Source organism: Chiloscyllium punctatum, chromosome 15, assembly GCF_047496795.1.
Source record: "Chiloscyllium punctatum isolate Juve2018m chromosome 15, sChiPun1.3, whole genome shotgun sequence".
Taxonomy (NCBI): domain Eukaryota; kingdom Metazoa; phylum Chordata; class Chondrichthyes; order Orectolobiformes; family Hemiscylliidae; genus Chiloscyllium; species Chiloscyllium punctatum.
Genome location: NC_092753.1, coordinates 21,751,194 through 21,823,282, shown reverse-complemented (window position 1 = coordinate 21,823,282; position 72,089 = coordinate 21,751,194). Strand labels below are relative to the sequence as shown.

General features: G+C 44.7%; 1 protein-coding gene and 1 non-coding gene across 2 annotated transcripts; one reads left to right on the top strand and one right to left on the bottom strand.

Moving 5' to 3' along the window:
- The first annotated feature begins 28,347 nt into the window (after positions 1-28,347).
- Positions 28,348-64,909, top strand: LOC140485959 (large ribosomal subunit protein uL18m-like). The gene is made up of 2 exons (XM_072584400.1): positions 28,348-28,496; positions 64,585-64,909. The coding sequence occupies exons 1-2, from the start codon at positions 28,348-28,350 to the stop codon at positions 64,907-64,909; spliced, it is 474 nt and encodes a 157-aa protein (XP_072440501.1).
- On the bottom strand, positions 52,976-53,047 carry trnag-ucc (transfer RNA glycine (anticodon UCC)). The gene has a single exon. It is a non-coding gene; the product is annotated as a tRNA-Gly (tRNA).
- Positions 64,910-72,089: the final 7,180 nt, after the last annotated feature.

The following is a 72,089-nucleotide window of genomic DNA, read 5'->3' as shown; positions in this document are numbered from 1 at the left end:
AAACCAGAATTGCATGCAATATACTGATTGTGGTCTCATCAACTTCATTCTTTAATTAATTCCTTCCTACCTTCCTTTCTTACTTGCTTGCTTCCAATTTCCAATCTTCATTTCTTCATTCTTTCCTCACTTATTTCCTTCCTCCCTTCCAGCTGACCTTCCTTCCATCCTTCCTTCATTCATTCCTATCTTGCTTTCTTCCATCCTTCCTTCCCTCTTTCCTTCAATCCTTCCATGTTTCCATACTTCCTTCTTTCAATCCTTCCATCATTCCATCCTATACTCCCTCCTTGCTTCCTTCATTCCTTCATTCCTTCTGTTCACTCTTCATTTCTTCCTTCTTTCTTTCTCATTTGCTTCTTTACATCCTTCATTTCTTCATTCTTTACTTACTTCTTTTTTCTTCCTTCCTTCCGATCTTCTTTCTATTCATTCTTCATTCCTTCCTTGATTATGTTAATTCTTTATTTGTTTTTACCTTCCTTCATTTCTTCATTCCATCATTCCTTTCTTCCTTCGTGCCTTCCTTGTTTCCTTCCTTCCTTCCCTCCTTGATTTCTTCATTTCTTCCTTCCTTCAATGCTTCATTCCGCCCTTCCAGCATTCAATCCTTCATTCTGTTCTTCCTCCCTTCCATCATTCCATCCTTCATTCCTTCCTTACTTCACTCCTTAATTCCTTCCTCCCTTTCTTCATTCATTCCTTCCCTCGTTCTTTCATTCCTTCTATCCTTCATTCCTTCTTTTCTTCAATCCTTCCTTCTGTCTTTCATTTTTTACTTCCTTCATTGCCTCCTTCATTCCTTCCTTCCATCCTTCATACCCTTCATTATTTCCTTCGTTTCTTCCTTCTTGCCTTCATACCTCATTCCTTCCTTCCTTCCCTCCTTCATTCCCTCCATTATTTCCTTCATTTCTTCCTACATTACCTCCTTCATTCTGTCCTTTCTTAATTCTTTCATTCCCTCCACTCTTCCTTCCTTCTTTTGTTGATTCCTTCCTTCCTTCATTCATACCTTCTTTCCTTCGTTCCTTCCTTCCTATCTTTCATCCTTCCTTCCGTCCATTCTACCTTCCTTCCTTTATTCCTTCCTTCTTTCCTTCTTTCCTTCTTCCTTCATCCATACATTGCTTCCTTCATTTGTTTCATCCTTTCTTCTTTCCTTCATTAGTTCTGTCCTTCATTCCTTCCTTCCTTCTTTCCTTGCTTGTTTCCTTTTTTCCATCCTTCATTTCTTCATTATTTCTTTATCTATTTCCTTCTTTTCTTCCAACTTTCCTTCCTTCCTTCATTCCATCCTACCTTCCTTCCAACCATCCATCCTTCCCTCCTTCCTTCAATCCTTCCATGCTTCCTTCATTGCTTCCTTCCATCAATCCTCTCAGCATTCCATCCGATATTCCTTCCTTCATTTCTTCCTTGCTTCCTTTATTCTTTCATTCTGTCATTCCTTCCATCCAACCTTTCCTCCTTCTGTCCTTCCTTCATTTCTTCATTCCTTCCTTCCTTTGCTCCTTCCTTCCTACCTTCCTACCTTCCTTTCAACCTCCATTCCATTCTTTCTCCATTCCTTCCTAGATTATGTCAATAATCCTTCCTCTGCTCCTTCCTTCCTTCACTGCTTCCTTCCTGCCTTCGTTCCATCCTTGATTCCTTCCTTCCTTCATTCATTCCTTCCCTTGTGCTTTCATTTCCTTTCCTCCTTCTTTCCTTCACTTCTTTCTTGATTCCTTCCTTTGATTCATCCTTCCGTCTTTCTTTCGTTCCTTCTATAGTTCTTTCCTCCCTTCACTACTTCATTCCTTCCTTCCTTCCTTCCTTCATTCATTCCTTCGTCCTTTCCTTTCTTCTTTTCTTCCAACCTTCACTCCTTCCTTCATTCATTCATTCCCTCCTCATTCCTTCCTTTGTTACTTCCTTCCTTCAAGCTATCATTTGTTCCGCCCTTCCGTCTTTCCTTCCTTCCTTTATTCCTACATTACTTTAATGATTCCTTCCATCATTAATTCCTACATTCCTACATTTCATCATTCCTTCCATCCCACCTTTCCTCCTTCTGTCCTTCCTTCACTTCTTCATTCCTTCCTTCCTTTGGTCCTTCCTTCCTACCTTCCTTCTGAACTCCATTCCATTCTTACTCCATTCCTTCCTTGATTACGTCAATAATCCTTCTTTCTTTCCTTCCTTCCTTCATTCCTTCATTCCTTCATTCCTTCCTTCATTCATTCCTTCCCTCGTGCTTTCATTTCCTTTCCTCCTTAGTTCCTTCATTTCTTCCTTGATACCTTCCTTCGATTCTTCCTTCCTTCCTTTTTTCATTCCTTATTTCATTCTTTCCTTCCTTCACTACTTCATTCCTTCTTTCATTCATTCATTCCTTCATTCTTTCCTTTCTTCTTTTCTTCCATTCTTCCCTCCTCCTTTCATTCACTCATTCCCTCCTCATTCCTTCCTTTGTTACTTCCTTCCTTTTTTCCTTCAAGCTCTCATTCCTTCCTCCCTCCCTTCTTTCCTTCCTTCATTCCTACATTACTTCAGTGATTCCTTTCATCTTTCATTCCTACATTCTTTCATTCCTTCCTTTCATACTTCTCTTTCCTCAATCCCTTCATTCTTTCCTTTCATCATTTCTCCCATCCTTCCTTAACAATGAATTGTGTGTTAGAGCAGGGCATTTGATAAAAAGGCCTGGTGTTTGGGAATTGGGGGTAGGATGTGGGCGAAGGTGTCTCAAGCCTTGAAATTGTTGAATTTGGTATTGACTCCATAAGGCTGCGGAGTCCCCACGCGGAGAGAGGATGCACAGTTAAGATGATTGTGGTGTTTCGACTGGTGGCCAGGCTATCCCTAGAAATGGAAACAGAGGCATCAAAGGAAGAAAGGGCAGAGTCAGAGATGGACTAGATGAATTTGCGAGCGTGGCAGAAATTGGAAGCGAAATTGATAAAAGTTTTCAATTCCAGACAAGTGAGGGAAGCGGCAACGACAATATCATCGATATATCGGAGAAAGAACTGTGAGTGGGGGTTGAAGTAGGACTGGAACAAGGAATGACGAGTGTGGTGCTGGAAAAGCACAGCAGGTCAGGCAGCAAGCGAGTTCTCCTGCTCCTCGGATGCTGCCTGACCAGCTGTGCTTTTCCAGCACCACACGTTCGACTCTGATCTCCAGCATCTGCAGTCCTCGCATCAGGGATCAGCACAGGGATTTGCACCCCTTGGTTTTGTGCATACCAAACTGCACTTCCCTCCCCATGATCTCTGTCCAACCGGCTGATCTGCACCCTCTCTAATTCCCATATTACCCAGTCACCATATATGGAACTTCCCTCTGAATCTCCATCGATTTACAGTTCCCTACCTCCTCACTGAGTCCCAGCTCCTGGGATGGAGGATACAGTGAGCAGGTGCAGAGACAAACTGGCCTGTTGACTGACTGCTTTAACACACAGCAAGATCCAAGGTAGCAGGTATTCCCTGCAATCCTCTCACTGAGAAAGTTGCTTTATCTTCCCCTCTCACCACCGTCTCCTTCAGATTAGACAGCATGGGAGTAAAGCAAAGGAGAGATGGGGAACAGAAAGAGCCATTACTTTAATTATACATTCCATGTGGCACTGAGTCCAAATCTAACCCAGTCAGAGAGATTCAGAGCAAAAGAGGCAAGAGAGAGGGAGAGAAAACTCAGGAAGACAGAGTGACTTGGCAGCAGCACTTCTGATCAAACTGATTGGGTCCTAAAGGACATAGTTGGATTGAGACTGGGTGGTGATGGAACCAACAAGAGGGAAAAACATACTTGACCTCACCCTCTCCAATCTGCCACTGTGGAAGTATCTGTCGATTGCAATCTCAGTAAGAGCGACCACCACACAGTTCTTAGAACATAGAACTGTCCAGCACTGGAACAGGCTCTTTGGTCCATGGTGTTCTGTCAAGCACGAAGCCATGTTTAACTATTCCCTTCTACCTGCCTTTGGCCCATAACACTCCATTCTTTGCATATTCGTGTGTTTATCTAAAAACCCCTTACTCACCCCTATCATATCTACCCCTGGCAGCACATTCCAGACATCTATCCCTCTGTGTGAAAAACCTCTCCATCATGTTCCTTTCAGCTTTCCCTCTCTCACCTTAAATGCATGTATTTGACATTTCAACTATGGGAAAAAGAATCTGATTGTCAAACATATCTATGCATCTCATAAGTTAATAAGTTTCTATCAAGTTTCCCTCAGCCTCTGCTGCCCCAGAGCAAACATTCTGAGTTTTTAAAATCTCTTCTTATAGCTCAAACCCTTTAATCCAGGCTGCATCCCGAAAAACCTCTTCTGCACCCGCTCCAAAGCCTCTATTTCCTTCTTGTAATGTGGCATCCAGAACTGAATGCAATATTCTAAGTGTGGCCTAGCCAGCCTTGTAAAACTGCAACATGAGATCCTGACTCTTTTCTCAGTAAAGGCAAGCATGCCATATGCCTTCTTTCCCGACTTACCTATGTGTGGGCACTTTCAGAGAGCTATGGAGTTGAACTCCAAGATCCCCCTGTATATCAATGCTGTTCATGGTCCTGCCATTAACTGGATACTGTTATTTAATATTTGATCTCCTAAAGTGCAGCCCTTCACACTTACCCAGATTAAATTCCATCTGCCGTTCTCTGCCTATGTCTGTATCCCAGTGCAGCCTTTGACAACTTTATACGCTAGCCACAACTCCACCAATCTACTAACCCACCCATCAATGTTTTCATCCAAGTCATTTATATATATCACAAACAGCCAAGACCCAGTAGAGTCCAACTTGTCCATGCCACTGGATATCCTAAATTAGACTTGTGCCATTTACCAGCATTTGGTCCATATCCCTCCAAACCCTTCCTATTTATACACCCATCCAGATGCCTTTTGAACATTTTAATTGTGAAATGAAGTTGAAGGCATGCACTATACCTTTAAGAGAGAGTGAATGCTGTTCTGTGCTGAGAGTTTACAAGCACCTGTGTCATATGACTAGATGGCAGCCCTAGCATGTACTGGAAAATTGAAAATATGTAACATTGGGCTGTGAAATAGATACCTGAGTTTTGGTTGTGGTTTTGACAACAATTCGAATTTGATCAATCAGTTTAGATTATGCCTCAGGATACTAAAACACAATCAAGTTTGAATTTATTGTTTTGCCAACATCAAACCAAGGAGATGTTCACGGTTGGATAAAAAAATGTGGATATTTTGGAAATTGGTGAGAGAGCAACCACCTTTGAGAGCGACCCAAGAAATTAGGAAGCACTCTATATCAAAGGTACCTTTTCATATGACACTTGTTCGCTGTAAAAAGAAAGGAGATGACCCAGGGTGATCTTCAGCCGAAAGAAGACAGACAGCGAAGATGACAGCCACTGTGTGGTTTTGAAATTAAGTTGACATAATTTTAATAAATGATACATTGGAACAGAATGTTATTATAGAGTTGAAGACAGGTGATAAGCAGTTAAGCAAAGGTGGTCTTAGACTTGTCAATAGTTGTTGTTTAATACTCACTTTCAAAGTTAATGAATAAATTGCTATTACTTTCTCTAAATAGTAGAATTTGGGAGTTCTCAAATTCATATTTTAATAGATTATGAGGCAAGGTATGTTTTTGCTGGGTATTTGTTTGAATTAACAGAAGGGTTCACCGCTGTGTCATAGTAATATCGAGTTTATTCAAACATCTCCTTCACTCAGTTGATCATTTGGAGGGTTGTTTGTTGATGAGATGCATCCAGGAACTCCTCCAGAGCACAATCTGCCTGTAGGGAGGACAAACCAGCAACAAAACAGAGATATATCTCAAATCTGTCTTTCTTACTGTGTGCATCATTGTGGCACTTACAGGTATTCCCAGGTTCCATAGTCAGGAATTGTATGTAAACAGTGACAAACTCTTGGTTGGTGAGGCATGGGAATAAGTAAACCACACTCTGGCTGGAATTGTCTCGATCTTTCAGTCTTTCCTGGCTAACTTGTAACTCTCAAGTGCGTTAACTGAGCCTTCACGTCTCATCCTAACGTAAGCCACCTTCTTTCTCTTGCCTCACTGCTTGGGTCTTCCACAGTTCCCTCCTTTAGCACAGCTGTGATACCCTCCCTGACCAGTAATGCAACTCCTCCACGCACTTTATCTCCCTCTCTATCCCACCTGAAGCATCTATATCCTGGGATATTTAGTTGCCACATCATGACCTTCCTTCAACCAAGTCTCAGTAATAACAATAACATATGCTCCCAGGTACTAATCCAAGCCCTAAGTTCAGCTGCCTTACCTACTACACTTCTTACATTCAAACAAATGCACCTCAGACCACCTATTCCTTTGTGCTCATCATCTGCTCCCTGCCTCCTCTTCCCATTTGTCACACTGACTTCATTGTCTAATTCCTTACAGGCTTTAGTTTCTACTTCCTTACTGTCCACTAACCTCCTCATTTGGTTCCCATCCCCCTGCCACATTAGTTTAAACCTTCCCCAACTGCGTTAGCAAAAGCGCTCCCAAGGACATTGGTTACACTCCTGCCCAGGTGTAGTGTCCAAATTCACCAAGCATCCTCAGATTCAAAGTGACGACCACTTCCATTAAGAAGGACAAGGGATATAGGACATATACAAGATATATGGGATCATCACAGCTTCTGCGATCTCCTCCACATCACTCACAACCCTGACTTGGATAAATATCACCATTCCTCCATCCTCACTCGACCTAATCCTGACATTCCCTGCCTAACAGCATTGTGGGCCAACATACAGCATGTGGGTTACAGCAGATCAAGATGGCAGCTCAAGATGGGCCTTCTCAAGGCCCAGTAGGGACAGGCAGTAAATGCTGGCCCAGCCAGCGACACTCACCTCCCATGAATAAAGACAGACAAAAGCTCATTTGGAAAACGTGCTTGACGCTCTCAATGTCGGGGAAGATACTGTTGGAGTTCTTTGGATTTCCCTGGATTTCACACTGTCGTCCAGTTTGTTCTGAGCTTGGAAACATTCTGCCCAATGTTATCGTCAGTTCACTGTCACAGAATATCTCACATTATACATTTGTATCAGAGTCAGTAATGCTGTCAGCTCGACTCGAAATGTAAGCTTGCTCTCTCTCTCTTTCACCTGATATGCTGTGATCACCAGCATTTTTTGGTTTTCCCTCCCATGATGAATAAATCTTGGTTCTTGGTCTTTCTTTCCACCTCCCCCAGGGATACATACTGCAGTCATCTCCAATCTTTGTGCTGAGGAACCTGTCCTTGGTTTCAGTACAAGCCAGACACTGAAGGAGTTGCCCCTCCCATTAATGGTGATGGACCTTTGCCCGAAATGTCAATTCTCCTGCTCCTCGGATGCTGCCTGACCTGCTGTGCTTTTCCGTCACCACACCCTCGCCTCCCGTTCAACATCCTAACCCCTCATTGCTCCAACTAATCCAGAACTGCAGGAGTCTGCAGTGGTTTGAGTGAGTATTCATAGCTTCTTTACTATTAGAAATCAAATATAGGTTGTATACAATACGTTTCGGTACTCATTACTGAATGTTAACCCCAGGCTACCTATCATTTATATTCGGTTTTCATCTCTTTACTTCTTGTTTATTTTTCCATCTGTTTCAGATTGTGAGAAAGATACGTTCACTCCAAATGGAAAAAGGCACTTGGAGTCTCTGCAGGAGCTCCAATCCATACTGAGAGTGACAGTGTGAACATCACATCAGTGGAAGTTATAAACATCACCACTGTCATCACGTGAACATTTTCTGCTGATTCCCTGTCCCTTGTCCTCCTTCCCCAGCTCGTGCTGAGTAAGGATCATCACCCATTGTGAAGTCAGAGGCCAACCAAAGGGTCATTGGTTCTCCCACAGCACGGTTTCTGTTGTCCTCCAAAGGGGGACAGACAGGAAGGAGCCAAACGTGGGACTCAGTCTGGGCTGCAGTGGGACACTGACAATTACATTGCGTCTATCAGTAAGTTACTCTTTGTTCCTGTTCATTGCCAGTGCCCCGTGTTAATCCAATTCGAGGTGAATTTGTGGAGCTGCTGTGCACCTCTATGACTTTATGAGTGAAAAGGGGACTGGGTGCCTCAGCTGAGATTGACTCCTCGGCTCAATAAGATCCACTCTTTGGATCCACTCAGAATGACAACCTTGTTTTGGAGATTCCCGGACTTGTGTTTTCCTGGATTAGTCTCCACAATCAAGTCGTTACAGGGAGAGGTGAGGGAAGAGCTTGTGAATAGAATAGTGAGCACAAAACACTGGATGGCATGGTGGCTTAGTGGTTAGCGTTGCAATCTCATGGTACCAAGGACGCAAGTTCGATTCGAACCTCACATGACTGTGTGGAGTTCACACCTTCTCCCCATGTCAGTGTGGCTTTCCTTTGGGTGCTCTGGTTTTCTCCCATAGTTGCAGACATGTACACGTTAGGTAGTTTGACTAATTGCCAACAGTTCCAGTGTTACAATATGGTGGTGAACTCTTCTGTTAACTAAACCAAACACCCTGGAAAGCTCACCTCAACTCATAATCTGTTATAATATGACTGACAATTATCTCCTAATTTCCACTGTTTAAGGGAAATTAATTCTAAAATTGAACATTAAATGACAACTTTTCTCAGCTCTAAGCCTCCTTTTTCTTAACTGCTTATTACCTGCCTCCAATAAAACACTTATTGAGATTACATCAACTTCATTTCAAAACCACACAGCCACTGTCATCTTCAGTGTCTGTCTTCTTCCGGCTGGAGGATCTCCCTGGGTCGTCTCTTTCTTTTTACTATGAATATGTTTCATATGAAAAGGTACGTTTGATAGAGAGGTTTTCCTAATTTTGGGGTGTCTCTCGATGGCATTTGTTCTATCTGATTTTCAAAATGCTTGTCTCTTTTTTCTATCCCTAATATCGGATTGTCTCATTCATTCAATGATGGCAAAACAATAAATTCGCTCACAATTGGGTTTTAGTGACAAATGGTTATCAAAACAGCAACCAACTCAGTTATCTATTTCACAGCCAAATATTACATATTTTCAACTCTCCAGTATTCTCTGAGACTGTCAGTGCTGAACAGCATTCACTTGCTCTTAAAGGTACAGTACACACCTTCAACTTCATAACACGCACACACACGTATGTTTAAGTTCGGTGGATTAGCTGTGGGAATGACAGGGATAGGGTGGGGGCATGGGGGCGTGGATGTTGAGAATGGACTCCTTGGGCTGAATGGCCTGTTTCCACACTGTGGAGATTCACTCCTAATTCTTGTGTAACTGCACAAACTACTTTATTTTTAATTTTTTATGCATTTCTGGAATGTGGGTATAACTGGCTGGCCAGCATTTATTCCCCATCCGAAGTTGCCCTTGGGATGATGGTGGTGAGCTGCCTTCTTGAAGTCCACCTGCTGTGCGTTGACCCAGTATGTGGTTAGGGTGGGGGTTTTGACCCAGAGACAGTGAAGAAAGGACAAACGATTGCCAAATCAGGGTGATGAGTGACTTGGAAAGCAACTTGAAGGTGGCGGTGTTCCCATGTATCTGATGCCCTTGTTCTTCTAGAGTTGCCAACACCAATGAGCTTGGTAGACTGGTTCATTTTATACCTTATGGTATTATGCAGTCTTTGTAATTCATGTTCTATAACAACCAGATCTATGGGTAGACCAGAGCTCTTGCACTCTCTCATCGTGTAGGAAGGAAATATAAGAATATATAAGACTGAAGAATATAAGAACTAGGAGCAGGAATAGATCATTTAGCCGCTCAAGACCTAATCTGGCAACTCATTTGGTTATGGCTGATCTTGTGTCTGCTCCAAGTTCACTTTCCTTGCCACTTTCCAGACCCTTCAATTCATCGCTCATAATTTGCTTCTCTTCATTCTTGCATCCAAAATAAACACTTGCACATCTCCCCAGTTTAAGTCCATTAACCTGATATTATCTCATTTGCGTGACTACTGTTCAAAGTGCTTTAAGGTGACTTTACATCCACTTCATAATTTATTTTTCAACGCACATTTGATTCATGAGCAATTCTGGCAGCATCTGCCTGATCATCCATGTCAAACAAATAACTTGAAAAAGGTTAAGGTCTCAAATATTCTCCCTGTAGGTTTGCTAACCCAAATAACACCCAGGAATGCCCACTCTCAGTTTAATTTTAGACAGTGAACCATGCATCCACACTGATATAGGACACCACCACCATCCATGTGCCTTTATGGAGACTCACACATAAAGCCAGAGACTATAAGGAGGGAAGAAATCTGGAAGGTACATCAGTCATCAGAAAAAGCAGGAGTGAGTTCAATTAGTCATAATCAAGAATAAGAGAAAAAGAGAATAGAGTGAAAACGCTTAATAGAGTGAAATAAAAAAGAGAGAGTGAATTATCGCGGTGGGGGTGGAATAAAATGTTTGAAAAAAGAAATTGGTTATGACAATCTGGCGACAATGGAAGGAAGACAAGCTCAGTAGAGTGTTTCTAAAAGAAAAGGGAGGAATAATTGGATACACATATCAATTTTCAGCATCTGCAGTACTTTGAGTTCTGTAAGGAGATGTTTATTCTATTTTTATTTCTCGATTAAAAGTAAGGTGAGATTCGAACCCATTGAGGTAATTGAGATTTTATGGTAGACTTTTCCTTTCCCCTTGTGCAGCCAGCACTGCACCTGCTCCAGCCTGGAGTACAACTGCTACTCCAGTTTTTCACATGTTGCCAGATTGCATCACTCATGCCTTTGATTCTATTTAGAGTCTTTCGACAAAAATTCAAATCACTGGAACCTGCCTCAAGGTTGCTGCTGATTGGTTTGTTCATGAATGACTGGAAACATTGACGCAATCGGGTATTTCACCAGGCTCTTCAATTGCTCTCGAAATTTCAACTGAGTGGCCACATAAATAAGTATATTCATGCAGCAACTTTAATTCCACAGAATAAATCCAACTCATTAAAATATGAATTGTGAGTTGCTGTAACCTCTGGTATTTGCTAAAATGCCCTCCTCCTACACTGTCATTATTGCGAGATGCTGATCCCAGGAGAGAATGGGGAAGCAGAGAATGCAATGTTATTTGTTTAATGGGAGTAAGTAATGTTCCACATGATGTCACTGACTGATCTCACCTGGGCACAGAGAGAGTCATAAATGGGACTCAGTTTTGGGTAGGATCCACAGTTTCTCTGGAACCTATCAGGGCAAAGTGAATTCCCATTCCCTTGAAAATAGAATGGGACGGCCGGCAATCCTCCTGATAAAGGATATTTATTATCCCATTCTGGCAGCCTTTGGTGTACCTGGTAAGTCAGTGAATCCTTGTTGATGAAGCGTTGTCATGGGAGCTGAAAGTTTGGTGCCTGATAGTTACATTAACATTTCCCCTCTGACACCAGAGCTACACAATCTTGGAGCCGACAGAATACAGAATTTCAACCGTGCGTGTGGCAAGGGATGTGTTTGTCTCAGTGATGCAAAATGGGATCTTGAAATTCTTTGATGTCGCACAGGAGTTTCGCTCTCTGTCTCTCCCTCCACCTCCAGTCCCTTGTACCTTGTACAGTGCAGTGTCTGTGCTTGATTAGATTACAGTGTGGAAACAGGCCCTTCGGCCCAAAAAGTCCACACCGACCTGCCAAAGCGCAACCCACCCATACCACTACATTTACCCCTTACCTAACACTACAGACAATTTAGCCTGGCCAATTCACCTGGCCTGCACATCTTTGGACTGTGGGAGGAAACCGGAGCACCCGGAGGAAGCCCACGCAGACACGGGGAGAATGTGCAAACTCCACACAGTCAGTCGCCTGAGCCGGGAAATGAACCCGGGTCTCTGGCAGTGCTAACCACTGTGCCACCGTGCCGCCCACGTCCTGCATGCTGTTTAATGTGGACAATGCAGTCTGAGGCAACTCCACAGTTTTTGAAATGTTTGTTGGAAGAAACAGTAAAGGGTCTCTGGGAACCGACTCTTGTTGTGGAGACATCATGAATAATTCCTGACGCCAGAATGCAGCCCCAAAACTGGCCCCGACGCATGATGAGGAATATTCTGGGAATACCAGATTGCACTATATTGAAAAAGTGTGAATGACATTCATGGCAAAGATTTCAGCCTATCACATCTTGTTTGATCTCCCGCTCTCTTTCCTGTTTGACCCAGAGAAAAGTGATCATTTTGAGTGATATCAGGAATGTGCTTGTATCATCAAAGAGAGACAAGCAAATGCTGTAACCACTTTAATGTCAGACAGTCAAAAAGGCGAGGAAATTACGCAATGATGCTGTCACTTTGAAAAGGTTCTTTTGTCTGAGGTTTTTGGAATAAGGATTGTAAAGGCAGAGCTACCTAAGGATCTAGTTTAACAATGGTAGGGGAATTGCCAGTTCTCCCAGTTCACTTTATTTCTAGTTTGATTTTGCGATAGCAATCACAAGCTGTGAGAATCCAGAGGAGTTGCAAGCTTCAATGAAGAACTCTTCTGATTTTCCTCTGAGCTATCCCTTTGGATATTGCTCCCTCTTGCCTGTATGAACCTGCGTTTGAACTTTCCTTTTTGCCAAGGTATGTGTTCTTGGGTGTTGTTGCCTTGGGACTGTTAATTAATAACAGTTACTGTATCGGGTCAGTTACATTTTCCAATAGTTAGCTTATTCTAAATTCTGCCTTCTTTTGTTGATTTTCAGCTGTCATGTTTAATTAAGTTTTGTTTTGCTTAATGCCGAGTGGTTTGACCAGCTGCGTTACACCAGCAATATCCACTTCACATCTGCCCTTAAAATAAGAAAATGTTTGAGTCTAGGCTTAAAATATTTTGAGGGGGTCTGGCCGTGTCCATAACAAATAGAAATCAGAATGCTGCAGAAAGCTCACAAATCTGAAAAGGCAATGTTTAATCTCTTACTGCACTGCCTGACCTGTTGGATATTTGCAGTACCTATTTAAAATTCTTTCAGTCGTGTATTTGGAATCCAGTAAGTAACAAGTTTTTGCGGAATGGATGATCACTCCCCCCTGTTACATTCATGGCTTCAAGGTGATGATCAATAAAATTCCAAATATCTTAATCAATAAAATTCTAGATGTCTTGATTAATATTGTCCCTGCTGTACTGCCTCCTCTATATGTTCAATAAAGCCTCATGTTTTCTTTCCACAACTCTTTGATCAATGGTCTCCTGCTGCCTTGCCCCAAACATGTCCTCCCCACCCCCACCACCCCCCACCCCCGCCCCCCATTTTGGATCAATAGGCATTCTTCTGCCCTGAAAACTATCCATGATCAATCAAACTCCTGTTCGCTTACCTCCTGTCCTTGATCACTTGGGTTCATACAGTTTTGCCATCTGTCCATGACCAATAAGGCTCCTGCACTATTTCCCACTGTCCGTGACCAATAAGGCTCCTGCACTATTTCCCACTGTCCATGATCAATTAGACTCCTGCACTATTTCCCACTGCCCGTGATCAATAAGATTCCTGCACTATTTCCTCCTGTCCATGACTAATAAGGCTCCATCCCCATTTCCTATTGTCCTTGATCAATAAGGCTCCTGCACTATTTCCCACTATCCGTGAACAATAAGACTTCTGCCTATTTCCCACTGTCAATGACCAATAAGACTCCTGCCCTATTTCCTATTGTCCGTGATCAATAAGACTCCTCCCCTATTTCCTATTGTCCGTGATCAATAAGACTCCTGCACTATTTCCCACTGTCCGTGGCCAATAAGGATCTTGCTGTCTGGCTCCTTGTCTGATTCCCTCCTGTTGCACACTCCCGGAATTCCCGTTTTTCCTCTCCCCCTTCCCGCTCCTCAATACAGTTTGAGATGAATGCTTTGTGTCTTGTGATGCTCGCTCTCTCTTTCCCTTCATTCGCTGGCCTCAGACTGAGAGTCATGCTTCACCATTTCTCCTACACTTGGGAAACCTGGAAAACAATTCTAATTTAACATTGTTTCCATCTGTTACTTAAATAGGTCTGTAGTTTAAATTGAAAGAAGGTATGATATTGGATGGCGCAACATATGCGTTAAAAATTCATGGCTATATCTGTTCAGAGCACAATGCTGACTCAAAAATATGTTTGAGTTGATCAGAGAGGAAGTGCTTTCAAAAAACAAGAGAATGCTCTGGCTGTTGACTGCAGGGCTGATATTCCGTAAGTTCCAAATTACCAGACAACCCTTCTCAATCATTTACAAGCAACCTGGGCATTATTTCTTTATGTTTATTTGTTATTGCAGTGGTGTATTTATTCATCCCAAAGAGGTCACTGTCACTGGCTACTTCCATTGCTGTTCAGAGATTGGTGCAGAAATCAGTCTTGAATTGCTGCAGTCCATGGGGGTCAGGTATACCCAGTGTGTAAACTCACTGCACCACTGCAACAATGAGAGCTTGGGATTCCTTACCCCAGTCAGGGACTCGCCTTCCCTTTCAGAGAGGATCAGTCACTGAAGTTTGACACTATTCTGCCCCTTCTGATAACAATTGAATTGCTCATCTTAATCTATTTTTATATTATGATCATTTATTGGATTTTCAGACACCTTCACCTCACATTCTTTGAATGTTAACATGGAACATATTTCAGAAAGAAACATCAGAGAAACAGGGGGTTCAGTTAAAAAAAGTTCCATGCTTCAGCAAATGATCCCTAGCTGATCCTCTCTCTCTGACATCTCACATGTCAGAACCTGTGTTTGAACTTACCCTTTTTAAAAAGGCTGAGTTGAAGGGGATGTTGCAATAAATTGGAACAACATCATTAGTTTGCAATAGAGTCACCTGGGCTTTCAGATGGGTTGTTGCTCTGTGTTCTGTACTCTTTTGTTTGTGTTTCATTTGGTAGACTGTAAGTTAATTCTGTTTTGATAAAACTGATTGGTTTGAACCAGCAACATAATTCCTGGAATATCTACCTTACATCTGCATAAAACAAGTGACCATCTGGGCTACCTTCTTAAAATGTTTGGAAGGGGTCTGGTCTGATCCATTACAGATTGGAGTCCCTTTGTCGCGTTTATTCTATCGTTCCAATTTAGGATTAGGGTTGCTAGACTCAAAGGCAGCAAGTGGTCGTGTGAGTGTCTTTTGTTCCGCATGTTATATTTGGTTAGTTTAAACAGTGCTTTGTGTGGTAATGGATCTTTCAGTCACAAGGAATGTTCTGGGGGTGGAAGAAATGACATTGGGGCTTTCCAGAAGGTGAAAAAGGCAAAGCCGCTGGAAATGACAGTCAAGCTGGAGCTGAAATTGCTGCGTCTCTGAAAAAGGATTTGGTTATTACCAAAATCGCTCAACATTTAAATGTGCTGCAAATGTCATTAGAATCTTTGGAAATGGCTCTTGACATTGCTAAGTACGTCCTGGGATTTGCAGGCGTTTCCCAAATTTGCCAAGAAAGTTTAGAAAGACAGAGGAAGGACATACATTTAGGATTGGGTTTGTCCCAAAACCAAAGCTGAAATGGTAATGGAGTTGGTCAAGTGCTTGGATATATCAAAGAAAGAGGCAAGTGCAGTGGAGTTAGAAAAATTCAAATTGCAAGTTAGGCAACAACAGTTAGAAGACAAAGAAGAGGAAGAAGACATGAAACTGTTTGAATTCCAATTAAAAGCAGAGGAAAGAAAAAATGAATGGATCGCCTGAGCAGAACAAAAAGAAAAGGACAGAGAGAGGAAAGGGAGAAAGAGAGAGAGTTTGAACTTCAGAAATTGGTACTTACAAAGAAAAGTTGGCTGAAAAGGGTAGAGGTGAATGCAGAAGGTAAGCTTAATGAGGATGACCAAACCCATCATAACAAAAGGCCTGGTGGGGATCTGTTCAAATATATACAAACATTGTCTAAATTTGATCAGAAAGATGTAGAAGCCTTTTTCACCTCATTTGAGCAAGTGGCTAAACAAATGAAGTGGCCAGTGACCATGTGGGTTTTGTTGATTCAAACAAAGCTGGTAGGTAGAGCTAGTGAGGTATTTGAATCACTATCACAAGAGGCATCTGGGGAATATGAGGATGTGAAGAAAGACATCTTAAGTAGATATGAGCTTGTGCCAGAACACTACAGATAACATTTCAGGAATCCTAAGGAGGGACCTTGCTCAAACATACTCTTCAGTTTGAAAGGATCAAACAACATACATTTGATAGGTGGATAAAGGCACTAAAAATCGAGCATACCCATGACATTCTTCCGGGGATGATTATTTTGGAGGAGTTCAGAAATGCACTTCCAGCAATAATGAGAACTCATGGAAGAACAGAGAGTTAAAACAACGAGCAGCTGAAATGGCTGATGATTGCGAGATGGTTCATAAATCAAAGTTTGGTTTCCAACAATTTCAACCCATGAGGGATAGAAACTGGGGGAAGAGAGAAATCCTCACATGATAAGGGAACTGTAAACCTCAGTGAAGATTGTAAGAATAACCTACCACAGGGTAAAAAGAAAACCGTGATGGGGAAAGAGAAGTTAAAAATCTCTGGTGCTTTCACTGCATTAAAGGAGGCCACATGAACGCACAGTGTTGGTCAGTAAAGAAAAGCACTGGGAAAGTAGGATAAGCCCGTGAATTTTGTTGGAGTTGTAAAGGAAAGCACAATGGAGACCGGAATGTATAAGCTGATCGGAGGTTGGTTCAGGAGGAAGTGCCAGATCTTCTAAAACCATATACTTGTGAAGGTAAAGTTTACTCACATATTCAGGGACCAGCAGGATTTTGAATGGTGAGATTAGATTACTTACGGTGTGGAAACAGGCCCTTCGGCCCAACAAGTCCACACCGCCCCGCCGAAGCGCAACCCACCCATACCCCTACATTTACCCCTTACCTAACACTATAGGCAATTTAGAATGGCGAATTCACCTGACCTGCACATCTTTGGACTGTGGGAGGAGAGCGGAGCACCCGGAGGAAACCCACGCAGACACGGGGAGAACGTGCAAACTCCACACAGACAGTCGCCTGAGGTGGGAATTGAACCCAGGTCTCTGGCGCTGTGAGGCAGCAGTGCTCACCACCGTGCCACGGTGCTGCCACCCCCCCTCCGAAGGACCTCCGAAGGACCAGTGCCAGAAAATGTGCTGGTAAGTGGAACTCACGGTGAGACAAGAGGGCTCAAGTATGTAAAGTGAGAAAGTGAGGTTAGAGTGCAAAGTGGAGAAGTGACAGTCGAAGTACTGGAAAAACTCTGAGCTACAGGAATACAATTTGTCCTTGCTTACGATATAGCTGGTTCACAGGTAGGAGTGCTGCCTACTGTGGTTGATAAGCCCAGTGGACAATCAGGCAACTGAGCTATTACAAGAAGCATGCCCTGGGATTGTTCCTGACTGTGTGGTAAGGAGGTCACAATGTCAGTAGTTCAAACAGGAGAGATCAAAGAGAAGTAAGAAATATGAAATGAAATTATCAGACACGCTGGTTTGATCAGATGGTTGAGAACAAAACAGGAGCAGATGCATGACAAAGCAGACATCTTTAGCTCAGAGAAATTAACTGAGTTACAGCAGGAAGATGAAAAACTGAAGCAATTGTATCGAAAAGCATACACAGAAGAGAAACTGAATGTATCCCTGTGTACTACTATCTTAAAAATAATGTCTTAATGAGGAAATGGAGACCATCACGTATTCAGGAGGATGAGAAATGGGCAGAAGTTCGTCAAGTTGTATTGACAGTGGGTTATAGAAAGAAGGTGTTACTGGAGGTGCATGAACTACCAGTAGGAGGTCATTTAGAGTCATAGAGTCAAGGAGATGTACAGCACGGAAACAGACCCTTCAGTCCAACCTGTGCTAAAATACAAAAATATTATTACTGACCTGGACTGCACAAGGATGGAGGTGAATGTTTCCAGACATGCCGTACATGTCAAGTATTTGGAAAAAACACAGGCAATAATAAAATCTATACCTTTAATAACCATTCCTGCGTTTGAGGAACTTTCCACAAGAGTCTTGATTGATTATGTAAGACCCCTACCTGAAACAAAAAGTGGGAATCAATATTTGGTAACATTGATGGATGTGTCCACTAGATTTCTGGAGACATTCCATGAGGCAATATCACAGCTAAAAGGATTGTAGAAGAGTTATTCAAAGTTTTCACAAGAATGGGCTGAGGAGTGGCAGATGGAGTTTAATTTAGATAAATAAGAGGTGCTGCATTTTGGGAAAGCAAATCTCAGCAGGACTACTGCACTTAATGGTAAGGTCCTAGGGAGTGTTGCTGAACAAAGAGACCTTGGAGTGCAGGTTCATAGCTTCTTGAAAGTGGAGTCGCAGGTAGATAGGATAGTGAAGAAGGTGTTTGGTATGCTTCCTTTATTGGTCAGAGTATTGAGTACAGGAGTTGGGAGGTCATGTTGAGGCTGTAGAGGACATTGGTTAGGCCACTGTTGGAATATTGCGTGCAATTCTGGTCTCCTTCCTATTGGAAAGATGTTGTGAAACTTGAAAGGCCTCAGAAAAGATTTACAAGGATGTTGTCAAGGTTGGAGGACTTAAGCTGTAGAGCAAAGTTGAATAGGCTGGGGCTGTTTTCCCTGAATGTCGGAGGCTGAGGGGTGTCCTTATAGAGGTTTGTAAAATCATGAGGAGCATGGATACGGTAAATAGACAAGGTATTTTCCCTGAGGTGGGGGGAGTTCAGAACTAGAGGGCATATTTTAGAGTGAGAGGAGAAAGATATAAGACTCAAGGGGCAACTTTTTCATGTCGTGGGGGTGGTGCGTGTGTGGAATGAGCTGCCAGAGGAAGTGATTGAGGCTGATACAATTATAACATTTAAAGGGCATCTGGAAGGGTATTTCGGAAGGGATGGGAGGATATGGGCCAGGTGCTGCCAGGTGGGACGAGATTAGATTGGGATATCTGGTTGGCATGGACAGGTTGGACTGAAGGGTCTGATTCCATGCTGTACATCTCTATGACTCTATGACTCTGTATGGGCTACCCAAAAAGATACAATCAGATAAAGGGTTAAACTTCACATCAAAATTGTTCAAGGAAGAAATGGACAGCTTGGGAATAAAACAATTCAAATCCAATGCATACCAGCCAGAATCACAGGGAGTGATGGAAAGATGGCATTAGATATCAAAGACCATGTTCAGGGCTTGTAGTCAACACTACCCAGATGATTAGGGTAAAGGATTTCCATTTGTACTATCTGTAAATCGAACAAATTCAGGCCATTTGAATTAGTTTTTGGGCATGAAGTGAGAGGGCCACTAAAATTGATTAAGGAGAAATTGGTAAGCCAGAATTCAGAGACCACATGTTTGAACTATGTGTCAAATTTTATGGAATGACTAAATGGAGTGGGGGTCCTTCGCTACATAGCTTTTAAAAAACATCACAACATACAATGAAACAGGAAGTAGCCAATGAGTTAAAAACTCGCAATTTTGCTCTTGGAGATAAAGTTACTTCCAGTGGTAGATGAACCTTTTAAACGAAGGTTTAATGGACCTTATTACGTTAAAATGAGAGTGAGTGAGGTGACCTATTTGATAAAGACTCCAGACAGAAAGAAATTTCGTCAAGTATGTCATGTGAATATATTCAAAAGTATTTTGATCAGGAAGGAAAGCAAAAGGGGAATGTGAAACGAGTTACAACGCAGAGTGAAGAACTAGTTTAGAGGATTCTGTATTGGACATTCCTCAAATTAAATTGGACAATGAGGAAGGTGTCAAAAATTGAGGTAAATTATTGAATTACTTTCAGGAAGTGAATCAAAATGACCTGCAAGAGTTATTACTATCAGCTGGGGAATTATGCGGAAATAAGCTGGAAAGTACTAAGCTGGGAAGGTAGCAACTAAAGCTTTTAAGAACATAAGAACTAGGAGCAAGAGTAGGCCCTTCGAGCCTGCTCCACCAATCAGTAACATCAGCTGGTCTTTGAGTTGATTTGTAGCTCAGGTTGAGGTTCTGGATGTAGGTTTGCTCGCTCAGCTGGAATGTTCATTGTCAGACATTTCATCACCATACTTTAACCTCCGGATGAAGCACTGGGGGTGCAGCCCACTTTCTATTTACATGTTTAGGTTTCCTTGGGTTAGTAGTGCCATTTCTGTTGGTGATGTCATTTCCTACGGTGATGTCATTTCCTGTTCTTTTTCTCAGGGAGTTGGTAAATATGATCCAAGTCAATGTGTTTGTTGATAGAGTTCCGGTTGGAATGTCATGCTTCTAGGAATTCTCCCACATGTCTCTGTTGGGCATGTCCTAGGATGGATGTGTTGTCCCAGTTCAAGTGGTGTCCTTCCTCATCTGCATGAAAGGATACTAGTGAAAGAGGGTCATGTCTTTTTGTGGCTAGTTGATGTTCATGTATCCGGATGGCTAGTTTTCTAGATAGATTGGGATGGATTTGCAGTTTGGTTGCTACTCTACACTCTACATTCTGTTCTCTTTTCTGTTCATGATTCATTCAGTAGGCTTTAAATAAATTCTGTTTTGTTTAAAACTGAGTGGTTTGACCAGCTGCATGAGTCCTGGAATATCCACCTTCCATCTGCCTAAGTTAACAAAAAATGTTAAGGTCTCAGCTACCTTCGTAAATGTTTTGTCGGGGTCCATAACATAAGTCCAGTTCAGTTTCTTGTCCAGCCTAAATGTTCATCATGGGGAATTTAAATATGGTCATGTCATTGAATGATAAGCAGAGATGGTGTCATTCTGTGCTACTGGTGACAGTAATCGTATGTCACCTGAGTGGCACAAATCCACTCAGATCATGCTAGTCTGCTAAAGTAGCTCATTGAGCACCATTCTTTTTGGAGTATTGGTCAAGTCACCTGATTTATAAGTATCTGCTGAGTGACTCACCTTTGAAGATCACCACCCTTTATGCAGAAGGCCACAAGCTGAGGCATGAAGAGAAGAGGCAGAAATCTGCCTACTACCTTAGCCTTCAAAGATCTGCCACCATTTGTCCATCCATTATCACTTCCTTGGCAAATTCCAGCCAAACTCTACTGGAACAAACATAGATTATGAGGCCACTTTTCATCCTGACAACACGTTCAGTTTCCACCTTCCTATTAATGAAGATGACTAAGCAGTACACCTGAAAGCCTAAGTAAGATATAACAGAAATGAACTTACGATGTGAAGCACACAATAATTTTCCACTTCTCTGTCCGTTTCTTGCAGCAAATGTTATGACAATTATGATTCTCTCCAGAGGAAATTGTGGCCTTTCGAAATGCATCTCTGTCTACATGGTAGGCATGGCAGTAGCAGATCTATTTGTCATGATCTTCAATGTGATTGTGTACTTGATATTTAATTATCACTTTCCCTATTCCTTTCTGTCTTACACTGCTGTTTGTAAGTTTGTCTTGTACATAGCTTTTGCTGCGCTGGATATGTCAGTGTGGTTCACAGTCACATTCACATTTGATCGATTTGTGGCGATCTGTTGTCATGACTTTAAAGAAAAGTACTGCACCAAGAGAATTGCAACTACAGTGAGAGCAACATCTTCAGTCCTGACTTGTTTAAAGGGTATTCGTATGTTGTTTTCATACGAAGCTGAACAAATAATTAACAATGTGCACTGGGGGTGCAGGACAAAAGCAGCTGTTTATACAATACCTGCATGGTCAGTGTATAGTTGGATGCAGTCAGCGTCAGTCGTTTTGCTTCCTTTTGCTCTCATGACCTTGTTTAATTCTTTGACCGTCAGACGTATTTTATTGGCTAACAGAACACGCAAGGGACTCCGAGCTAAAAGCACCGAGAGCCAGAGTGATCCAGAGGTGAGAGGTCGGAGGAAATCCATCATATTACTCTTCACTGTGTCAGGCAGCTTTATTCTGTTGTGGTTAACATCTGTTGGAAGTTTTGCAGCCACCAGACTATCAAGTAGTGTCTACTATCAAGGTGATTACTCAAATCCTGGATATATCGCCACGGAAACAGGATATCTGCTTGTGTATTTAAGTTCCTGTACAAACACGTGCATTTATGCAGCAACCCAGAGGAAATTCAGAGAAGAGCTGAGAAATGTTCTGAAGTCTCCTTGGGATAAATTTCTTGATCCTTTTTTTAAAATAACGAACATGTGAATTCAAACCAAAAAAAAATCTTGTAACTAAAACAATATTTCATTTGTTTTTCTGCATGAGAATGTCAATCTTCCTGACAACCTAACAATAGGAAATGTTGGGAATGACATGAATGTTCTTTAATAAAAGCTGAAATGGTACATTTGAAAGTTATATTTTCAATAAATTTCCATTGATTGTCCAAAGTAAATGATGGATGACACTGACATCAAGTCTGGTCTGGTTTGACCTGGATGTCGGCAAGCAAGTATCTCTCGATGTTTCAGGAACCTGTCCCTCTTTGCACTTGTAGTCGGCCGAGTCAGGCTATTAATGTGAGGGGTCCAACAACTAGAATGAACTTGAAGCTCAGGTATCACATGTAAACACAAGTTTCTGACCTTACCAAAGTGACAAGGCAGCACAGTGGCTTAGTGGTTAGCAATACTGCCTCACAATGCCAGGCGCAAAGTTCAATTCTAGTCCCAGTTTGTTTGCACATATCTGGTTTCGTCCCACAGTGCCGAGTTGTGCAGTTTCAGTGGAATGGCCATGTTAAATTGTCATTAGTTATGGAAATTACAGGGATAAGGTTGGTGTGGACAGAATGGGATGAATAGTTTGCTTCCACACTGTAGAGATTCTGATTTTATTAAATGTTATTTGATGTTACTTACTTTCAAATGAGGGTTTCTGAACTATTCTGAGAAATCTCCTTACTCTTGAGTAAGCACTTCCAACATCCATAGTGAACCAGGTTGTGTGCGATGTGAAACTAAAAGATTTAGTGAAAGGTTTGTGGGTAGCATGATGGATCAGTGGTTCGGACTGCCAGGGAGATGGACTTGATCCCATCCTCCAGCGATTGTGTGGAGTTTCCACATTTTCCCCGAATCTGCAGGGTTTTTTCCAGGTGGTCCGGTTTCCACCCACAGTCCAAAGATGCACAGCTTAGGTGGATTGACCATGCTAAATCGCCAAGGAACTGTAAGCTAGGTAGACTGACATTGAGAAATGCAGGGTTACGGGGATAAGGTGGGAGTTGGGTCTGATTAGATTAGGTTAGATTTCCTACAGAGTGGCAACAGGTCCTTTGGCCCAACAAGTCCATACCGACCCTCCAAAGAGTAGCCCACCCAGACTCATTCCCCGATCCTATATTTAACCCTGACTAATGCACCTTGCATTATGGGCAATTTAGCACAACCAATTCACCAAGCCGGCACATCTTTTGGATTATGAGTGGAAACCGGAGAACCCATAGGAAACCCACGCAGACACAGGGAGAATGTGCATACTCCACACAGGCAGTCGCCTGAGGTGGGAATCAAAGCCGGGTCCCTGGCACTGTGAGGCAGCAGCGCTAACCACTGAGCCACCGTGCCACCCCTCACTGAGCCACTGTGCCACCTCTGGGCAGAGCTCTCTTCTGAGGGTTGGTTTGGACTAAATTGGCCGAATGGCCTCCTTCCCACACTGTAGGGATTCTATGAAGATATTACGATTTCATCTCAGAAGTTTTTAAAAAGCCCTGATTCTTCTGCTTGAAAGCAGGATAATGTCCTTCCATCATCAACAAAGAATTTGGAGGGGAGTGGTTGTGGTAACCAGAGTTACAGATTTGAGGATGGGGTAACAGGTGTACAGGTAGATAGAGTGTGCAGAGAGTCTGTGAGGAAAGACAGACAGTTGATAGGGCAAAGTTGCAGTCGGTGTGATGGGGTGAAGTATGTCCATTTTAATGCAAGACGTGTCAGGAATAAGGATGATGAACTTAGAGCATGGATCTGTACTTGGAGCTAAAGTGCTGTGGCTATTACAGAGGCTTGGATATCACAGGGACAGGAATGGTTGTTGGATGTTCCAGGGTTTAAGTGTTTCAAAAGGAATAGGGAGGGAGGTAAAAGAGGTGGGGGAGTGGGATTCCTAATCAGGGATAGTATCACAGCTGCAGAAAGGGAGGTTGTTGAGGAGGGTTTGCCAACTGAATAATTATGGTGGAAGTCAGAAACAGGAAAGGAGCATTCACTTTATTGGGAGTTTCCTATAGACCTCCTCACAGCAACAGAGACACGGAGAAGCACATTGGGAGGCAGATTTTGGAACAGTGCAGAAGTAGCAGGGTTGTTACCATGGGTGACTTCAACTTTCTCAATATTGATTGGATCTGACTTAGTGCAAAGAGTTTGGATGGAGTAGATTTTGTCAGGTGTGTCCAGGATGTGGATAGGCTGACAAGAGGGGAGGCCATGTTGGATTTGGTGCTTGAAACGAACCAGGTCTGGTGTCAGATCTTTCAGTGGGAGAGCATTTCAGTTATAGTGATCCTAACTCCCTGATCTTTACTATGGTCATGGAGAAGAATTGGAGCAGATAGTGTGGGGAGGTATTTAATTTGGGAAAGGGGGAATTACAAAGCTATTAGGCATGAACTGTGGAGCATAAATTGGGAACAGATGTTCTCAGGGAAATGCATGTCGATAATGTGGAAGGAGCACTTACTGCAAATGCTGGATAGGTTTGTCCTTCTGAGGCAAGAAAAGGATGGTAGCGTGAAGGAATCTTGGGTGACAAGGGATGTGGAATATCCAGTCAAGAGGAAGAAATAAGCTTGCTTAAGGTTGAGGAGGCAAGGATCAGACAGGACTCTAGAGGGCTAAAAGGCAGCCAGGAAGGAACTGAAGGATGGACTGAGGAGAGCGAGAAGGGGGCATGGAAAAGCTTTAGCGCGTAGAATTAAGGAAAACCCTACGGTATTCTACACTTATGTGAGGAACAAGAGGATGGCCAGAGTGAGAGTAGGGCCAATCAGGAATGGTGTAGGGAATGTATGCTTCGGGTCGGAGGAGGTAGGGGACATCTTTAATGAATATTTTGCTTCAGTATTCACTACTGAGAGAGACGTTGTCGTTTGTGAGGACAGTGTGAAACAGGCTGATATTAGGTTAATGATAAGTTGATATTAGGTTGATATTAGGTTGATGTTAAGGACGATGTGCTGGAAATTTTGAAAAACATGAGGACAGATATGTCCCCTGGGGAAGACGGGATATACTCAAGGTTTCAGGGGGAAGTGAGGGAAGAGATCGCTGTGCGTTTGGCGATGATCTTTGCATCCACACTATCCAGTGGAGTAGTACCAGATGATTGGAAGGTGGCAAATGTTATTGCCTTGTTCAAGAAAGGGAATAGGGATAATCCTGGGAATTACAGACCAGTCAGTCTTATGTTGGTGGTGGGCAAAGTATTCGAGATGATTCTGAGAGACAGGAATTATGATTTGTTGGAAAGCATAGTTTGATTAGAGATAGTCAGCTTGGCTTTGTGAGGGGCACATCATGCCTCATTGAAATATTTGAGAGATCTTATTGAACTTTATTGAATTATTTGAGGTTGTGACAAAATGTATTGATGTAAGTAGATCAATGGATGTGGTTTATATGGATTCTAGCAAGGTGTTTAATAAGGTTCCCCATGGGAGGCTCGTTCAGAAAGTAAGGAGGAATTGAATACAGGGAGTTTGACTGTCGAGATACAGAATTGGCTGGCCCATAGAAGACAGAGGGTGATAGTAGATGGAAAGTATTCAGTGTGGAGTTTAGTGACCATTGGCGTTCCACTGGGATCTGTCTAGGAACTCTGCTTTTTGTGATTTTTATAAATGGCTTGGTTGAGGAAGTGGAAGGGTGCGTTAGTAAGTTTGCTGATGACACGAAGGTTGGTGGAGTTGTGGATAGTGTGGAGGGCTGTTGCAGGTTGCAACGGGACATTAACAGGATGCAGAAATGGACTAAGAAATGGCAGATTGAATTCAACCTGGATAAGTGCAAAGTGATCCATTTTGGAAGGTCAAATTTGAATGCAGAATACAGGGATAAAGGCAGGATTCTTGGCAGTGTGGAGGAACAGAGGGATCTTGGGGTCCACAAGTCCCACAAAGTTGCCACCCAAGTTGATAGGGTTGTTAAGATGGCATTTGATGTATTGGTTTTCATTAGCAGGGGGATTGAGTTTAAGAGCCATGAGGTTATGCTGCAGCTCTCTAAAACCCGACTTAGACCACTCTTGGTTGCCTGATTATAGGAAGGATGTAGATGCTTTAGAGAGGGTGGAGAGGAGGGTTACCAACATACTGCCTGGATTGGAGGGCTTGTCTTATGAAGAGAGGTTGTGGGAGCTCAAGCTTTTCTCATTGGAGCAAAGAAAGATGAGAGGTGATTCGATAGAGATGTACAAGATGTTGAGAGGCTTAGATAGAGTGGATAGCCAGAGACTTTTTCCCAGGGCAGAAATGGCTATCGCAAGAGGGCATAATTTTAAGGTGATTGGAGGAAGGTCTAGGGGAGGTGTCAGAGGGAGGTTCTTTACTCAGAGAGTGGTGCGTGTTTGGAATGCACCGCCAGTGGTGGTAGTAGAGTCAGAGACATTAGGTACATTTAACCAATTCTTGGACAGGCACATGGAAGATAATACAACGAGGGGCATGTAGGTTAGTTCGATCTTAAGTAGGATAAAAGGTCAGCACGACATCGCGGGCCGAAGGGCCTGTACTGTGCTGTACTGTTCTATGTTCTATAATGCTTAAGAAATTCCGTTGTTCTGTCAACATTTGTGGACATAAAAGATTCGATCTGCTCTTCATTTTTTGGACATCCTCTAGCGTGCTCCCACATGTGTTTAGAGTTTGTATTTTGTTTACTTTGCACTTAACAGAAAGCACAAAAGTCTCCCTTTCACATCCTAATTAACACCATATTTTACATGTTATTGTTGCTTTAACCTTCTTTAACAAGGTGTGGGGAGTTGGAGATGGGGGAAACAAAGATATCTTTCCTCCAGCAGACAAGAGTTAGAAGCATTTGGCATGTACATGTGCTCCTCACTGGCACGAAAACAGAGAGAGGGAGAGAGACAAAATTAGACAGAATCAGAAACAAAGATCAGGACATAGACAGAAGCCATTTCATAGAGACAGAGAGAGATGCAGGCAGAGATAGAGTGACAATTTTAAGAAATGAACCTGTGCAGACAAACCCTGAATCTTTCGAGCATTAATGTTGGAGATTTGGTGAGAGGTACTATCTTGTTACAGGACAATGGGTGGGAGACAGTGGAACATTTCTCAAAGACACTGAACCAGTGTCATTCATTCAGATAGTGGCTGCTGATGCCTCTTCCTGGCCCCTTTTTCTTTCCTCATGGTTCTGGTCCTCCAAGCGTCACCTCCTTGTAAATCCAACCATGCACATGGTGGCCATCTTGGAATGATGTCAACACACGTGTACCATTCGACCTCTGAACATTTCTTTCACTCAACAGCGGCATTTGCTGTTACCATGGAGCATGCTCACCATGTGACGCTTTAAAACATATATGCACGGACTTCAGGGGAACACAGCAGGGTGGGGGTTGATCAGGTCAAGGGCCAAAGAGACTGGGAGGTGTGGAGAAGTAAGGAAGAGATCAGGACGAGGGATAGAGAGACTGGAACAGCAGGGAGAACAGAGAGATCAGGACAAGGGCAAAGAGACTTGGACTAGGTAGGGGTGAGCAAAGAGGTCAGTGGAGTGATCCTGAATGAGGAGGAAGAAATTGTGACGGGGAAGAGGTCAGGACTGGGGAGCAATAGATCGGAATTCGGAAGCATGAGATCGGAACAGAAACAGAAATTGCTGGAAAAGCTCAGTACGTGTGGCAGCAACTGTGATAAGAAATCAGAGTTAACTTTTCAGGTCCAGTAGACCCTTCTTCAGAACTGATGGTAGTTCGGATAAAGTTAGTTTTTATGCAGAAGATAGGCTGGTGTCGGAGGTAAGCAGTTAAGGATAGGTGGAGGCAAAGCCCAAAAAGAGGAGCAGTTAGATAGTTGTTTACAATCACCTTGGGAGAAAGAATGGCTGCTGATTAGATTAGATTACCTGCAGTGTGGAAACAGTCCTTCGGCCCAACAAGTCCACAGCAACCCCCCGAAGAGTAACCCACCCAGACCTATTTCCCTCTGACTAATGTACCTAACACTATGGACTACCTAGCATGGCCAATTCACCTGACCTGCAAATCTTTGGACGGAAACCAACACAGACACGGGGCGAATGTGCAAACTCCACATAGACAGTCGCCTGAGGCTGGAATCAAACCTGGGACCCTGGTGCTGTGAGGCAGCAGTGCTAACCACTGAGCCACCATGCCAATCTTTTAATGGCTCCCAATGGGTTGTGTGTAATCGCAGAACACATGATCATAAAGCCTGATGTCTGGGAGTTGGGGGAAGGCGCCTCAAGCCCTGAAATTGTTGAACTTGGTATTGAGTCTAGAGGGCTGTCGAGCTCGCAAGCAGAAAATAAGGTACTCTTCATCCAGCTGAGCTTCAGTGGAACACAGCTGTAAGCCTGAGGCAGAGATGTTCACCAGGAAACAAGGGGATATGTTGACGTGCAAACCAAGAGGAAGGTCAGGGCCATTTTTATGGACAGAATAAGACCACAAAACCATAAGACATAGGAACAGAAATTAGGCCATTCACCCAATCGGGTCTGCTCCATTAAGTTTCTCAACCCCATTCTCCTGTTCTCTCCCTGTCACCCTTGATGCCCTTGATACTCAAAAACCTATCTCAGTCTAATACTCACTGACCTGGCCTCCACAGCCTTCTGTGGTAATGAATTCCACAGATGCACCACTCTCTGGCTGAAGATGTTTCACCTTATTTCCATTCTAAAATCTTTCCTTGATTCTAAGGCTATGCCCTCAGGTCTTAATCTCTCTTACCAATGGAACCATTTTCCCAACGCCCACTCTGTCCAGACCATTCAGTATTCCGTATGTTTCAATTAGATCCCCACCGCCCCTCCACCCCCACCCCCACCCCGGATCTTTCTAAACACCATCTATTATAAACCCAGAGACCTCAAACACTCCTCATATGTTAGATTTTTCATTCCTGGGACCATTCTCGTGGACCTCCTCTGAACACACTCCACGGCCAGTACATCCTTCCTGAAATATGGTGCCCAAAACTGCACACAGTACTCCAAATATAGTCTGACCAGAGTTATAGAGTCTCAGAAGTATGACCCTGCTTTTATATTCAAGTCATCTCATAATAAATGCCATAATTGCGTTTGCCTTCCTAACTACTGACTCAACCTGCAAGTTTACCTTGAGAGAATCCTGGACTAGAACTCCCAAGTCTCTGCACTTCAGGCTTTTTTAGATTAGATTACTTACAGTGTGGAAACAGGCCCTTCGGCGCAACAAGTCCACACCGACCCACCGAAGCGCAACCCACCCATACCCCTACATTTACCCCTAACCTAACACTACAGGCAATTTAGCATCGCCACTTCACCTAACCTGCACATCTTTGGACTGTGGGAGGAAACTGGAGCACCCAGAGGAAACCCACACAGACATGGGGAGAACGTGCAAACTCCACACAGTCAGTCGCCTGAGGCGGGAATTGAACCATTGTCTCTGGCGCTGTGAGGCAGCAGTGCTAACCACTGTGCCAGTTTCTGAATTTTCTCCTCCTTTAGAAAACAGTCCTTGTCCCTATTCTTCCTACCAAAGTGCATGACCTCACACTTTTCCGTGTTGTACTCCATCTGCCACTTCTATGCCCACTCTCCTAAATTGTCCAAATCCTTCTGCAGCCTCCATGTCTCCTCAATGCTACCTGTCCCTCTACCAATCTTTATGTTGCCTGTAAGCTTAGCCAGAATCCCTTCAGTTCCTTCATCTAGATCATTAATGTATAAAGTGAAAGGTTGTGGTCCCAACACTGAGCCTTGTGGAACACCACTTATCACCAGCTTCCATTCTGAGAAGGACCCTTTTATCCCCACTCTCTGCTTTCTGCCAGACAGCCAGGCTTCTATCCATGCTAGCACCTTGCCTCTGACACCACGGGCCCTTATCTTATGCAGTAGCCTCCGATTTGGCACCTTGTTAAAGGTCTTCTTGAAGTCCAGGCAGACAACATCCATCCTTCTTCAGGATTCCTGAAGAAGGGCTCATGCCCGAAACGTCGATTCTCCTGCTCCTTGGATGCTGCCTGACCTGCTGCGCATTTCCAGCAATACATTTTCAGCTCCCCTTGATTAAACCATGCTTCACCTAGAAGGTGTGTTTGGGCCATTGGATACTAAAGAGGGAGAAGGTAAACAGTCAGTTGTTATACCTTCTGCAACTGCAAAAGTGCCATGGGGCTGTGAGTGTTTGGGGGTAGGGTTGGTGCAGAGGGTTGGGGAGCGAAGAGGAGGTGTCTTAGAGGGAATGATTCCTGAAGAAGTCTGAGAGTGGAGGGAGGGGAAATATGTCTCTGATGGTGGCACCCATTGGATGTGACAGAAATGGCAGCTAATGATCATCTGGGTGTGAATGCTGGTGGAATGATAGGTGAGGACAAAGGGCACCCTATCGCCATTGTGGGAAGGAAGAGAGGTCTGAAGTGTAGGAGATGGGTCAGACCCTGTTGAGGGCCTTGACACAATGGTTTTGGGGAACCTTCAGTTAAGGATGAAGTAGACTTTTCGGAGGCCCCCTTGTTGAAGCTGGCATCATCAGAACAGATGCGACTAAGATGGAAGAACTGGAAGAATATATTAGAGTCTTTCTAGAAAGCAGGGTGTGAAGATGTATTGTCAAGGTAATTGTGGAAGTCAGTGGATTTATACTGGTGGCCAGCCTATCCCCAGAAATGGAAACAGAGATGTCGAGGAAGGGAAGGGCAGAGTCAGAGATGGACCACGTGAATGTGAGAAATTGGAAGTTAAATTGACAAGAGGGACAAGTAGCACCGAAAATATCATCGATATATATCGGAGAAAGAGTTGTGGGTGGGGGTCAGAATAAGAGCAGAATAAGAACATTACTAGCTCACAAAGACATAACTGGGACTCATGCAGGTAATCATGGCCATGCATCTGGCCTGAAGAAAGGGATAGAGTTAAAAGAGAAGTTGTTCAGAGTGAGGATGAGCTTGGCCATGCGGAGGAGGGCAGTGGTGGATAGGGAGAGTTCAGGCCGTTTTATCCAAGGGAGAAGTGGAGAGTCCTGAGACCATCCTAATGGGGAAAAAGATGAGGAAAGGGATTGCACATCCATAGTAAGGAGGGGGCAGCTGGAGTCTGCAAACTGGAAATTCTGAAATGGGTATAAAGTTTAAAAGGGATTGTGGAATGTAAGTGGACAAGGAGAGAAAAAAAGGCATGAAATAGAGATTGGGGGCAAGAGGTTGTGATGGGGGTGGTGGGGGTGGGGAGGGAAGATGTCAGGTCTAGGACAGAAAGGGATCAGCTCAGGGATTTGGACCCCTAGCTTTTGTGCATACCAAACTACATTCCCTCCCCACAGTCTCTGTCCAACTGCCTGACCTGCACCCTCAAAAGTTCCTATGTTACCCATTCACCATATGTGTAAAATCCCTCTGTAACTCCATCAGTTTACAATTCCCTACCTCCTCACTGAGTCCCAGCTCCTGGGATGTAGGACACAGTGAGCAGGTGCAGAGACAAACTGGCCTGTTGACTGACTGCTTTAACACACAGCAAGATCCAAATTAGCAGGTATTCCTTGCAATCCCCTCACTGTGAGAGTTTTTTTATCTTCCCCTCTCACCACTGTCTCCTTCAGATTAGACAGCATGGGAGTAAAGCAAAGGAGAGATGGGGAACAGAAAGAGGCATTGCATTAACTATACAAAACATGTGGCACTGAGTCCAAATCTAACCCAAGGCAAAAACAATGACTGCAGATGCTGAAAACCAAATACTGGATTAGTGGTGCTGGAAGAGCACAGCAGTTCAGGCAGCATCCAATGAGCAGCGAAATCGACGTTTCAGGCAAAAGCCCTTCCGAAACGTCGATTTCGCTGCTCGTTGGATGCTGCCTGAACTGCTGTGCTCTTCCAGCACCACTAATCCGAATCTAACCCAGTCAGGGGTACACAGCAGAGAGAGATTCCAAGCAAAAGAGGCAGGACAGAGGGAGAGAACTCAACAGAGTGACTCAACAGCAGCACCTCTGATCAAACTGATTGGGTCCTAAAGGACATAGTTGGATTGAGACTGCAGTGGGTGGTCAGGGAAACGGGAAAAACATACTTGACCTCATGCTCACCAACCTGCCAACTGCAAAAGCATCTGCCGATAGCAGTATCAGTAAGATTGTCCACTATGTAGTTCTTAGAACAGTACAGCACAGGAACATGATCACCATATTATGCTGAACATGAAATCAAATTAAACTCATCCCTTCTGTGTGCCCTTGGCCCATATCCCTCCGTTTCCTGCATATTCATGTGCTCATCGAAAAGCCCCTTAAATGATCCTATCATAATTGGCTCCATCACTGCCAATTAATTGGACTTTTGCCTATCTCTTGAGGACCTTTTTAAATTCTGTATGAACCTCATTGCAGGAAATACAAAAGAATATTGATTTTTTGCAAGTTGGTACAATGTTCGTTCCAACAAACTTATGTGGTTACACTTAATGTTAGAATTCTTAAACTGACAAGTTGTGAGCGGTTTCTTTCTTGCCTTATTAATAAACAGCCCTACCTTTACTATTGGGTGTCTTACAATGTTTTCATTCAACCCACATTCCAATGTCTGCCAGTTTCTGTACCTGTGATTCAATTCTCCCTGTAATAACATCGGGCCGCTTTTCCTGAGAGACTGATTTGCTTGCATAATTTTATTTGAGTCCTTTCTCCTAATGCTTTTAGTGATTTTTGTTTTGTATCTAGGTAATGCTATAACTATTCCAGAATCTATATCTATGAATATTTGAAGGGTGATAATTAAACCTTTTATTAGTATTGTGACAGATCATTAGGCCTTCTACATGCACCATCCTATGAAACCCAATCTGAAGCACATCTAACCTACACTATTCCAATCTCGTGCATATGCCTATCCAAAGACAATTTAAATGCCCTTAGAGTTGGTGAGACTAAAAATGTTGCTGGCAGTGCATTCCACATCTCGACTACTCTCTGAGTAAAGAAACAACCTCTGACATCTGTCCTTTATCTATCACCCCTCAATTTAAAGCTATGTCCCCTTGTACTAGCCAGCACCATCCGAGGAAAAAGGCTCTTGCTGTCCACCTGATCAAAACCTCCAATTATCTTATATGTCTCAATTAAGTCACGTCTCAACCTTCTTCTCTCTAACGAAAATAGTCACAAGCCCCTCAACTTTTCCTCGTAAGACTTTCCCTCCATACCAGGAAACATCCTAGTAAATCTCCTCTGAACCCTTTCCAAAGCTTCCACATCCTTCCGATAATGCGGTGACCAGAACGGCACACAATACTCCAAGTGGGGCTGCACCAGAGCTTTGTACAGTGACCAGAACTGTACGCAATATTACGAGTGTGGCCACTCCAGAGTTTTGTACAGCTGCAGCATGACCTGATGGCTCCAAAACTCAATCCCTCTACTAATAAAAGCTAACACACCGTATGCCTTCTTAACAGCCCTGTCAACCTGAGTGGCAACTTTCAAGGATCTATGTACCTGGACACCGAGATCTCTCTGCTCATCTACACTGCCAAGAATCTTACCATTCGCCCAATACTTGCCATTCCTGTTACTCCTTCCAAAGTGGATCACCTCATACTTTTCTGCATTAAACTCCATTTGCTACTTCTCAGCCAAGTTCTGCAGCTTATCTATGTCTCTCTGTAACCCACAATATCCTTCGGCACTATCCACAACTCGACCGACCTTAGTGTCATCTGCAAATTTACTAACCCATCCTTCTACAACTATCCAGGTCATTTATAAAAATGTCAAACAGCTGTGGACCCAAAACAGATCCTTGCAGTACACCACTAGTAACTGAACTCCAGGAAAACATTTCCCATCAACCACCACCCTCTGTCATCTTTCAGTTCGCCAATTTCGGATCCAAACAGCTAACTCACCCTCAATCCCATGCCTCTGTATTTTGTGCAATAGCCTACCATGGGGAAAGTTATCAAACATCTTACTGAATTCCATATACACCACATCAACCTCTTTACCTTCATCTACCTGTTTGGTCACCTTCTCAAAGAACTCTCAAAGATTTGTGAGGCGTGACTTCCCTTCACAAAACCCTGTTGACTACCCCTAACCAACTTATTTCTATTGAGATGATTATAAATTCTATCTCTCATAACCATTTTCAACACTTTATCCACAACTGAAGTAAGGCTCCCTGGTCTATAATTTCCAGGGTTGTCTCTACTCCCCTTTTTGAACAAGGGAACAACATTTGCTGTCATCCAGTCTTCTGGCACTACTCCTCTCAACAATGATGACATAAAGATCAAAGTCAAAGGCTCCACAATCTCCTCCTTGGCTTCCCAGAGAATCCTAGGATAAATCCCATACAGTCCAGGGGACTTATCTGTATTCACACTTTCCAGAATTGCTAACACCTCCTCCTTCTGTACTGCAATCCCATCTAGTCTTGGAATCTGCACTTTTGTAGCCTCCACGATAACCTTTTTTTTTCACAGTGTGAATACTATGAAAACTGGTCATTTAGCACTTCCACATATCCTCTGACTCCACGCACAACTTCCCACTACTGTCCTTGATTGTCCCTCATCTTACTCTAGTTATTCTTTTATTCCTGATATACCTATAGAAAGCTTTAGGATTTTCCCTGATCCGACCCACCAATGACTTCTCATGTCCCCTCCTGGTTCTTCTTAGCTCTCTCTTTAGGTCTTTCCTGGCTCATGTGTAACTCTCATTCACCCTAACTGAGCCATCACATTTCATCCTGATGTAAGCCTTCTTCTTCTTGACCAGAGATTCAACTTCCTTCATAAACCAGGGCTCCCGCACTCAACAACTTCCTTCCTGCCTGACAGGTACATACTTATCTAAGACATGCAGGAGCTGTTCCCTAAATAAGTTCACATTTCTAACGTGTCCATTTCCTGTAGTTTCCTTCCCCATCCAATGCATCCTAAATCTTGTCTAATCGCATCATAATTGCCTTGCCCCCAGCTGTAACTCTTGCCCTGCGATATATACCTATCTCTTTCCATCGCTAAGGTAAACATAACCGAATTGTGGTCACTATCACCAAAATGCTAACCTACTTCCAAATCTAACACATGGCTGGGTTCGTCAATGTCAAATCCAATGTGGCCTCGCCCCTTGTTGGCCTGTCTACATACTGTGTCAGGAAACCCTCCTGCACACACTGGACAAAAACTGACCCATCCAAGCTACTTGAACTATAGTATTCCCAGTCAATATTTGGGAACTTAAAGTCCCCATAACAACTACCCTGTTACTCTCGCTCCTATCGAGAATCATCTTTGCTATCCTTTCCTCAACATCTCTGGATCTATTTGGAAGCCTACAGCAAACTCTCAACAGCGTAACCTCTCTTTTTCCTGTTTCTAACCTCAGCCCATGCTACCTCAGTAGATGAGTCCTCATCAAATGCCCTTTCTGCCACCGTAATACTGCCCTTGACTAACAATGCCACACCTTCCCCTCTTTTACCATCTTCTCTGTTCTTCCTGAAACATCTCAATCCCAGAACCTGCAATAATCATTCCTGTCCCTGCTCTATCCATGTCTCTGAAATGGTCACAGCATTGAAATCCCAGGTACCAACCCATGCTGCAAATTCACCCAACTTATTCTGGATGCTGTAATAGACACAATTGAAATAGACACACTTCAAACAAATTCTTTGCTTGCCAGTACCCTCTTGTGACCCTGAAACCTTATTTCGGACTTCACTACTCTCAATTTCCATATACTTGAACTATAATTTCAGTTACCATCCTCTTGCTGAATTAGTTTAAATGCCCCTGAAGAGATTTAGCAAATGCCCCCCACCCCCAGGATATTGGTATCCCTCTGGTTCAGGTGAAGACCATCCTGTTGTACAGGTCCGACCTTCCCCAGAATGAGCCCCAATTATCCAGGAAACCAAACCCTTCCTCCTGTACCATCCCTGTAGACATGTGTTCAACTCCTCTCTCTTTCTCTCTCTCTCTCTCTCTATTCCTCACCTCACTCGCACATTGCACAGGCAACAAACCAGAGCTAACAACTTTGTCTGTTCTATCTCTAAGTTTCCATCCTAGCTCCTGGAATTTATGCCTTAGATCCCCATTTCTCTTCCTACCTATGTCATTGGTGCCGATGTGGACTTGGGGCTGCTCCTCCTCCCCCTCAAATATCCCAGAAACATGATCAGAGACATCACGAACCTGGGAGGCAACACACCAACCGTGAGTCTCTCTTGTGCCCACAGAACCTCCTATCTGTCCCCCTAACTGTAGAGTTCCCAATGACTACTGCTCTGCTCCTCTTCCCTTTCCCTTCTGAGCAACAGGGACAGACTCTGTGGCAGAGACCTGTGCCACATTGCTCACCCCTGGTAAGTCACTCCCTCCGAACAGTTTCCAACATGGTATACTTGTTGTTGAGGGGAACGGCCACAGGGGATCCCTGCACTGCCTGCCAGTTCCCTTTTCATCCCCTGACTGTAACCCATCTGCCTTCTTGTACCTGAAGTGTGACTACCTCCCTGTAACTCCTCTCAATAACCCTCTCCACCTCCTGAATGATCCGAAGTTCATCCAGCTCCAGTGCCAGTTCCCTAACGCGGTTTTCGAGGAGCTGGAGTTGGATGTACTTCCCGCAGATGTAGTCAGCAGGGACACAAGTGGTGACCCTTACCTCCCACATTCTGCAGGAGGAACATTCAACTGCCCCAATCTCCATCCCCACTGTTCTAAATTCCCAACGAGATGACTGAAAACTGAAAAAAATGAAACCAGTCACCTTATCAATTCGTGCACAGAATCTTTTTCTTTGGTTAGAGGAGGAGGTTGGGTGGGAGACACGACCCAAGGAGTATTTTAGGTAAAGCAAGCGCCCAATTAAAAAGCCTCACTTACTCAGCAGTCAAGTGTCTGCTCTGGCTCATGTGTGCTCTGCCGATACATGAAGCAAGTTTCTAAACTTTACTCCCACCTTGCCATTGGGCCTCTGGTCCTCGCTGTCGCTCCTTCCACTGCAACTGATCTTGGTAAAGGCCCCAGCAATCTTTTCGCTTAACTCTTTCAATAACCTGGGGTAGATACCATTGGGCCCTGGGGACTTATTCACCTTAATATCCTTCTGAAAACTCAGACTCCTCTTCACAGAGAGAATATCCTCTATTGCATTGCGTGGCACCACCACAGTGCTAGACGGGACAGAATTCGAAAATATAGACAAAAAACAGCAGATGCTGGAATTCAACACATTCAAGCAGCAAGTTGGAACAACACAGCAAGGCAGGCAGCACCAGGAGGATGGAACAACACAACAAGACAGACAACACCAGGAGGGTGGAACAACACAGCAAGGCAGGCAGCACCAGGAGGGTGGAACAACACAGTGAGGCAGGCAGCACCAGGAGGGTGGAACAACACAGCAAGGCAGGCAGCATAAGGAGGTGGAGAAATCAACGTTTCATGTCTCGCCCTTCTTTAATCCATTGATTCTGAGCGTCCACCATCGGATAATCCGCCACACTCCAGGGACATTCCCCATTTTGGCGGGGATCCTGACCTGTTGCTTTGATCTTGGATCAAAAAGGAGGGATTGTGGAAGCTGTTTTTGCAAGCCTGCCTGTTTGCAGCCATTTTAGTCAGACATTATATTGTTCTCACCGGGCTTGGCCCCTTGCCCTGGGTGACCCCTAGCATACTAGTACATTCTGCATTAACCACATAAATTGCACTCTTCCCACATAACGTCTGCTTTTTATCTGCAGCTACCTGCTAAGCAAAAGCGTAGCCCTGCCGGATTTTATAAATGGGCAAATCTCGCCTCTGGAATGTGCATTGACTCAAGATCTGAGAACAATAGCTTGTTATGTACTGTCTAAGATAAGGCCGACCTCAGACTCTGCCTGGTGTATTGTCATGTAGGCCCTCTAGTGACTGTCCTGTAGTTGGTGTCTGATTGAGCAACTGACAGCTAGTTCTATATTGTACTATATAAATCCACAGTGATCTGGAACGCTTTGAAGTAATACCAGAGTGTACTAAGAAAAGGTGAGCTCCCTAATGTCTGAGTCTGGAGAATTTCTTCAACAACTTGAAACGTTGACTTCTCCACCTCTTAATGCTGCCTGGCATGCTTTGTTCTTCCAGCCTCCTGCTTGTCTACCTTTGAATAGACATGGCCACTCAAGTCTGGGCACCCATGAGGCACTGTGGGCCATCGACAGCAGTCGATTTCTATTCCAAAACAATCTACAACCTCATGGCTTGACATATCCCACACTCAACCCCTTCCCATCACACCAGGACTTTAAGCCTGTTTCAATGAAGATTGCAGCTGAAAAATGTATTGCTGGAAAAGCGCAGCAGGTCAGGCAGCATCCAAGGAGCAGGAGAATTGACATTTCGGGCGTGAGCCCTACTTCAGGAATGAGGAGGGTGTGCCAAGCAGGAACACCCTAAGATAAAATGTAGGGAGGAGGGACTTGGGGGAGGGGCATTGGGAATGTGATAGGTGGAAGGAGGTTAAGGTGAGGGCAAAAGGCCGGAGAGGGGGTTGGGGTGGATAGGCCTCTTACCCGTTCTCAATCTCTTCACAGCTGCCTCTTACCCACCCTCAATCTCTTCATGGCTGCCTCTTACCCACCCTCAATCTCTTCATGGCTGCCTCTTACCTGTTCTTGATCTCTTCATAGCCAACTGCCGCCGCGACATCAACTGCCTCAACTTCTCTGGCCCTCTTACTCACTCCAACCTCTCAGCCTGGCAACGTGCAGCCCTCCACTCCCTCCGCTCCAACCCCAACCTCACTATCAAACCGGCAGACAAGGGAGGCGCGGTGGTTGTTTGGCGCACTGATCTTTACATTGCTGAGGCGAAATGCCAGCTCGCGGACACCTCTTCCTACTGCCCCCTTGACCATGACGCCACCTCCCACCACCAAACCATCATCTCCCAGACCATCCATAATCTCATCACCTCAGGGGATCTCCCATCCACCGCCTCCAACCTCATAATCCCACAACCCCGCACCGCCAGTTTCTACCTCCTGCCCAAAATCCACAAACCTGAATGCCCCGGTCAACCCATTGTCTAGCCTGCTCCTGCCCCACCAAACTTATCTCTGCATACCTTGACATGGTCCTGTCCCTCTTAGTCCAAGAACTCCCCACCTACGTTCGGGACACCACCCATGCCCTCCACCTCCTCAATGATTTTCGCTTCCCCGGCCCCCAACGCCTTATCTTCACCATGGACATCCAGTCCCTAAACACCTCCATCCCCCATCACGAAGGCCTCAAAGCCCTCCGCTTCCTCCTTTCCCGCCGAACCAACCAGTACCCTTCCACTAACACCCTCCTTCGACTGACTGAACTGGTCCTCACTCTGAACAACTTCTCTTTCCAATCCTCCCACTTCCTCCAAACCAAAGGAGTAGTCATGGGCACCCTCATGGGCCCCAGCTATGCCTGCCTCTTCGTCAGATATGTGGAACAGTCCATCTTCCGTAGCTACACCGGCACCACCCCCCACTTTTTCCTCCGCTACATCGATGACTGTATCGGCGCTACCTCATGCTCCCACGAGGAGGTAACACCTTCCACACTGACCTCAAATTTACCTGGACCGTCTCAGACTTCTCCCTCCCCTTCCTAGACCTCTCCATTTTTATCTCAGGCGACCGATACAACATGGAAATTTACTGTAAACCAACCGACTCCCAGAGCTACCTAGATTACACCTCCTCCCACCCTGCCCCCTGTAAAAACGCCATCCCATATTCCCAATTCCTTCGTCTCTGCCGCATCTGCTCCCAGGAGGACCAATTCCAATACCGAACAACCCAGATGGCCTCCTTCTTCAAAGATTGCAATTTCCCCTCAGACGTCGTTGACGATGCTCTCCACCACATCTCCTCCACTTCCCACTCCTCTGCCCTTGAACCCCGCCCCTCCAATCGCCACCAGGACAGAACCCCACTGGTCCCACCTACCACCCCACCAACCTCCAGATACATCATATCATCCTTCGTCATTTCTCCACCTCCAAACAGACCCCACCACCAAGAATATATATTCCCTCCCCTCCCCTATCAGCGTTCTGGAAAGACCACTCCCTCAGCGACTCCCTTGTCATATCCACACCCCCCACCACCCCAACCTCCACTTCCGGCACCTTCCCCTGCAACCGCAAGAAATGCAAAACTTGCACCCATACCTCTCCCATCAGCTCCCTCCAAGGCCCCAAGGGATCCTTCCATATCTGTCACAAATTCACCTGCACCTCCACACACATCATTTACTGCATCTTCTGCATGCGATTTGGCTTCGTCTACATTGAGGATACAGGCCGCCTACTTGCGGAACGTTCCAGAGAACACCTTCTGGGACACCTGCACCAACCAACCTAATCGCCCCGTGGCTGAATACTTTAATTCCCCCTCCCACTCCGCCAAGGACATGCAGATTCTTGGCCTCCTCCATCGCCAGACCATGGCAACACGATGGCTGGAGGAAGAGCGCCTCATCTTCTGCCTAGGAACCCTCCAACTGCAAGGGATGAATGCTGATTTCTCCAGCTTTCTCATTTCCCATCCCCCCACCTTATCTCAGTCCCAACCCTCAGACTCAGCACCGCCTTCTTGACCTGCAATCTGCTTCCTGACCTCTCTGCCCCACCCCCTCTCCGGTCTATCACCCTCACCTTAACCCCCTTCCACCTATCGCATTCCCAACACCCCTCCCCCAAGTCCCGCCTCCCGACCTTTTATCTTAGCCTGCTTGGCATACCCTCCTCATTCCTGAAGAAGAGCTTATGCCCGAAACATTGATTCTCCTGCTCCTTGGATGCTGCCTGACCTGCTGCGCTTTTCCAGCAACACATTTTTAAGCTCTGATCTCCAGCATCTGCAGTCCTCACTTTCTCCTCAATGAAGATTGCAGCAGAGCATGTCAGGATCAGGCCAAACTTGATATCTCCCCTTCCACTACACGTGTAGTCCCTGGGCCTCCTCCACTACCAAACCCTAGCCACCCGACGCCTGGAAGGAGAATGCCTCATCTTGGAGGGGAGGGACCCTCCAACCACATGGGAGCAATGTGGATTGTGCTAGTTTCCTAATTTCCCCTCTCCCCACCTTATCCCAGATCCAAACTTCCAACTCGGCATTGCCCTCTTGACCTGTCCTACCTGTCCATCTTCCTTCCCACCTATCCGCTCCACCCTCTTCTTCAACCTATCACCTTCACTCCCTGCTCAGTAACCTACTGTCCAGACCCATCCCAGCCACACACCCCCTCCTATTTATCTCTCAGCCCCCTTATTCCACAACCCTCACTCCTGATGAAGAGCCTATGCTCGAAATGAAGAATCTCCTGGGCCGCGGATGTTGCCTGACCGGCTGTGCTTTTCCAGCCTCACACTCTTCGACTCTGAATTCCAGCATCTGCAGTCCTCACTTTCTCCTAAGTGATAGACAGAGTTAAGTGATCCCACGATCACTCAAATCTGGGCTTTGCAATCCTGCCAGGTCTTGTGAATGGCGATGGTCAATGAAACAACTCACTGGAGGAGGTGGAGGCTTCACAAATATCCTCATTTCAATGATGGAAAGATCAGTGCAAAAGGTAAGTCTGAAACATTCACAGCAATCTTCGGCGAGCAGTGCTGAGAGAATTATCTGTCTTGGCCAAAACTAGTGATCTAGGAGAAAGTGAGGACTGCATTTGCTGAAGATCAGAGCTCAAAATGTGCTGCTAGAAAAGCGCAGCAGGTCAGGCAGCATCCAAGGAGCAGGAGAATCGGCGTTTCAGGCATGAGCCCTTCTTCAGGAATGAGGAAAGTGGTCCGGGTGTCTCAGAGGAGTTCTCTGAAGCGTTCCTCAAGTAGGCGGCCTGTCTCTCCAATGTGGCCTCCTCTATATGATCCTTCCATATCCACTACAAATTCACCTGCACCTCCGCACACATCATTTACTGCATCCGCTGCACCCGATGTGGCCTCCTCGAAACGAGAACACCTCTGGGACACCCGGACCAACCAACCTAACTACCCTGTGGCTCAACACTTCAACTTCCCCTCCCATTCCACCAAGGACATGCAGGTCCTTGGACTCCTCCATCACCAGACCATAGCAACATGACGGCTGGAGGAAGAGCGCCTCATTTTCCACCTAGGAACCCTCCACCCACAAGGGATGAACTCAGATTTCTCCAGTTTCCTAATTTCCCCTCCCCTCACCTTGTCTCAGTCAAATCCCTCAAACTCAGCACCACCTTCCTAACCTGCAATCTTCTTCCTGACCTCTCCGCCCCCACCCCCAATTCCGGCCTATCACCCTCACCTTAACCTCCTTCCACCTATCGCATTTCCAATGCCTCTCCCCCAAGTCCTTCCTCCCTACATTTTATCTTAGCCTGCTTGGCACACCCTCCTCATTCCTGAAGAAGGGCTCATGCCCGAAACGTCGATTCTCCTGCTCCTTGGATGCTGCCAGACCTGATGCGCTTTTCCAGCAACACATTTTTCAACTGCAATCTTCATTGAAACAGGCTTAACGTCCTGGTGTGATGGGAAGGGGTTGAGTGTGGGATATGTCAAGCGATGAGGTTGTAGATTGTTTTGGAGTAGAAATCGACTGAGGGAAAGAGAGAAAGAGAGAGAGACAGAAAGAGAGTGAATGAGACAGAGCGTACGTATGAGAGAGGATCTGTGTGAGTGTGTGTATGTAAGTGTGTGTGTGCGTGTGCTTGTGTAAGAGTTTGTAGTGCACTGGGGTCACCTGCAGTGTGACGTGAACCCCAGGTCCTAGTTGAAGGTCATCCCCATGGGTACCCAACTTGGCTATCAACCTCAGCTCATCTGCTCAAAGTTGTCACAGCAAACAAGGAGTCAGAATATTTGGTAAGTAATCAAACTGGAAGGTTGTGGCTAGTGATGTCCCAAAGGGATCTGTGGTGGGGCCCTCAATTATTCGCCATTTCATTAACACTTTGGTAATGGTACCAAAAATCAAATATCCAAGGTTGCTGAAGACACAAAATTGGGCAAAATTGGAGCAAGCGTAATCAAATTGCAGCGTAATATTAATAGATGAGGTGAATGGGCAAAGCTGAGACTGATGGATTTCAATGCAAACAAATGTGAAATTACCCATTTGGTTCGAACAAGGATAGATTAGGATTATTTTTAGAAGGCAATTTGTTTAATGCAGTGAACGTCCAACAAGATTTTGAGGTTCAGTTTCAGAAAATAATCAAGGCAGCTAATGGAATGCTGGCCTTCAAATCTAAAAAGCTGGAGTAAGGGGATGCATATGGTATGGAAAATCCTAGTTAGATCCCACTTAGAGTACTGTGAGCAGAGCTGGGCATCATACATTAGGAAGACTGCTTTAGCTCTGGTGGGAGTTCAACATAGGTTTACAAGGATGATACCTGGGATTCAGGGGTCAAGATATGCAATCAATTTAATCAAAATGGCTTTTATTCTCCAGAATTTAGATGGTTCAGGAATGAGTTTATTGAGCTCTTCAGCAAATTAACAGGCAAAAACAGAGTTGATAGAGATAACTTTTTCCACTGGTTAAAGATTGTAGAAACAGGGGCATAGAGTAAGAATTAGGGCCAGGCCATTCACGAGGGATGGTGGTAAGCACTTAGTCACACAAGACTTCAGGAGAATTGAATTCTCTTCCTCAAATGGGTGGTTGTTCCTCATTCAATTGTTAAATTGAAATCTGAGATAAACATTTTTAAAAGCAAGGGTTTCAAGAAATATAGGCCCAAGGCATATGGAGTTAGGCCAAGGAACTGGCTTTTGAATAGTGGAATATGCTCCAGGGGCAAAACAGCCCGTTCTTGTTCCTCTGTTTCGAAACCAACTTTCCAATCATGCAAATATGAGTCGATCATTACCTTTCACTTTGGTGTCATTATTAATCTAACCTGTTACTTTACCTTGCTACCACACTGTTACATGGGGTCATGGAACTAGAGACAGTTTATAGCAAAGAAAGAAGCATTGTCATTGTGTCAGTAAAAACCAAATCAACTCTTGTCCAACACCAGGTTTGAACCAGGTCAGATCTTCAGGCTAACGTTCTCACAACTGAGCTATTTCAGCCAAGAACATATATCACTATTCCAGTGATCCGTTTGACCTACATCACAAATGCTATCTCAATTAATAATCTTGTTCCTTCGAAGATAATCAGTTAAGTTCATCAGTCACGATCTTCTCTTAACGAGTCCATGCTGACTCTCCTGGATTAAAATTTCACACTCTATTTGGTCATTTCTATTGTCGCTCAGAGATTTTCCAATCATTTTCTCACCACAGGAAATATAATAGCAGCTGGTCTCCACTCATTATTTCTAACTTGAACCGTCTGATACAAGGGGAACAAACCAGGGTGGGCTGTCCTAGAGGAGGCCGGAAGGTGTGTCAGGGTGGACTGAGAGCTGGAAGGGGTGTAGGGGCAGGCTGCCTTAGAGTGGCCGGAAGGTGAGAGGGACTGGTGGGTTGCTTGTGGTCTATATTGTATACATTTTTTAAAACATAATTGGACTGTCTTATATGTACAAATATTATTGGTAGTGTTTTGTAATGATTGAAAGTGGGATTTGAGGTTTGTCCCCATTTCCCTGAAAACTGGTTGAACTGGTAGGGTTGGGGCCTGGCTTTGCCACTCCTTTCCCTCGTAAAATTGCTGTTTCTCTGTGTACAGCTGTTAATGTTAATTCTTTAGCAAACTGCGTATTGTTTAATAAAATAAAAAAGACATAGACTGCAGGGTAATAGATGGTGACATCTTGCAAAATGTTGAGATTACAGAGGAGGAAGTGCTGGATGTCTTGAAATGGTTAAAGGTGGATAAATCCCTAGGACCTGATCAGGTGTACCCGAGAATTCTGTGGGAAGCTAGAGAAGTGATTGCTGGGCCTCTTGCTGAGATAGTTGTATCATCGATAGTCAAGGTAAGGTGCCGGAAGACTGGAGATTGTCGAACGTGGTGTCACTGTTTAAGAAGGGTGGTAAAGACAAGCCAGGGAACTATAGACTGGTGAGCCTGACCTCGGTGGTGGGCAAGTTGTTGGAGGGAATCCTGAGGGACAGATGTACATGTATTTGGAAAGGCAAGGACTGATTAGGGATAGTCAACAAGGCTTTGTGTGTGAGAAATCAAGTCAGGCAAACTTGATAGAGTTTTTTTGAAGCAGTAACAAATAGGATTGACGAGGACAGAGTGGTAGATGTAATCTATATGGACTTCAGTAAGGCGTTCGACAAGGTTCCCCATGGGAGACTGGTGAGCAACTTTAGGTCACATGGAATACAGGGAGAACCAGCCATTTGGATATAGAACTGGCTCAAGGGTAGAAGACAGAGGGTGGCGTTGGGTGGTTGTTTTTTAGACAGGAGGCCTGTGACCAGTGGAGTGCCTCAAGGATCGGTGCTGGGTCCACTACTTTTTGTCATTTACATAAATGATTTGGATGTGAGCGTAACTGCCTTCCAAGCAGTTGACCCGGGTTCGATTCTCGGCAATCGCAAGCTGTGCATTTTAACACCACTCCACAACCAAAAGAGCCGATCGATTCAGTGGTCATGAAACACCTCCATCTGCACATCACATTGAGTCTGCCAGACCTCTGGAGTGCAGACACAACTTTGAAGTTGAGGATGTCCCCAGGAGGATTAAGGAGTCAAGTCGATCACGGTTCAAAGAAACGAGAGTCATGGCAGAATTCCTTGGTTTTCCATCTTATTTCGAAAGAAATGTTTCCGGATTTCACTGATTTCAACATTACTCTCATTTTGTTTTTTGTGAACTACAGCCTAATATCAAGTGAAATGTGGGTGGACAGTTCACAAATATCCAAACAACGTTATTTATCATATCGAACCGGTAATGTTATTGTTTTAGGTGCAGGTCAGAAATAGGAGGAGTGGACACCAGCTGCTTTTATATTTCCAGTATGAGAAAATGATTCGATCAAACTCTGAGAGATGATAGAAATGACCACACAGTGAGTGAAAGTTTAATCCAGGATAAAGTTAAAAATCACACAACATCAGATTACAGTCCAACAGCTTTATTTGGAAGCACTAGTTTTAGGAGTGCTCCGAAAGCTACTTGGACGATAACCTGGTATTGTGTGATTTTGAACTTTGTCCTCCCCAGTCCACCACAGGCTCCTCCACGTCATCATCCGAGATAGTCATCATGGATTTGTTAAGGGAAGGTAGTGTCTGATGAAGGAGACTGACTTTCTTTGAAGGATAAAGAATGGATGGAGTGTATCTGATGTAGATCAACCTGATGATAAAAAGGACCATAAGACGCAGTATTTATAGCAAAAGGATTACAGTTTAATGCAGCTGAAATGATATATTAAACACATTTAGGTCAAGCCTTTCATCTTTTATAATGGGTTTACTAGTTTCCGTTCTTTAATATAAGAACCTCAGAACCTTTTTAAAGTTACGTTGTCGAGATAACTTCAGGTTGTCTCACAAGACACACCATCTCAGCTCAGAAAATGCATTAAAGGTGTGAGGTTAAAGTCTGTCTGTGTCCCAATCTTGTGTCAGACTGGTTCTAACCTCCCAGTCGGAGAACACTTCAGCGGTCTAGGACTTTCGGTCTCGGACTCCTGGGTGACCATCCTCCAAGGCAGACTATGGGACAGGCAACAATGCAAAGTGGCCAAGCAGAGGCTGATCGTCAAGTTCGGTACCCATGGGGATGACTTTAACGGGGCCCTTTGGTTCATGTCACACGACACGTGACAGCACTGCACTGTATACTATTTCACGTACACTCACAAGCACACGCACACACACAAAGGCACACTCCTACCGACCCACACACTCATGCATACCCTCTCTCAAACACAAGCTCTCTCTCATAAACTCACTCATACACTTCCACATTCACAGCCACTCACGCACCTTCATACAAACTGATACCCCAGTACACTCACACACATGCACCTACACACACTCTCACAGACCCGCATATCCCTACATGCGCACACACACAGACACACACACACAGCCACACCCACCCACACATGCACCCACACACACAGACACCCACTCACACAGACACCAACACATGCAGCCACACACATAGACAGACACACACAAACAGCCACACATACCCACACATGCACCCACACACAGACACACACACAGGACACACACCCACACATGCAGCCACTCACACACATGCAGCGACACCCACACACAGACCCACACACACACAGTGATTCCGGGTTCTCATGACTCTCAGCTGGAGACTATCATTGCCTGCAGACCCGACCTTCATCCCCCCACCACACCATGAAGGTTAACACTTGTTCATGCCCTTACACAGCCGTCTGTGCCCTCCCTTGACCCCGTCCTTTCCATCTTGCCCACCGCCCCTCCATGCCCCTCTACCTCCTTCCTGCGCTGGGTTGCTCTGACAATGTCAATTTCACTTCCTATGTTAATTTCACCGCACTACGTTTTCTTTTTCCCCTCACGAACCGGGATCACCCTACTCTGTGCTTGCTGACCCCACCCCCTACGTGTGCCCTCCCGGATAGCGCTTTGTGTTTCGTTCGACCCGCGGGAGTAGCTGCGGACGTTCTGCTTAAACCTGAGCGGATAACACTGTTCTGCTCGGAGACAGGGAGGTCTGCAGATGCTGGAGCCCGAAACATCGATTTCCCTGCTGTGCGTTTCCAGCAGCACACTCTCAACACTGTTCTGCCAAGTTTCTGAGAATTTCAAAAGTTTTAATTGTGTGATGGTTTCACGGTTGCCCTTAGATTTTCTTGCTAATTTCGTTATTGATTGATTTCAGATGATGAGAAATCCGAAATGCTGTTTTGTGTGTAAGTGAGGCGGGGCATCATGAGACCAACCCTCACAGTAAATCTCAATTCTACCATTTCGCTGCAAAATTTCGAACCAAACTACAACAAAATTTAGAGTCAAGAACTATTATTGTACATCAGCTGATTTGTCGGGCGTTGTGGGCTGTTGTGATGGTGGTATAGTGGTGAACAGAGTTGCCTTCCAAGAAGTTGCCTTGGGTTCAATTGCCAGCCATCGCAAGCTGCCAACTTTAAACCACTCAACAATAAAACACAAAAAGAGCCGGTGCATTCAGTGGTAATTAAACACTTCCATCTGCCAGACCTTTGTAGTGAAACCACAATTTTGAAGTTGATGTTGCGCCCGAGCGGATTCAGGAGTCAGGTCAATACATGGTTCAAATAGACTGGAGTCAGGGCAGCATTCCTTGGTTTTTCATTTTATTTCAAAAGAAATGTTTCCGGATTTCACTCCTTTCAACATAACTCTCAGGTTTTTTTGTGAAATACAGCTTAATATCAAGTGAAATGTGGGTGGGAAGTTCACAAATATCCAAAGAACATTATTTATTGCATCGAATCGGTAATTTTATTTTTTAATTGAAATGTACACCAATCTGATTGTGTCGTGCACAGACAGAATCTGTTTTGCTCACTTCATTCACCCGGACAGACTCTTGAGTATTTCTGCGGGTTGGTTGGAATTCCCACTTGTGGCCAGTAGTGGTCACTAACTTGTGGAACAATGAAGTTCCCTGATCAGAGAGAATGAGAGAACAGACAATAATTGTTGCCCTTGTGTTGGATGGTGCAGGTCAGAAACAAAAGACTGCACCATGTTCTTCGCAGACTGCAACACATTGTCGCTGAGGATGCGCACCTCGCCAAGACCTTCCCTCTGCCTCCACTGCTCAGCTTTAGATCGCCACCAAACCTGAAACAGATCATTGTTCACAGCAAACTGCCTAGCCTTCAGGACCACATTGACCATGACACCATATAACCCTGTCAGGGCAGCTGCTGCAAGATGTGTCAGAGTGTCAACACAGGTACCACCATTGCACGTGGGGACACACCCACCATGTACGCGGCAGGTACTTGGCCAAAATTGTCTATCTCAGAAGATGCAGGCGGCCTCAATGTCACGTAGAGATGGAAGTGTTTAATTGCCACTGAATGCACTGGCTCTTTTTGTTTATTATTGTTGAGTGGTTCAAAGCTCAGAGCATGCGATAGCGGGGAATTGAACCCAAATCAACTGCTTGGAAAACAGCTATGCTCACCACTATACCACCATCGCGACAGCCAGCAGCGCCCAAGAAATCAGCTGATGTGCCATAATAGTTCTTGACTCTAAATTTCGTTGTTGTTTTGTTGGAAATTTTGCAGTGAAATATTAGAATTGAGAAGTCATCAAAGACCGAGTTTTACTGAGTGGATCGGTCTCCTGATGCCCCGCCTCACTTTTTAATACACACAAAGCAGCATTTCGGATTTCTCATCATCTGAAATCAATCAATAACAGAAATAGCACGAAAATCCCAGGGCAACCCTGGAACGATCACACAATTAAAACTTGTCAAGTTCTCAGAAAGGTTCACCGGACCGAAACGTGAACTCTGATTTCTCTTCATACAGCTTTACCACCGACTTCGGGTTTGGTTTCTGATTTACAGCGTAGACATAGACATCGAGATAGAGATGTACAGCTCGGAAACAGACCCTTCGGTCCAACCTGCCCATGCCGACCAGATATCCCAACCCAATCTAGTCCCACCTGCCAGCACCCGGCCCATATCCTTCCAAACCCTTCCTATTCATATACCCATCCAAATGCCTGGAAAATGTTGCAATGGTACCAGCCTCCGCCACTTCCTCTGGCAGCTCATTCCACACACGTACCACCCTCTGGATGAAAGCGTTGACCCTTTGGTCGCTTTTATATCTTTCGCCTCTCACACTAAACCTATGCCCTCTCGTTCTGGACTCCCCGACCCCAGGGAAAAGACTTTGTCTATTTATCCTATCCATGCCCCACATAATTCTGCAGTTCTTTCAGTTTCTAAAACTTCTCAAGAGTTTTCTTAGAAAACAAAAACGGCAAAAACAGAGGAACCATTAGACTGAGGCCACGCTGCAGTAATTGTGGAGAGGAGGGAATTCCGGGTAACAGTTCGGGAAGCAGAACCCTCTCGAGGAATATGTATTAATTTGAAGTTCGATCCCGTTGATAGATTTGCAGGTTTCTCTTTTACTTTGTAGAAGAGGGGGAGGTGTCAGTCAGCAGTAAGGGGTTTTCACAGGAGGGCATGATTTGGAGATGCCAGTGTTGGACTGGGGTATAGAAAGTTAAAAATCACACAACACCAGGTTATAGACCAACAGGTTTAATTGGAAGCACTAGCTTTCGGAGCGCTGTTCCTTCATCAGGTGGTTGTCCGAAATCTAGAGCTTCCAATTAAATCTGTTGGACTATAACCTGGTGTTGTGTGATGTTTAACTTCACAGCAAGGGGTAGTCATGGGCAGCTGTTTAGTGAAGGTCGCTTCTACTGATGTGGGAAGGCAGTGCACGCAAAACCCTCCCTGCCCTAGATAGGTAACCTGAACCAAGATGGGCTTTCCAAGGTCAGGGGGTGCAGAGTGCTGAGGCCGCTGTCATCATTTAGTTCCCATGGGTCCCAAGTCCTTGGGATGCCGTGGCGTCTTAATGATGAATGGGATTGTGTGGAACCGAGACAGGGTCGTGGCAGAACAGTGTCGAGAGTGTGTTGCTGGAAACGCACAGCAGGGAAATCGATGTTTCGGGCTCCAGCATCTGCAGACCTCCCTGTCTCCGAGCAGAACAGTGTTATCCGCTCAGGTTTAAGCAGAACGTCCGCAGCTACTCCCGGGGGTCCAACGAAACACAAAGCGCTATCCGGGAGGGCAAACGTAGGGGGTGGGGTCAGCAAGCACAGCGTAGGGTGATCCCGGTTCGTGAGGGGAACAAGAAAACGTATTGCGGTGAAATTGACATAGGAAGTGAAATTGACAAAGGAGGTGAAATTGACATTGTCAGAGCAACCCTGCGCAGGAAGGAGGTAGAGCGTCATGGAGGGGCGGTGGGCAAGATGGAAAGGACGGGGTCAAGGGAGGGCACAGACGGCTGTGTAAGGGCATGAACAAGTGTTACCCTTCATGGTGTGGTGGGGGGATGAAGGTCGGGTCTGCAGGCAATGATAGTCTCCAGCTGAGAGTCGTGAGAACCCGGAATCTTTGTGTGTGTGGGGAGGGATCGTGTGTGTGTGTGTGTGTGTGTGTGTATATGTGTGTGTGTGTATGTGTCTGCGTGTGTGGGTGCATGCGTGTGTGTGTGGGTGCATGTGTGGGTGTGTGTCCTGTGTGTGTGTGTGTCTGCGTGTGTGGGTGCATGCATGTGTGTGTGTGTGGGTGCATGTGTGGGTGTGTGTGGCTGTGTGTGTGTGTGTCTGTGTGTGCGTGTATGCATGTAGGGATATGCGGGTGTGTGAGAGTGTGTGTAGGTGCATGTGTGTGAGTGTACTGGGGTATCAATTTGTGAGAATGTGCGTGAGTGGCTGTGAATGTGGAAGTGTTTGAGTGAGTTTATGAGAGAGAGCTTGTGTTTGAGAGAGGGTATGCATGTGTGTGTGGGTCGGTAGGAGTGTGCTTTTGTGTGTGTGCGTGTACTTGTGTAGTGTCCGTGAAATAGTATACAGTGCAGTGTTGTCACGTGTCGTGTGACATGAACCAAAGTGCCCAGTTAAAGTCATCCCCATGGGTACCGAACTTGACTATCAGCCTCTGCTTGGCCACTTTGCATTGTTGGCTGTCCCATAGTCTGCCTTGCAGGATTGTCACCCAGGGGTCCGAGACCGAAAGGCACAGAGCGCTGAAGTGCTCTCCGACTGGGAGGCTAGAACCAGTCTGACTCAAGATTGGGACACAGACAGACTTTAACCTCACACCTTTAATGCATTGTCTGAGCTGAGATGGCATCTCTTGTTAGACAACCTGAAGTTATCTCGACAACGTAACTTTGAAAAGGTTCTGAGGTTCTTATATTAAAGAACGGAAACTAGTAAACCCATTATAAAAGATGAAAGGCTTAACCTAAATGTGTTTAATATATCATTTCAGCTGCATTAAACTGTAATCCTTTTGCTATAAATACTGCGTCTTATGGTCCTTCTTATCATCAGGTTGATCTACATCGGATACACTCCATCCATTCTTTATCCTTCAAAGAAAATCAGTCACCTTCATCAGACACTACCTTCCCTTAACAAATCCATGATGACTATATCGGATGATGACGTGGAGGAGCCTGTGGTGGACTGGGGAGGACAAAGTTCAAAATCACACAATACCAGGTTATCGTCCAAGTAGCTTTCGGAGCACTCCTAAAACTAGTGCTTCCAAGTAAAGCTGTTGGACTGTAATCTGGTGTTGTGTGATTTTTAACTTTATCCTGGATTAAACTTTCACTCACTGTGTGGTCACTTCTATCATCTCTCAGAGTTTTATCGAATCATTTTCTCATACTGGAAATATAAAAGCAGCTGGTGTCCACTCCTCCTATTTCTGACCTGCACCTAAAACAATAACATTACCGATTCGATATGAGAAATAACGTTGTTTGGATATTTGTGAACTGTCCACCCACATTTCACTTGATATTAGGCTGTAGTTCACAAAAAACAAAATGAGAGTAATGTTGAAATGAGTGAAATCCGGAAACATTTCTTTCGAAATAAGATGGAAAACCAAGGAATTCTGACATGACTCGTGTTTCTTTGAACCGTGCTCGACTTGACTCCTTAATCCTCCTGGGGACATCCTCAACTTCAAAGTTGTGTCTGCACTCCAGAGGTCTGGCAGACTCAATGTGATGTGCAGACGGAGGTGTTTCATTCCCACTGAATCGATCGGCTCTTTTGGTTGTGGAGTGGTGTTAAAATGCACTGCTTGCGATGGCCGGGAATCGAACCCGGGTCAACTGCTTGGAAGGCAGCTATGCTCACCACTATACCACCATCGCTACAGGCTGAAGCGCTCTAGAAATCAGCTGATGTGCCATAATAGTTCTTGACTCGAAATTTCGTTGTTGTTTTGTTGGAAATTTTGCAGTGAAATATTAGAATTGAGAAGTCATCAAAGACCGAGTTTTACTGAGTGGATCGGTCTCCTGATGCCCCGCCTCACTTCTTAATACACACAAAGCAGCATTTCGGATTTCTCATCATCTGAAATCAATCAATAACAGAAATAGCACGAAAATCCCAGGGCAACCCTGGAACGATCACACAATTAAAACTTGTCAAGTTCTCAGAAAGGTTCACCGGACCGAAACGTGAACTCTGATTTCTCTTCATACAGCTTTACCACCGACTTCGGGTTTGGTTTCTGATTTACAGCGTAGACATAGTCATCGAGATAGAGATGTACAGCTCGGAAACAGACCCTTCGGTCCAACCTGCCCATGCCGACCAGATATCCCAACCCAATCTAGTCCCACCTGCCAGCACCCGGCCCATATCCTTCCAAACCCTTCCTATTCATATACCCATCCAAATGCCTGGAAAATGTTGCAATTGTACCAGCCTCCGCCACTTCCTCTGGCAGCTCATTCCACACACGTACCACCCTCTGGATGAAAGCGTTGACCCTTTGGTCGCTTTTATATCTTTCGCCTCTCACACTAAACCTATGCCCTCTAGTTCTGGACTCCCCAACCCCAGGGAAAAGACTTTGTCTATTTATCCTATCCATGCCCCACATAATTCTGCAGTTCTTTCAGTTTATAAAACTCCTCAAGAGTTTTCTTAGAAAACAAAAACGGCAAAAACAGAGGAACCATTAGACTGGGAGGAAGTCGTAGCCAGGCACAGTAATGTCGGGGCAGGAATACCGATCAATGCAGGGGACACAGAGAGCAGGGTCACTCGACAAGGGATTATTGGATCACAGCCCCTCTTGTAGCAGTCCACCCATGCACTACCCTCAGGTACTCAGCGAAACGGTGCCCATCCACAGAGAGAGCCTCCGCAGGCCTCCTATATTATGATTGAGCCATTTCCCCAACACGCGAGACCCTTGGGCTCCTACAGGAGCGAGGTTTTGCAGGCTGTCTCTAAACGCTCCTCACACTCCCCGTCTGTGTATCCAATCCACGTGGAGGTAGGGGGGACATTTCATTGTCTCAGTGAGGAAGTCCTTGAGGAGTGGGATAGGTTAATGAACTCTCTGTCTCAGGAGCAAAGAATCCAGTTGAAATGATTGGTACAGCAGCATGACAACATATACAGGAATAAGATGAGGAGGACTAATACTGTTGTGCATGAGCTGGAAGTTGGGAATGCTGATGCATAAAATAACACCCCTGCAGACTTCTTCATTTCAAAGCCACACAGGTCCAGAAGGAAGTGGATGTCATGCTTAACGCAGATATCTTCGAACTGAGTCAGAGCAAGTGGAGTTCGCCGATCGTGATAGTTCCCAAACCTGACAAGACTCAATGGTTTTGTGTGGACTATTGGAAGATCAATGCCGTAACAAAATCAGACTCATACAAGATTGGAGGACTGTAGGGTGATGGTTGGATAAACTAGTTACATCAGAAAGTTGGACTTACTGTGTGGTTATTGACAGGTACCTTTATCAGAGAAAGTGAAAGAGGTTTCTGCGTTTGTCATTCCAAATGGGCTATATCAATTCAAAGTGGAATGAAGAACACACCAGCCACATCCCAAAGATTTATGAACAGAGTCGTGGCTGAGTTAACAAACTGTGCAGTTTATCTGGATGATATATTGATGTTTAGGGAGTCATGGAAAGATCACATGGTACAGTTGGCAGAGCTCTTTGAACAATTAAGAGAAATAAAACCGTAATAAATGTTAAGAAAACAGTATTTGCGAAAACCGAGGTGATGCTTTTGGGGCATAAAATCTGTCATGGAAGGTTGACCTCAAGGATCGCAAAGACAAAGGCCATCAAGGAATTTCATCTGACGGCACGTGTTACTGTGAATTCAACAGATAAATTACAACTAAGATTGGACAGATACCTTATGTTATGTATATGTGTGCAGAAATTTAATATGATCTTAAATTAATGTCTTATGTATTTTATTGTAATGGGATTTAAGAATTAGAAAAAAGATGAAGTAGTTGTTTCATTATGATGGTCCATCTTTTTCTTAACGGGGGGGGAGGTGTTATGAAGTTGAAGTTTAAGACAGAGTAAATGCTGTTCTGAACTGAGAGCTGACACGCACCAGTGGTGACGAGATGGCAGTTTCAGAGAGTATTGGAAATTTCAAAATCTGTATAATTTGGCTGTGAAATGGATACATGAGTTGGTTGCTGCTTTGACAAGGATTCAAACTGAACCAATCATTTTGAATTATGCCCCAGGATACTAAAAACCAATCGCGTTTGTATTTATTGTTTTTGCAAACATACAACCAGTGAGACGATCTGATGTTGGGGTATTAAAAAAAAAGCCGGCTTTTAGAAAGTCTGACAGAGCAACTGTTATTGAGAGAGTAACTGCTATCAAGAAAGACTGCCATTCAAAAACACTCTCTGTCAGAGGTATCATCTTCACATGAAATATCTTCACATTAAAAGGCAGAAAGCAACCCAGAGAGATCTTCAGCCAAAAGAAAACAGACACCGGAGACGACAGCCACTATATGGTTTTGAAACTAAATTGATGTAATATTAATATTTTTTTTATTGGAAGAGTTCATTGTTACAGAATTGTAGGCAGACAATAAGCAGTTAAGAGAGGGAGGAAGGAGCTTAGAGTTGTGAATTGTTGTTTAATGTTCACTTTTAGAGATAAGGAATAAATTAATGTTATTTTCTCTAAATAGTGGAATTTGGATGTTCTCTATTACTCATATTTTAACAGATTATGAGGTGAGGTGAACTTTTTTGGGTGTTTCGTTTAATTAACAGAGGAGTTCACCACCATGTCATAATACAATACATAAAGCCATAGTATCATCACAGAAGACAGAATGATGCTGCCTCCGGAGATGAGTGACTGGGCTTGCAACAATGGTGAGCTGTCAGAGTAATAATGGACATGGTGATTAGCCATTGGTGTTGGTGTGATGATGTGGGCGGTCAGGCAGAGGAATGATGGCATGAATGTCAATAGGATGGGAATGTTGGTGAGGTATATGTGAGAAAGAGAGTGATAATGTACATGGAGACTGGACATGGAGATGTGCATGCTGGGTTTAGAGTGATGGTGGGTTAGGTATGGAGTGCTATGATGGCCATGGTAACTGACCATTGGGATGCCAGTAATGTTGGATTCTGGGAATGGCCAATAGGATGTGGGAGATAGTGCAGAGGAGGTTTGGTGATGATCATGGAAACTCGCCAATAACATAGCAGTGATGGTGAGGTGGGCAGTAGGACACAGGATGAAGGATGTGGATACTGTATTTCAGAGTTTTAATTCAGAAACCTTTTGAGGTATCAAGTGGATTCAGTGAACAGTTAGGAAGGCAAATGCAGTGTTTGCATTTGTTTTGAATCGACTAGAATACAAGAGCAGAAGTGAACTGTTGAGGCTGTACGAAGTTCTGGTCAGACGGCATTTTCTACATTGTGAGCAGCTATGAGCCCTGTGTCAAAGGAGGGATGTGTTACCCAAGGAAGTGACAGAGAAGGTCTACAAGAATGGTTCTGGGTTGTCATATGAGGAGAAGTTGAGGAATCTGAGCCAGAACACAATGCTGAGTAGATAGATGATGTGGGGCCTCACTGAAAATTATAGACAGTTACCTTGGATGAGGGGAATGGCCAATTCGATGGGGGCTAATAGTTGGGATGAATGTGTTGCTTGACGTGGAGATTGTCCAATGGGATGAGAGAAATGGTGTGGGAAAGTGAGAGTAATGATGGACATGGTGTGTGGAATGAGGATGGTGTTGGAGGTTTGGAACAGTGTAGGGATGGGGTCGATATGAAATATGTGATAGTGTGGAGGATGAAGACAGGGGATGGAGATTGTTAAAAATCACACGGCACCAGGTTGTAGTCCAACAGGTTTATTTGGAAGTACCAGCATTCACAGCACTGCTCCTTCATGAGGGAGCTGTGGAGCAGGACTATAAGACACAGACTTTATAGAAAAAGATCACAGTGTCATGCAACTGAAATATGTTGAACAAACCTAGATTGCTGTTACGTCCTTCATCTTTTAGAATGGGCTGCAGGTTTCAGTTCATTAATATGTAAATCCCAGAACTTCTTTCAAGTCACATGCTTGAGATAACTTCAGGCTTTATTAGAAAAGAGATGACATTTCAGCTCAGACAATGCATTAACTGTGTGAAGTTAGAGCCTGTCTGTATCTTAATCTTGAGCCAGACTGGTTCTATTTCCAAAGTAGGAATTTGTAAAATGTTACATGGATTGACTGCTTGCATTGACTGCTTGCAAATTGTGTGCTTTTTGAACAAAATAGAATCTATCTGCAATTACAATACTGTAAACGCAAAATCACCCCATAGACTTATATGAGTGTGTGCGTGCATGTAAGTCTCAGAGACTCTGAATGATTTTATATGGGTAAAGACTGTGAGTGTGTGCATGTAAGTGTTAATGCTTGTGAGAGGGTGTGTTTGCGTGTGCGCATTCTTGGTAGAGTGTGTGCATGAGTATGACGGAGAATAAGCCTGTGAGAGAGTGTGTACATGGGTGTGAGTGTGGGTGGTGTATGTGTGTGTATGATAGGGTCCATGTGAGTATGTAACAGTGTGTGGGTATTGTGTAGTGCGCTCCCCTGTCGTGTGGCATGAACCCAAAATCCTGGTTGAAGCTATCCTCATGGGTACCAAACTTGTATGAGCCTCTGACCGGCCACAGTGCAATGTTGCGTATCCCGAAGTCGGCCTTGGAGGACAGTCCCCTGAAGATCTGAGGCCGGATGTCCCTGACTGCTGAAGTGTTCCCTGACTGGGAGAGAATGTGCCTCCACATCTTGATTTATTGTAGTCACGTGTACCCAAGTAGAGTGAAATAAACAAGCAGGAGGCTCGAAGAACACAGCAAGCCAGGCAGCATCAGGAGGTGGAGATGTCGATGTTTCGGGTATAACTCTTCTTCAAGACCTCCTGATGCTGCTTTGCTTGCTGTGTCCTCCAGCCTCCTGCAGTATTTTTTGTCGTAATCTAAGTGCAGCTTTGTTTTGTGAGCAGAACAAACAGATCATAACAAGCAAGGACATATAGATCAGAGGGTGTCTGGGCAGAGCCAGGCATACAGGTTACACTGCACAGAAGGTGCACAAAGCAGTTTCAAGAACAGCAATATCAACATTATTTTAACTGAGAGGGGTCCTTGCAGCAGTCTAATAACAGCAGGGGATGAGGCCAGTTATGAGAGATTGAGGATGATGTGTGGAATGGGGACAGATTGGAGGATAGTTGTGAGGGAAGGGGATGGTGTGTGGATTGGAGATGGGACTTCATCCAAACGCCAATCAAATGAAGGATACGAACGGAAGCCCTGCCCACTGCGACGGTTCCGTCATTGCCGTGAAGGCCAGCTTCCGGCTTAGCGGTCAGGGGCGGGGCTAGTGACCAGTTCAAGGTGTCAGGGTCGACGGGGCTCAGTCTCCGGGCGGGGTGTGGTATCCGGGACAGGCGTTGTAATTGTACCAGCCTCCATCACTTCCTCTGGCAGCTCATTTCATACACGCACCACCCTCTGTGTGAAAAAGTTGCCACTTAGGTCTCTTTTATGTCTTCCCCTCTCACCCTAAGCTTATATGCTCTAGTTCTGAGATCTCCTTACAAATTTGTTTCTCAATTTCCCTCTGGCTATGAGGGAGTCTCTAATACAAGCACAACAAGCCCTTTCTTATTTTAGTTCCACCCAAATAACTTCCCTGGATGTATTTTCGGGAATATCCTCCCTCAGTACAGCAGTAATGCTATCCCTTATCAAAAACGCCACTCCCCCTCCTCTGTTGCCTCCCTTTCTATCCTTCCTAGCATTTGTATCCTGGAACATTAAGCAGCCAGTTCTGTCCATCCCTGAGCTATGTGTATCTAATTGTTAATATATCCCAGTCTCACGTTCCTACCCATGCCCTCAGTTCATCTGCCTTCCCTGTTAGGCCTCTTGCATTGAAATAAATGCAGTTTAATTTATCAGTCCTACTCTGTTCTCTGCTTTGTTCCTGCCTGCCCTTACTGTTTGACTCGCCTTTGTTCTCAACTGAACCAGTCTCAGATTGATCTCTTTCCTCACTATCGCCCTGGGTCCCACACCCCCATCATACTAGTTTAAATCTTCCCAAGCAGCTCTAACAAATCTCCCTGCCAGTATATTAGTCCTCTTCCAATTTAGGTACAATCCATCCTTCTTGTGCAGGTCACCTCTACCCCAAAAGAGCTTCCAATGATCCAAAATTTTGAATCCTTCTCCCGTGCACCTGCTCCTCAGCCATGCATTCATCTGCTCTGTCCTCCTATTCCTGCCCTCACTAGCTCATAGCACCAGGAGTAATCCAGATATTAGTACTCTCATGGGCCTCCTTTTTAAATTCCTGCCTAACTCCCTGTAATCTCCTTTCAGAATCTCAACCTTTTCCCTTCCTATGTCATTGGTTCCAATGACCTCCTGCTGGCCCCTCTTCCACTTGAGAACATTCTGCATCCCCTCTGAGACATTCTTGACTCTGGCACCAGGAATGCAACACACCATTCTGATTTTATGCTGCTGGCCACAGGACCATCTGTCCTCAAATTCTAGACAGTCCTCAAATTCAATCGATCTCTTGGAACCTGATGTACCTGTCATTGCATTAGAACTGGTCTCAATACCAGAATCTTGGCTGTTTGCTACGTTTCCCTGAGAATCCATCAACCCCACATGTTCCAAAACAGCATACTTATTTGAAATGGGGATAGCCACAGAAGACTCCTGCACTTACTGTCTACCTCTCTTACCTTTCCTGGAGTTAACCAATCTATGTGACTGTATCTGCATCTTTTCCCTCTTCCTATAACTGCCATCCATCATGTCTCCCTGCTCTTGTAAATTCCTCATTACCTCGAACTGTCTCTCCAACCGATCCATTCAATTTGAAAGGATTCGTAATCAACGGCATATATTGCAGATATAGTCCTCAGTAACCCTTAAACTCTCCCTGAACTCCTACATCCGACAAGAAGAGCATATCACTCCACTAAAGGCCATTTTTGCTTTTAGTCGACAGGCACAGAAAATAGCACTGTCTTATTCCTCTACAAAACACTGCACCAGGTTAAATTAATACTTGTGGCTTATATTTTAAGTTTAATCAAGAGACATATCTCAAAAAAACATAATAAAACACCAACTCTACACACAACTGCAGATTTACTGTAAGGTCATGCTTAAAATATCCACGTACCTGTTTCTGTGCTGTCCCCTCTCCCAAACAGGTTCCTCCAAGATTAGTTGTGAATTTCACTTGTTTGTTTTCCCAGATGTATTCCAATGTCCAGTGATTCACGAATTCAAACAGCAAAGGCAGTAACTGTGCAGGTTCACTGCTGTGTCAGTTTCTGCCAATTTCCCGTTTCCATTGCCAGTGGCTGTCAGCTCTTTGTCCCTGAGTTCTGCCTCTGACCGAGTGAATGTGAAAATTCTTCAGTGAATAGTCCTCTTGTCTCAGACTTCCGAGATTCTGGGTTAGACTTGAGAGCAGAAATCTAACCATTGGTATCTGGGCTGATGTGAGAACTGTTGTACTGGAGTAGCACACTGTTGGAGGGTCAGTGCTGAGGGAGTGCCAGACTGTGTCCCTCTGTGACATCTAACTGGCTGATTGCTGTCTGAAGCCCATATTAAAGATTTCGTGACCTCCTTGGAAGAAGCACTGTGAATGCCAATCTGAATCTTTAAAACTTGTGTCCAGTTGGTGAAAACAGGCAATCAGCCCGATATCACAGTGCTGTTAGTCAGTTCTTGCTGTCTGCACGTTAGTTGCTGTGTTCCCTGAGTAACCGCAGTATCTACCTGACAGTCCATATGATGTTGGAACAGAGGTCAGCCAATTGAATGTACTCTTTTGTCCGATGGGGTCATGGCTGATTTGGCAATTATCAACTCCACTTCCTGTCTTTCTTTATAATCTTTGATCCCTTCCAGATTAAAAATCTCATCGCAGCCTTCAATATAATTAATGACTCAGCCTCGACCGCCCTCTGTGGTCAAGAGTTCCGCAGATTCACTCCCCTCTGAGAGAAGAAATTCCTCCTCATGCTTCCCTTTTATTCTGAGACTGTGCCTCAAAACTAGAGTCGAAAAGTGTGGCGCTGGAAAAACATGGCAGGTCACGCAGCATCCGAGGAGCAGGAGAGTCGACGTTCCGGGGGTAAGCCCTTTATCAGGAATGTCAAAACTAGATGGAATATTCCATCTCACCAAAATTGCGTGGAAGAAAATGGAAGACAGTTTAACGGCTGGACTCACTACTACTCATAAAAAGGTCAAAGGACTACTTGTTTTCCAAATTGCTAGCTGTAGCGCCATGTTCACATGCATTGACTCAGAAATAAGGTCACACAGGGTTCATAGAAACATACAGTATAAGCAAAGGAGGAGGCTGTTTACCCCTTTTAACAATCCATGTGATCATGGCTGATCAGCCAACCCGGTTCCCTGATCCCATTTCATTCCTGTAATCCCAAGATCTTTATCTAACGCCTCAGAAGTATGGGAAGTGATTTTTGGGTCCCTTGCTGATATATTTGTATCATCGATAGCCACGAATGAAGTGCCAGTAGATTGGAGGGTGGCTAATGTGGTGTCTTTATTTAAGAAAGGTAGTAAGCAAAAGCCAGGGAACTGATGTCAGTGGTGGGTAAGTTGTTGGAGGGGATTGTGAGGGATAGGATCTATGTGCATTTGGAAAGCCAAGGACTTATTAGGGATATTCAACATGGTTTTGTGCATGAGAAATGGTATCTCACCAACTTAATTGAGTTTTTGATGAAGTGACAAAGACGATTGAAGAAGGCAGATGTTATCTATACAGATTTAAGCAAGGCATTCGCCAAGGTTCTGCATGGTAGACAGGTTCGCATGGTTAGATCACATGGAAGCCAGGAAAAGCTAGCCAATTGGATACAAAATTGGCTTGAAGACACAGAGGATGGTGCTGGAGGGTTGTTATTCAGATTGGAGGCCTGTGATCCGAAGTGTACTGCAAGAATCAGCTGGCTCCATTGCTTTTTGTCATTTATATAAATGATTTGGATGGAAGTAGGGGAGGAATGGTCAGTAGGTGTGTTTGAGAATATTTGTAGCTCAGGTTGAGGTTCTGGATGTAAGTTTGCTCGCTGAGCTGGAAGGTTTGTTTTCAGACATTCTGACACCATACTGGGTAACATCATCAATGAGCCTCTGGTGAAGTGCTGGTGTTACGTCCCGCTTTCTATTTATGTCTTCAAGTTTCCTTGGGTTGGTGATGTAATTTCCTGTTTTTTTCCTCAGGGGATGGTAAATGGGGTCCAAGTCAATGTGTGTGTTGATAGAGTTCCGGTTGGAATGCCATGCTTCGAGGAATTCTCATGGGTGTCTCTGTTTGGCTTGTCCTAGGATGGATGTGTTGTCCCAGTCGAAGTGGTGTCCTTCCTCATCTGTATGTAAGGATACTAGTGAGAATGAGTCGTGTCTTTTTGTGGCTAGTTGTTCATGTATCCTAGTGGCTATTTTTCTGCTTATTTGTCCAAACACTACTCAAGAGCCTGGAGGAGGAATGCCTCATTCTGCCTTGGGACCCTGCAACCACACGGGATAAACATGGATTTCAACAGTTTCCTCATCCGTGCCTCCCCCCCCACCCCCCCACGCCCAACCCAGTACCAGTCCCAGTCCCAGTCCCAAGGCTCTAACTCAGCACCACCCTCCGCACCGTCCATCACTGCCCCCGCTAACCTATCACCTCCCTCAACTTCATCCACCTATCGTTTTTCCAGCTACCTCCTCCCAACCCCAGCCCCCCTCCCATTTATCTCTCAGCCCCGACCCACAAGCCTCATTCCTGATGAAGAGCTTATGCTCAAAAAGTTGATTCTCCTGCTCCGCGGATGCTGCCTGACCTGCTGTGCTTTTCCAGCACCACACTCTTGACTCTGATCTCCAGCATCTGCCGTCCTCACTTTCTCCAGAGTACAACAGGACCTTGATCAGTTGGGCAAATGAACTGAATAGTGGTAGATGGAATTTAGTTTAGATAAATGTGAGGTACTACATTTTTGGTCAGGCAAATTAGGACAGGACTTGGACACTTAAGGATAAAGTCTTGGCAGTGTTGCTGAACAAAGTTCTGGGGGTGCAGATTCACTCAGTTCCTTGAAAGTGGAGTCACAAGTAGATAAAGTAGTGAAGAAGGCATTTAATACACTTGCCTTTATTGGTCAGTGCATTGAGTATAGGGATGTCATGCTGTGACTGGACAGGATATTGGTTCGGCCAGTTCTGGAATACTGCGTTCAATTCTGGTCCCCCTGCAGTAGGGAAGATGCTGTTCAAGTTGAAGGGTGCAGAAAAGATTTACAAGAGTTAGGAATGTTTTTTCCCTGGAGCGGAGGGTTGACACATATGGAGGTTTCTAAAATCAAGAGGGGTATGGATAGGGTGAATCGCCTGGGTGTTTTCTCAGGGTAGGGAAGTCCAAAACTAGAGGAAAGGGAAAAGATTTAAAAGGAACCTAAGGGGCAACTTTTTTCATGCAGAGGGTGGTATGTGTATCGAATGAGCTGCCAGAGGAAGTGGTGGAGGCTGGTACAATTACAACATTTAAAATGCATTTGGATAGGTATATGAATAGGAAGGAGTTAGAGGCATATGGGCTAAAGACTGGCAAATGGTATTAGAATTATCTGATAGGCTTGGATGAGTTGGACCGAAGGGTCTATTTCCGTGCTGTATATGCCTTTGACTCTGTCTATGTGATGTTTTAGCCTCATGTAATGTTTTTTTTTGCTGCAGAGACTTCCACAAGCTCTCCACTCTGTAGATGGAGGCATTCCTCCTTTGTGCTACCCTGTGTACTTCCTCAGATAAGAAACCCAAAACTGCACGCAATTCACCACGGTATGGACTCACACTGTACAATTGTAGAAAGGCATCTCTGCTCCTGTAATCCAATCCTCTCACCATCAAAGCCAACGTACCTTCACTGCCTGCTGCTCCGGCAACGCTGACTTTCAAAGACTTGCGTGTATGAGGGACACCCTGCTCGTGTAACGTCTCCTTTCTCAGTTGATGAACATTCATTTTTTTTCCTGTTTTTGCTACCGGACCTCTCGTTGAAATATATTAAACCAAATTGCATTTGCCCATTCGCTGAACTTGTCTTGATCGTACCATTGATTTGATTTCGACACGTTCGGGCAAGTTTTCCACATTTTTTTTGGAAGCATACCAGTGTGTTGGAGCTGGAGTAGGGGAGTGCAGTTGTGGTAAGTGGTGCCTCACAGAATGATTTGCTGCTGATATCTCTCATTTCCTTTGTCATTGATTTTTCTGTCTCTCTACTGCTTGATGCCAGGTTGCGTTTCAGGAAGAGCCAGAGGCACGTCACAGCCTGTGTGGAGACAGCAAGCAGTCAGGGCGAGGTGGTCATCTCAGCTTCGACCCAAGAGTGGTCCATCAAGAAGCACCGAGACAGCACCCGGGACGTCACTGCAGCCGAGACTGTGGGCCGTGTGCTAGCTCAACGCTGCCTTGAGGCCGGGATCGGCTACCTCCAATTCCGGGCTATCCCTTGGGAATACCGGGCAGAGTCGGAAAGTCCCGAGAACTTTAAGAGAATGAGGGTCCTGATTAGTTTAGGAGGAAAGATGGGTGATTCACTTAAACAGGATTGTGGCTGATTGCATCCGGCCTCAACTCCACAGTCCTGCCCACTGTCTTGAAACCATTACTGACTAAAAAATTGTCCACCACCTCAAATTTATTCAGTGACTGTCACACTCTGGAGAAGCAAATACCCTTATGAGAACATAGAACATAGAAAAATACAGCGCAGTCCAGGCCCTTCGGCCCTCGATGTTGCGCCGACCGAAGCCTACCTAACCTACACTAGCCCAATAACCTCCATATGCTTGTCCAGTGCCTGCTTAAATGACCATAAAGAGGGAGAGTCCACCACTGCTACTGGCAGGGCATTTCATGAATTCACAACCCGCTGCGTAAAAAATCTACCCCTAACATCTGTCCTATACCTACCACCCCTTAATTTAAAGCTGTGTCCCCTAGTAACAGCTGACTCCATACGTGGAAAAAGGTTCTCACTGTCAACCCTATCTAAACCCCTAATCATCTTGTACACCTCTATCAAATCTCCCCAAACCTTCTTTTCTCCAGTGAGAAAAGTCCCAAGTGCCTCAGCCTTTCTTCATATGATCTTCCTACCATGCCAGGCAACATCCTGGTAAACCTCCTCTGCACTCGTTCCAATGCCTCCACATCCTTCCTATAGTATGGCGACCAAAACTGCACACAATACTCCAGATGAGGCCACACCAGAGTCTTATACAACTGCAACATGACCTCAGGACTCCGGAACTCAATTCCTCTACCAACAAAGCCCAGTACACCATATGCCTTCTTCACTGCACTATTTACCTGGGTGGCAACTTTCAAAGATCTGTGTACATGGACGCCAAGATCCCTCTGCTTATCCACACTACCAAGTAGTCTACCATTAGCCCAGTAATCCATCATCTTGTTACTCCTACCAAAGTGAATGACTTCACACTTAGCTACATTGAATTCCATTTGCCACCTTACTGCCCAGCTCTGCAACTTATCTGTATCGCGCTGTAACCTGCCACATCAGCCTTCGCTGTCCATAACTCCACAGACTTTCGTGTCATCTGCAAACTTGCTCACGCAGCCTTCAAGCCCCTCCTCCAGGTCATTTATAAAAATGACAAACAGCAATGGTCCCAAAACAGATCCTTCTGGAACACCGCTAGTAACTGCGCTCCAAGATGAACTATACCATCAACTACTACCCTCTGTCTCCTTCCAGCCAGCTCATTCCTAATCCAAACCTCTAATGCACCCTCAATGCCATACCTCCGTAGTTTTTGCATTAGCCTGCTATGGGATACCTTATCGAACGCCTTGCTAAAATCCATGTACACCACATCTACTGCTTTACCCTCATCCACTTCCTTGGTCACCTTCTCAAAGAATTCAGTAAGGTTTGTGAGGCACGACCTGCCCTTCACAAAACCATGCTGACTATCCTTGATCACATTATTCCTATCCAGATGTTCATTAAATCCTATCCCTTACAATTCTCTCTAAGACTTTGCCCACAACAAAAGTGAGACTCACTGGCCTATAGTCACTCGGGCTATCCCTGCTCCCCTTCTTGAACAAGGGGACCACATTCGCTATCCTCCAGTCTTCTGGCACTATTCCCGTAGACAACGACGACATAAAAATCAAGGCCAATGGCTCCGCTATCTCCTCCCTAGCTTCCCAGAGGATCCTAAGATAAATGCCATCAGGCCCAGGGGACTTATCTATTTTCATCCTTTCCAGTATTCCCCAGACCTCTTCCCTACGTACCTCAATGCCATCCATTCTAATCACTTGTGACTCAATATTCACATCAGCAACAGTGTCCTGTTCCTGAGTGAATACTGACGAAAAGTATTGATTTAGTGTCTCACCAATCTCCTCCGCCTCTACACACAATTTCCCACTACTATCCTTGACTGGACCAATACCTACCCTAGTCATCCTTTTATTCCTGACATACCTATAGAAAGCCTTTGGGTTTTCCCTAAGCCTACCAACGAAGGACATTTCATGTCCCCTCCTTGCTGCTCTTAGCTCTCTCTTTAGATCCTTCCTGGCTACCTTATAACTCTCAATCGCCCCAACTGAACCTTCACGCCTCATCTTTACATAGGCCGCCCTCTTCCCTTTCACAAGGGATTCCGATTCCTTATTAAACCACGGCTCCCTCACAAGACCCTTTACTCCCTGCCTGACTGGTACATACTTATCAAGGACACCCATTAGCTCTTCCTTGAACAATCTCCACATATCATTTGTGTTCTTCCCTTGAAGCCTATTTTTCCAATCCACGCATCCTAAGTCATGCCTCACCGCATCATAATTTCCCTGCCCCCAGCTATAACTGTTGGCCTGCAGTGCACACTTATCCCTCTCCATCACTAGAGTAAAAGTCACCGAGTTGTGGTCACTGCCCCCGAAGTGCTCACCTACCTCCAAGTCTAACACCTGGCCTGGTTCATTACCTTGAACCAAATCCAGTATAGCCTCACCTCTTGTTGGCCTGTCTACATATTGTGTCAGGAAACCCTCCTGCACACTTTGGACAAACACCGACCCACCTAACGAACTCGAGCTATAGCTTTCCCAGTCAATATCTGGGAAGTTAAAGTCCCCCATAACAACCACCCTGCTACTTTCACTCTTCTCCTGAATCATCCTGGCAATACTTTCCTCTACTTCTCTCGGACTATTAGGAGGCCTGGAGAAACCTCCTAACAGGGTGACCTCACCTTTCCTATTTCTAACCTCCGCCCACACTACCTCAGATGGCAAGTCTTCCTCCATCACCCTTTCTACTGCTGTAATACTATCCTTGGCAAGCAATGCCACACCTCCCCCTCTTTTACCCCCATCTCTGACCCTACTCAAACATTTAAACCCTGGAACCTGCAACAGCCATTCCTGTCCCTGTTCTACCCACGTCTCTGTAATGGCCACATCATCGAAGTCCCAGGTACCAACACTCGTCATGTCTGTTATTAAACGTGCCACATGTTAAGCCTAAAACGATGACCTCTCATATGAACGAGGACCGTAAGGAAGCCACTCAGCTCCTCCAGCTTACTCTGCCGTTCAATAAGATCATGGCCGATCTGATTTTAACTTTGACTCAATGTTGCAGTACATCCTCCCAAATCTTTCAGCCTCTTAACCTACATTGCCCCACAAGGGGAAACATCTTCTCTGCGTCTACTTTGTTAATCTCCTTTAGCATCTTACAAACTTCAATTAGATCTTGTGGGTGAATTACCACAAGCTACCTTTAATTTGGCTACTTACTAAGGAATCTCCAAGACAATCAAGTGTTAAAACAGAGGAACCTCTATTATCTGAATGAGTTGGGCGAGCACTTTTCGTTCAGATCGCAGTGCTCTACCAGAGAGTTTGTTTCAATCAATAATTTTGATGAGTCTGCTATTTGAACAAACTAATCTTTGCATTCTGCAAATTGCAGGTTAAACTGAGAAGGACTTAAACCCTTAACATCACATAAATATATGAAATCCCTGCATTAAGCAAGGTCCTGATCAGCTTCTACAATCACAAGAGCATTTGTCAAGTTTCTGTGAACTCAGTGTCACAGTAAGAAATTAGAAGCACTGCCTTGCGCGTGTTTACTTTCTCGGCAATTTTTTTCAAGAACTGCCCAGTAAAGTGACGGAAATGAAGCACTTACCTTTGAAAAGGATTGTGTAACTAACCCTTCCGTGAAACAAAAAACTCCAGTCATTGTTGCTTTAGGTAATTGTGTTTCTTTGATTTTGCCAGTGTTTTCACATGTTCTTCAGTACAGGCAATCCAAATTCACCTACCTCTTTGATGTAATGTTTTTATTAGACCTTGAGACCTTGTTCGGATAATCCGAAATACGGATAATTGAGGTGAGTCTGTATTTAATCTTTATTGCACGTGGCAGCCAAAATAAGGACCTCAGGTCAGCGAGTTAGGCCTCACAACCCAGCTTGGGTATTACCTGATTCATGGTGGAATTTAGCTACGATTCCGACCTACGATGTCTGGCTTTGGATGTCCAGGGTATCATCCTTGTACAATACCGTTCTTCAGAGTTCTGCTGCTGAGGAATCCTGAATCTGAAATCTTCTAGAATTTTCTGCCTTGTGATGTGACATGATTGATGCTCCTTTAGATTTGTTCATCACAATATTGATTCTGGAGTATTCAAGTCTTTGGATTGCCTTCTTGTTGGGAGTAGCTTCTCTGTTCCTTGTTACACTTGATGCCAACTTTCTATTCAAAACATTGCATGTTGTGCCAGTAACCCCTTCACTTCAGCACATCCCTCATGCAGGGAATATTAATTACCTATTAGTCACAAGACAGCTGGTTGTCAAACAATTAACTTTGCTAAACCTGGAAACGGGTTATTTATGTTGCTTTGACTCCTTTTTCTCCCAGGGATGGTTAATTGGCATGTTGCCTTTAATCCCTTCATAACAATTTCTCCTTGTCCCTTACATCTCAGGAAACAGTTCAAGTCTGCAGTATCGCAATCTTCTAAACTGAGTTTTAACCTGGGATAAAAATGGGAGTTTGTCAGTCCAAATAGCAATCACAAAACCCTGGAATAATGAAAGAAATGTTGTGGGGGAGGAGGAAACAATCAGAATTTTCTTTGGCTCATCGAATGAGGGAGGAATCACAATCCCATAGGGATAGTTGTCTGGGAGAGGTATTAAAGAAGAAGAGGGTAGATTTGATTGGAGGAGAAGAATCACTGCCTCAGGATTGGGCAGAGAAGGGACAGCTATCCTGTGGGGTAGAGAGAGGGAGGGCAGCAAGGGGCTATCAGCGAATAAGCTCACCTCATCTCCATCTCTCTGTGCTCTGTAGGTCCAGCGATTCCGCTCTGCGCTAAAAGACAGTGGGCTGATCCTCAGCGAACCACGGAGAGTGTACCAGTCGACGCATGGGAATTTGTGAATGAAGGTGAGATGGGGCAAAGGCATCGCAACAAGTTCCTTTCGATTCCTAAATAAAGCAAAAGATTCTGTCTGACTTCAGAACTCATTCTTTTCACGGGTCGTCATAAGGGATGCGGGGTGAGGGTGCAGGCTTCACACACAGCAAGATGACCCCAGATTGCTCCATCTCCCTGCCATCAGCCAAGGTTTATTCTGAGATCACTGATCTTATCTTCTGTGGGACTGACTGGTCTCCTGCCTGTTCCTGTGTAACAGGATTGAGGAACTGAATGATCTCCTGTTCCTGTGTTACAAGACAAGGGGAGTACTCAGTGAATGAGAGGACACTAGGAAACTCAGAGGAACAGGGGTCTTGCCCACAGATCCCTGAAGGTGAAGAGACAGATTAGTAGATATCTAAGCATCCATGACCATTTCCATTTACAAGGACAAGGGCAGCAGATACATGGAACCCCAACCCCTCAAGTTCCACTCCAAGACACTCGCCATCCTGACTTGGAAATATATTGCCATTCCTACACTGTCGCTGGGTCGAAATCATGGAATTCCCTCCCTGAGGGGTCTACCTATATCTCATGGACTACAGCAATTCAGGAAGGCAGCTCATCACCAACTTCTCAAGAGCCACTGGGCACTGGTGATAAATGCTGGCCAGCTAGTGATGCTCATGTCCCACAAGTGACGAAAAAAAAACCATTCCACTGAGACTGTTCCAGAAAATGAGAGATTTCACCAATCGCCTCTTAATCCTGGGGATGCAAAAATCATCACAAATTTGGGATTTTAATCCCTGCAGCATCTTGGCAGTGCTTTTCTTTCTGGACACCATTATGTTCCTGTTAGAGTAAAGCTGGTAAATGCGGGTACAGTGGATGAAGACATAAAGTCGCAGAGACATACAGCACAGACTTCGGTCCAACTCGTCTATGCCAACCAGATATCCTAAATTAATCTAGTCCCATTCACCAGCACTTGGCCCATATCCCTCTAAACACTTCCTATTCATATACTCATCCAGAGGCCTTTTAAGTGTTGTAATTGTACTAGTCTCCAACAATTTCTCGGGCAGCTCATTCCATACACGCACCACCCTCTGCGTGAAAAAACTGCCCCTTCGGTCCCTTTTAAATCTTTCCCCTCTCGTGCTCTCAAGCTGTGGCCTCAAGCTTTTGACTCGCCCAACCCGAGGAAAGTACCTTGTGTATTTACCCTATTCATGCCCCTCATGATTTTATAAACCTCTGTAAGGTCACCCCTCAGCCTCCAGGGAAAATAGCCCCAGTGTATTCCGCCTCTCCTTCTCGCTCAAATCCTCCAATCCTGGCAACATTCTTGTAAATCTTTCCCAAACCCTTACAAATTTCACAACATCCTTCTCATAGCAGGGAGGCCAGAATTGCACACAGTATGTTAATAATGGCCTAATAAATGTCCTGTACAGCTGCAACATGACCTCCCAAAGTCTATACTCAATGCACTATGCAATAACGGCATGTATACCAAATGTCGCCTTCATTGAGGCTTTGTTTGAACAAGTATAAGGAGCATATGTTAGGTATAGACAACTGGGATCAAGTGAATCCTTTGAAGAGTATTTCAAGAGAGATAGATAGGTCTATTATTAAGAGGGAAATCAGGGGACAAAAGGAGATGAGATAGCCATGGCAGATAAGGTTAACAATAATCCAGAGATTCAACACATATGTTAAGAGCAGCTAAGGAAAAAATAAGGCACCTTAAAGATGGATGAGGTTATCTTTGTGTGGAACCACAGATGATGGCAGGCATACTAAATTTTGTGCCAGTTTTTACTGTGGAGAAACATGAAGGCGAGAGAACTGAGAATAAATATTGATGTTTTGAAAACAATCCACATTACAGAAGAGGAGGTGCTGGAGATCTTAAAAATACATAAAGGTGGATAAATCTCTGGGACCTGATCAAGTGTATCCCAGGACGTTGTGGATAGACAGAGAAGAAATTGTGGGCCCCCTACAATAGATATCTATGGGGCACTAGAGGACTGCAGGTCGACTAATGTGCCTTTATTTAAAGAAAGGCTCTAAGGAGAAGCCAGGGAACTATAGACCAGTGAATCTGCCACCAGCCACATGGAGTTATAGAGTCATAGAGATGTACAGCACAGAAACAGACCCTTCGGTCCAACTCATCCATGCCGACCAGATATCCTAAACTAATCTAGTTCTATTTGCCAGCACTTGGCCCAGATCCATCTAAATGCCTCCTATTCATGTGCTCATCCAGATGCCTTTTAATGTCATAATTGTAC

Coding starts and splice junctions, on each gene's coding strand:
- LOC140485959 (XM_072584400.1), top strand. CDS start 28,348: ATGATCATAAAGCCTGATGTCTGGGAGTTGGGGGAAGGCGCCTCAAGC. Junction 28,497..64,584: donor AGCTTCAGTGGAACACAGCT/GTAAGCCTGAGG, acceptor GCTTGATGCCAG/GTTGCGTTTCAGGAAGAGCC.